Source organism: Eretmochelys imbricata, chromosome 4 (genome assembly GCF_965152235.1).
Source record: "Eretmochelys imbricata isolate rEreImb1 chromosome 4, rEreImb1.hap1, whole genome shotgun sequence".
Taxonomy (NCBI): domain Eukaryota; kingdom Metazoa; phylum Chordata; order Testudines; family Cheloniidae; genus Eretmochelys; species Eretmochelys imbricata.
This window is the reverse complement of record NC_135575.1, coordinates 115,455,772-115,527,860: the sequence shown is the minus strand read 5'-3', so window position 1 is coordinate 115,527,860 and position 72,089 is coordinate 115,455,772. Positions and strand designations below refer to the sequence as shown.

The 72,089-nt window shown below is 44.1% G+C and overlaps 1 protein-coding gene across 1 annotated transcript; it reads left to right on the top strand.

The window, feature by feature from the left end:
• Window positions 1–26,152: 26,152 nt before the first annotated feature.
• LOC144263673 (ADP-ribosyl cyclase/cyclic ADP-ribose hydrolase 1-like) lies at window positions 26,153–55,420 on the top strand. The gene is made up of 8 exons (XM_077814628.1): window positions 26,153–26,388; window positions 42,453–42,582; window positions 43,352–43,487; window positions 45,399–45,481; window positions 47,864–47,940; window positions 48,719–48,811; window positions 53,042–53,128; window positions 55,295–55,420. Exons 1-8 carry the CDS (start codon window positions 26,153–26,155, stop codon window positions 55,368–55,370), a joined length of 918 nt encoding a protein of 305 aa, XP_077670754.1. The 3' UTR covers window positions 55,371–55,420.
• Window positions 55,421–72,089: the final 16,669 nt, after the last annotated feature.

The window sequence follows — 72,089 nt, the reverse complement described above, 5'->3', positions numbered from 1 at the left end:
CACCTTTTGGTTTTAAGAATCTGAATAGGCAGCAGGTTTAAAACAAACAGAAGAAAGTACTTCTTCACACAATACACAGTGAACCTATGGAACTCATTGTGAAGGCCAAAACTATAACAGGGTTCAAAACAGAATTAAATGAGTTCATGGAGGATAGGTCCATCAGTGGCTATTAGCCAAGATTGTCAGGAATGCAAACCTATGCTCTGACAGGTTTCAGAGTAGCAACCGTGTTAGTCTGTATTCGCAAAAAGAAGAGGAGTACTTGTGGCACCTTAGAGACTAACAAATTTATTTGAGCATAAGCTGACGTGAGCTACAGCTCACTTCATCGGATGCTCAAATAAATTTGTTAGTCTCTAAGGTGCCACAAGTCCTCCTTTTCTCTATGCTCTGAGTGTTCCTAGCCTCTGATTGCCAGAAGCTGGGAATGGATGATGGATCACTTGATGATTGCCTGTTCTGTTCATTCCCACTCAAGCACCTGGCACTGGCCACTGTCGGAAGACAGGATACTGGGCTAGATGGACCATTGATTAGACCCAGTATGGCCGTTTCGTATGTTCATGTGAATACACTTGTACATTTTACCTAGAAGTGAAGCCATTACTGCCAGTCCCACATGACATCAGATGCATTGTAGGAAGTGCTGAGAAGTTCTATATGAATAATATGTGTTCAAGTGTAAAAATGTAGATTTAGTTCAACTAATCTAAGGAAATGTTAATACTGAAAACTTACCGTATAGCATCAAGAAGATTCCACTATACTGAGAATCATGTTGCATCAGGTTACTATTTCCAATGAGTTCCCCACACGTTTCCTCAAATAAGTAGTAGAGATAGATGTGATTTATTACAAAACTTCTTAGATAAGGGTAAAGCGCTTGATAAATTTGTTGAAAAAAGCTCCCCAGAAGCCTAATTCTGAGAGGTGCAGAGCACCCTCCATCCCAATACCAAGTGGACTGTTCAAAATCTCTGGGAGTGGTGTGGATTCAGCATTTTTTAGGATTAGAATCCAGTTGCACAAATCACACAAAGATACCACCCATATAGCAAATTCACAAACAGTGGAAAACTGAACCCAAGAGGCAGACAATGCCAGCAGACCAGCAATGCAAGTAAAAGACATTTGGGTACTGCAGTTTCTTCAGGGAATCACTGATTGTTGTTCTCTATAATTTGAAATTAAACCATCACTCAAGTCACCAGCAATTATGGTACTCAAGCTTCATAAGAAACTCTTTACCTGGACCACATTTATATTTATAAATAGGCACCACAATGACCCATGGTCTGCTACCCTACTAGCAAAAGACAATGTATGCAGATGTACAATAAAGACACTTGTGAAAAAAGAAGAAAACATGAAAAATGAGAATTTTAAGCTGCATCCAGCAGCAAGGGCTACTTTAAAAGCAACTCCCTTAGAGGAGCCAGTGGGTCTGGAAGCAATAAGCAGAGGGCTGGAGTAAGGCAGTCCTGAGTTATAATCTTGACTTGGCCAGTGACATGTTGCTGTGTGGCCTTGGACAAGTCATCTCTTTGTGCCTCAAGTTTCCCAGTCTAAAAAGTTGGGATAATAATGCTTATATACTTATCTCCCAAGAAGGTGGAGAGAATCCATTAGTTAATGTCTTACTGTGTTTTAAGTGTTTAGAGTGCTGTATAAATACTAACTGTCATAGTTTCAGGTAACTGTACCTGTATCCTCCCCTCTGTGGTCCACTCCAGGAGTTCCCAGTCAGGTCTCAGGTTTCCAGGTATCACCTGTCTCTGGACAGAGACCCTTGCCCCACTCCCTTCTGACCAAGAGTGAACAGCTCCTGGTCTTACTCTGTGATATCCCAGCAAGCAGTCTACTTAAACGTCAGAGGCTGTCCTTTCCTCTCTCTCTTTCTGAGGGCTATCAACTGTATATTGTCAGCAGTTACAAGGTACCACACAACTCTTTCTAAGCAAGCATCTTTATTCTCAAAGGTAAAAGCATTACAGAGAAAACAATAAACAGATTTAAATACACACTGAACATACCTCAGGTCACCCATCAGTCTTATGGGGCCCTAGTAGCCCAAAGTCTTTCCAAGCTTCAGCAATCATTGGGGCTGCCCATGGATAGGATGTCCTTTCCCTTTGCTGGATCAGAAAGTTCTTAGTCAGTTTAAATGCAACCTTTTAATATCAAAAGCCCTTGCTTTGTCTGTTGGTTTCCAGAAAACCCAGTTTGAATTGGTATATTCATACCACGCTAGCGGGAAGTACCTCTCTGGAGGTCTTTACTATCTGCATGATTAAGAACATAAGAATGGCCACTGTCTTCTGACAGTGGATACTGGGATAGATGGACCATCAGTCTGACCCAGTATGGCCATTCTTATGTTCTTAATCAGTCGGGTAGTAAACAACCCCCGAAAGATGCCATCACCCTCTCTCTTAACCCTACATATTTTTCTATTTAATATGTTACTAAATTACTACTTTCATATTTAATAAAAGTGGAACGAATTCTTCTACCACACACATTTCTGTCTCCTGTTAAGTATAACCAATAAGATGAGGAAACCATACAAGCAGGAGGCCAAAAAGCAAGGACAGTTTATTAACCTTCTTGTACTTTATATGCAGCTAAAGTTTATTGTCATCACATTGGCTTTAGAGAGATGTACAGTCAGTGAAGTGACACGTGGGTGTCTCAACCTCCAAAGCACTGAAACTTGCAGCTGAACTGAGCAAGAAGGGATAGGATAGACACTGTTAGAATAAAAGGCATTTTTTATTGAGGTGGCTTGCCAAAAATAATTCAGATTTGTTGTGCTTTAGTCATAGACGGTGTAAGCTGAGATAAGGGTGCTGCATCTTAGTTTAGGCAGATTCCAGGGTGGTTCTATCAGTTTACAAGTGTTTCCTAATTCGTTTTTGTGCAGCCTCAGTTTGAGAGAGAAACTCCCATTCCTAAACCTGGCCTTTCTTCTAAGAGCAGGACTAATTTGATCCATCAGATTCCTCCCTCAATTACGCTCATGCAATCCCCACTGAAATCAGTTGTAAAGGAAAGCCTATATGGCTTTCCTTTACAAAGCTTCTCCTCTCACATCAGTTCTACACTGATGTAATACTATTCACTTCAATCCAGTTCCTCAACATTTACACCAGCATAATGAAAGTTGGAATTTTACAGAAGAGAAAACACACAGTAGGTTATATTTAATAATATACACTGAATTTAAAAAACAGACTTTGAAGTATAGTAGTTATCCTGATCTCTGGAGACTGAGATTATTTGTACTATGCCAAAGACTATCTAGGCATCTCACAGTACATATAGACAGCATGGTCCCAGTCACCAGTTCTGTGGGATGGTGTGTTTTTCCGAGGTACAGCAAACCAGTAGCAGTAGTTAATGAAATACAGAGTGCCCCATACTGTCTGTTATAGAGAGAGACGGTGACATGAACTGCAGCTGGCCGCGTAACTTCCAACATGTCAGCTAAAGACTGACAAGAAAACATGCAGAGAATCACTATTCTGGGGGACTTCAATCTCAAAAAATCCAAACCCTTGAATGTGCTGCTGTTTGCTTAGTTCTTGGAATATTCCCATATTGACGTCATGGGCCGCCTTTCTCCAAGAGTTTTATTTTTCCTAACTTTTAGTGAAAAGTGGCAACAGCCAAGCATCCCTTTCACTCCAGCCAGCTGCCTTCCCTCCTTGAATCCTCAATGCATTCTGCTCTCTGACTGATGCGGATATTTCCAGAAAGAAAGATGAATTCTCTGGACTCCCATTGTGAGCTTGCTTTCAAAGCCCTCTCAGTACCACTCACCTGCATTGGGTTGAATAAGCAAATAGCTGCTAGGATGTTTTTTTAAGAAAAGCAAAGACAAGTAGACTATATGAAGTGTCATATGGAAGAGAGGTTAAGAGTAAGTGCGACTCAGAGCAGCAGACTGTGCACAAATATTTAAACATACACACAAAGGTTTATTTTATGCAGGTGAAGATGGGAAATCTCCTTTGCCAGGTGTCATGGGTTACATAAGCTGTATTAGAACCCTTCACTCCGTTTTCCTGTGGGCACCCCTTCCAAGTGTCAGGACTTGTACTTCTCTCAGGGTGGAATCCTGCAATTCATCCCCACTCTTAGACTGGGTCTCCAGCTTACAGAGCCTCTGTTTACCAACTATGTTGCCTTAGCAAGCCTGAGTTTGGGACCTGCCAGATACTTTCCTTTGCGGCCTGTGAACAGTATGAAGATGCAGTGACTCAGAACAACTTCTTCCAAACAAAGTATTATTTAATTTATCCATAGACACATAAACAGAGGGAAAGGGTTAAAACAGAAGGGCCTACATGCATATTATTTCACATAAAATGTAGCCTTTCCTTCAAGACTTACATAGGCCCAGCTTATGCCAGGTACCCTGACATCTGAGATGGGAGGGTCATTGTCTCCCCAGAAGTCACTATCCCCTTCTGTTTCCCTCTTACATTTTACGGACACGGATTTTAACCCCTCAACCTTTATTTCCCTTTTTCCCTGTTTGGATTTCCCCCTTCTCTCTCCTCCGGGTCATCAGCCAGATGATCAGAGCTTGGTGTGGGGCATTAACAGGAACCGACAATTGTATTGTCAGTTAAGCACCAGTAATTGGTCTATCTACAACTGACTTTGCTTCCTGTGGACCTGTAAAACACACCCAAGACTGAGTCAATTCTTTGCACCATATGGCAGACAGAATGATCATAGTCAAATAAAGATAGGTATCCACAGTATTTATTAAAAAAATACAGATCTCCCGTTTTCTTTATACCACGTTTTCGCTAACAGTGTTTCCACAGCCATTGGGGGATGGAGTTCTTCTGGAAGATCTGACCTTAAAAATCTCTTTCTGTCTGTTTCTCCATAACCAGGACCAATCTGCCAGACACTAGACATTGTTTTGGAGCAAACAACAAGCTATAACTTTATAGCCATGACACCTCAAGATGCCTCAGGGCAGAGAAATCAGATTCCCAAGCCTGTGCGCTTCAAGTTATACCCGCTGAAGCTTCTCCATGAGTCTGCTTAAAAATCCTACAATACATTCAGATACGCCAGGCCCAAACCCCACCACTGTGCCTGGGTTTGAAGAGAAAGCATTTTCATACACATATCAAACCATTTGAAATCTCAATGACTACTGCAATAGGAACAATTACTCATGTGATCTGTAACTCCTGAGTAAACAGCGGTCTAAAGTCCAACACTTGGATCCTTCAAAACACAGCAAAAATAACTGAAGAAAATCCTTTTTGTATTGCCTTTGTCACTATATTCTGAAATATGGGCAAAATTCTCAATGGCTGTAAGTTGGCACAGCTCCACTGAAATCAAGTTACACTGGCTGAGGAGCTGGCCCATAACATCTCACAGTCATAGTGGATCACAAGCTAAATATGAGTCAACAGTGTAACACTGTTGCAAAAAAAGCAAACATCATTCTGGGATGTATTTGCAGGAGAGTTGTAAGCAAGACACAAGTAGTAATTCTTCTGCTCTACTCCACACTGATTAGGCCTCAACGGGAGTATTGTGTCCAGTTCTGGACACCACATTTTTGGAAAGATGTGGACAAACTGGAGAAAGTCCAGAGAAGAGCAACAAAAATGAGTAAAAAGGTCTAGAAAACATGACCTATGAGGGAAGATGGAAAAAATTGGGTTTGTTTAGTCTGGAGAAGAGAAGACTGAGAGGGGACATGATAACAGTTTTCAAGTACATAAAAGGTTACAAGGAGGAGAGAGAAAAATTGTTCTTAACCTCTGAGGATAGGACAAGAAGCAATGGGCTTAAATTGCAGCAAGGGAGGTTTAGGTTGGACATTAGGAAAAACTTCCTAACTGTCAGGGTGGTTAAGCACTGGAATAAAATGCCCAGGAAGGTTGTGGAATCTCCATCATTGGAGATTTTTAAGAGCAGGTTAGACATACACCTGTCAGGGATAGTCTAGAGAATACTTAGTCCTTGCTATGAGTCCAGGGGACTGGACTAGATGACCTCTCGAGGTCCCCTCCAGTCTTGCCTTATATGATTTGGCTTATATTTTCAAGAATAAAGCAAGTATACAATCTATGTAACAATATATGGTAAAAAGTTAGAGCTGGGAAGAGACCTGTTAGGTCCTCTAGTCTATAATTTTTCTAGTGCAGGATTCTGTTTCAGTAGCACCCAGAAACACCACAGTGCTAAGTATCATACAGACTTAAAGGTAGACACTGGCATGGCTCTGAGACACTTATACGCTTCATTCTTTGCCTAATCTAGTCTTTAAAATTACTCCAGGGATGGGACTGATCTGAAAAACAAACACACACTTTCCAAGGGCTGTTGTCTAGTTTTACACTTATCGTTCATGACCATTCCATCTGCTCTTAGGACTAAACCTTTTCCACCCTGCACTGAACCTGAAAAAATGCTCTTGACATGGGGAGGTATCAGGGAATGGCATGGTCAGGTGACAGGGAGAAATGGAATCCTCCCTCCACCTGTTTCAAGGCTCCTGCTCAGCCTCTATGTACTGACTAGCTCCCACCCCCAAGCTTCCCTCATTTTTATATGCGGCAAGCCCCCCACCCCCACCCCAAGAGCTATGCACAGTGGTACACAAGATGTGCAGACCCCTGCCAGGACTCCATTGTCTCACACATGTTCCAGTTGTGCTGCAGCCAGTATCTTGTGCAGGGGAGGAGATAGCATTTGTCCCTTACACAGGACAGGAAGGAACATATGAAAGGTACAGAGGGCTAGCAGTGACAGCAGTGAATTCAGTAAGCAGCACAAAGGATTCTAGACACCTCTCTAAGTGTCTGGTTGCACATTGCTGAACTGGACACAGCAAAGGCCATTTCTGACACTCCAGAGGACCAGCTAGGGAACTGGGTGGGAAAGAGGGAAACGGATATCTGCAACTCTGGAAAGTTTGTTCAGCCCCTTGGGGTTTTGGTTGCAGACTTATGTAAAAGTCAGTCTGTCACCCTTGCTCACATTCAGAAGTTCATCAGGCTTCCAGTAAAATGGGACTGCTCTCTCAGTGAGGTGCTATCAGTGTCAGCAAGGGTGACAAAATCAGGCCCTACATAAGCACAGAGCTGGGCAGAAACTAGCAAAAAGAGGTCTTGTGGATGGTTGGGACATATGAGCTGCAGAATAGGTCACATGACTTCTAACAAAAATCAGAATATTTGGCATGTATCTAGTTAGCAAATTTCATCTGATGCTCATTACGGTCACGTTAACCTGACCAGTTTATGAAATCATTTCCCCTAAATGTATAATTTAAGGTCTGAAGCTACCCCAGTGCCCTTTCAGGAACATAGCACAAGAAAAAGACAGGGCACTCCTTTAAGCCTATCAAGTGAGCGCATTAATTAAAGTTTTGGGTTATCAATCCCATCGCACCATCTGCAATCCATTGTGAAACACAGAAATGTAAACAGTAGTATTGTGCACAGGATTTGGTAAGATGTCCCTGATCAAGCAGGCTCAGAGAAAAAGTGATAAATACCACTTTTACCAAGGAGAAGTATTTCAAAATATCACTGCAGACATTGCTGTGCAGTGCTGTCATGGTTCTTAAGTCAAGTATGTGGACAGCAATATTCTTCCATAAAAAACACAATGCTGAACAACCTACCAACAACGTAAGGAGTAGGAAGGCTCTAGATCAGCCAGGAAAGTTCAGCAACTGATGATGAAAATGAAATTGTGTCCCTGGGCATCAAGCAAAAATCTTGATGAGAAGGAAAGACACTTTTCATCTAACTTTAGTTTCTCTGCTTTTGACCTCCCATTTGAGGTTGAAGTAAAGACATGGGGGGTGGAGGGGAAGATCTCAGTTCTGATCATTTAGGACTCAAAGGGCACCGAATATTCCAGCCTGTTCTGCTTCTGCTAAGTCCTAGGTGGAAGAGACCTAATAAAGCAGACAAGTTAACAGGCTGCCCAGTGCTTGCAGCAGATTGTCAAGTATGTCATAATTATGTTCAGCACAGCTAGGATGGCAGGAACGGTGGTTCTAAGCCACCTTTGCACTTCCTTGATCCTTAGGGCTAGGCCACAGTGATTCTCAACCTGCGGCCCAATCAGCAGAGAGCTGTGGCCGATGTGACATCCTCAGGGTCACAGAGGTAGTATTATATGCGGCCCATATATGTGGCCCACAATGGTAAATAGGTTGAGAACCACTGGGAGCCAGTTCGATTCCCAGCATGATTTAGAGCAGTGTCAGACCTATTCCAAACTATACCCAACTGTAGTGGCCCTTCACCAAGGGGCCATTCCTCAGCCAAAGATTGCCAGCATATATCACTGCATCAGTACATACCATTCCCCCCTTCAGCCACAACCCCTATGCCAGGAGAATCACCGGAGAGCCAGTTCTGCCAGCTTTAAGGCTTCTTTGCACTGCTAGAGGCACAAAGCAACCTGGTGATTCAGTGACCAGAAACTTCCCCTTCTGTAGAAAAAACATGCTGAACTGCATTATGTTATTCTTCTCCTTAGGAGAAAATCCTCCTACTTTCTTCAGAAGTATTTATGTTTGGAGAAGCTTAAATCATTTTTGAATGTTTTGGAGATGGCTGGTGGGACAGCTTCAGAAACCCTGATATAAAAGATGCACGAGAGCACTTTGAAACAGGCCTTTTTGTGCAATAATGACATGTCTCCCAAAAAGCTCTGGCTCATCCAAAGGCTCAATAGCTGTTCTGTGGAGCAGTCAATCAAACCAGAGAGGTCATTATGCTCCAAAGGTCCAAAAGAATGGAAATACTGGATGCGGCTGCCTCCATGCAGGTGGTTGGCAGGCATGTGTCATAGATGCCAGTGTACAGTTTTTGGTTTCATAAATGAAATGCTTAATATGGGAGGGGTGGCAAAATAGCTTTGTTCTTCTTTGAGGGTTTTTATTATACACACTATTAGATATCTACATCTAGCTGCACATGGTGTGCTAGCAAACATTAATACTGGGTATGTATATTTTAACATGTTAACACACACATTTTAACTCAGATGTTTTAAAGCCCTAGTGTAGACAAGGCAAATTGTATTCTACAACATGTTGGCTGGCCATGGAGATGTGCTCATGTACAGCAGGACTGATTTGGCCCATTGCTCTAAGAGATAATGACCAGATTCTGGTCCTCCTCCTGCTCCCCAAGTCTAGCTTGCCTTGCTGACATCTTTGGACACTTACATAAGCTCAGCTCTTCAATTCCAGAGGCTGAATATGAACTTCCACGTCAGGGTAGTTAGATTCATTAGAAAGCTTAGAAATTGGTCTTTCCAGCCCAAGGAGGAAACTCGGAGTCATTTTCTTTTGCTTCAGACTTCATAGAAAGAAAACGATATATTTGTCAGCAACCTACTGAAATTCAACCACCAATATCTGAGAGGACTCTAGTCCAGAGTGAGGAGGATGACCAACTGCTTCATCCAAGATGTGTTGTTTCAACAACACTGGTTGAGTCATTGTCAGAAAAAGCAAGAGACCTCTCCAGTGACAGGATCCTATCACTGACTTTTCTAGGCAGGAACTCAGAGTATGGATCTCTCTGAAGAACGAATACCCAATCCTTAGTTAAGAAAAACCTGTCACTTTTCATCTCATTTTCATCCTTGTATTTCTGAGAGTCAGGTTTCTCTTCAAATGGTGGCACTAAATTGTTTGAAAATAACTCAGGATCTTGTGTTTTCCCAGGGCTGCCTTATGTAAAACATGATTCATCAGCATGACAGATTCATTCATCACATTAAATTGGGTGTATTTCAAAATTCTACATTTCCTTCCTTATTAAAGTTCACTTTTCACCAATTCATAGCTGGTAATTTCTGGTAATTCCATCTGTTCATGATTAGGGGTAGAGGTCTTGGGGAGCAGCAAACAAAACATGTCAATCTATAAGAGGGGCACTAACTCTGAAAGTTTGGGGAACCCTGTACAGGCCAAAGTCACGCTAAAATAACTCAATAAAAGGTCAATGGCTGTGACACTCAGAGTCCAGATACCCCAGGGGGAAAATAGGAGATCTGAACCCCAAAGAATAAGCAACTGAATCAATTGGTGGTATACAGTGTTCTTGTGTATAAAGATACGTCAAGTAAGGTCTTTTATGAAAGCTCGTAATGTTCTGAACCTGATGGTCATTAAGAGATGTATAGAGTCTGTGGTTATACATTGATGTATTTGTATAAATATAAAACTATGCTCATAATTTGTGCTGCCACATTCAGCTGCTCCATCTCATAACAGGAAGGTGGTCAGCCAGGCAGGGAGGAGCTGCCTCTCCTCCCAGAGGAGACTAACTGTAAGTACCTAGCATTGCACAACCCAGGAAAAGAAATGATAGGCCATTAAAGATAATGGGAGAACACCCAACAACTTCAAAGAGAAAACCTCTGTCATGGAAAACTAAGAAATGAAGGAATTTCCCCCACCATGAATCACCACAGTCGAGAGAAAGAAAAAGAAAGAAACACCCCTGCAAATCTTTTTAAAAGGAAAGGGGTTTGAAGTGAAGGCTACCCAGAACTGAAGGACAGTCTCAAAGGCAAGGGGCTGCTGGTGAACACTAACTCAGTGGTCTCCAAACTTTTTATGCACAAGATCACTTTTTGAATTGAAGATCAACCCAGAATCTACCCAGCCCCTCCCTGAGGCCCCGCCCTGCTCACTCCATTCCCCTCCTTCCATTGCTCGCTCTGCTCTCCCCCATCCTCACTCACTTTCACCAAGCTGGGGTGGGAGTGCAGGATCTGGACTGAGGCCGAGGGGTTCAGAGTGTGGGGGGGGGCTCTGGGCAGGAATTTGGGTGCAGGGGTCATATGGTCACACTACACCTAGTTTCACAGAATCCACTGGACATTTAATGAGTTTTACTTTTTATTAGTGTCATTTGTGGTTTATAGATGCAAAATCCTTCAGGGTTTGTCACAAATCAGTGTGTGGAGTGTGCACTGGCTGAGCCTGGGGCAGGGGTGCAGGAGTGAGAGGTGCAAGCTCTGGGAGGGAGTTTGGGTGCACGAGGGGGCTCCAGACTGGGGCAGAGTGTTGGGGTGCAGGAGAGGGTGAGGCGCTAACCACAGGCGGCTCCCACTTGGTGGCACAGCAGGGCTCAGGTAGGCTGCCTGCCTTCCCTGGCCCCACTCCGCTCCTAGAAGCGGCTGGCTGCTGGCAAGTCTCTGTGGCCCCTGGAGGTGACAGGGGGCAGTGGGTCTCTGTGCACTGCCCATGCCCTCAAGTGCCGCCCCCTCAGCCAATGGGAGCTGCAGGGATGGTGTTGGGGTCGGGGGCAGTGTGCAGAGTCACCTTCCCCCCAGGGGCCACAGAGACGTGCCAGCAGCCAGCCACTTCTGGGAGCGGCATGGGGCCAGGGCAGGCAGGCAACCTGCACCGCTGGACTTTTAGCAGCTGGAGATTGCGATCAACTGGCAGAGGCTCCAGGATCGACCAGTCAATTGCGATTGATCGGTTAGTTACCACTGCTGTAACTCTTCTTAGGGCTACAGGATATGCTGGGAAACTGAGCAAAGGTAGTAGGCAACTTGTATTAGAAAAGGGATTTTGATCTAATGTACAAGTGCAAAGCCTGCAGTTGTCTATGTTTATTTTCTGTGTAACCTGTATGTGTTTGCTTTCCCACACTATTTCATCTTTGAATCTGTGGCTTTTCTATTAAAGAAACCTTTTTTTTTTATTTTTACCCCAAGCAGGTCCCTATTGTGCAAACTGTGTGCAGTGTTTGTCCCAATGTGAATTGATAACTGGGGAGCAGGTTTCACTTCTACGGAGGTGATGAACCAGAGTGGGAAAGTCCAAGTGTCTGGTATTCAAAAACGTGGGATAGATGGATTTGGGGGAGGCTCAGGACCGGAAGGGTTGTGGAGGTTATCCTCTAAGGAGTAACTAGGCTGGTGGTAACCAGGGTGAGATCTTTCTGCTTATAGGCTGGCTACTGGTGTCAAGGCTTTGAGCCATAGCAGCATAGCATTGAGGTACCCAAGATTACAGGCAGATGATGGCAGAACCCCTTTCTGGTGTGAGTGATCTCCACAACATTACCAATGTAATTCACCAGTTGGGCCTATGAATGCAGTGACCTTTCCTTTCATGCGCTGGTAATGGGCTACACCGAAATGAAGACTGGACAATGGGATAGAAGACAACTTGTATTAAGAGTACTGCAGTGTCTATAATGAAAAATTCCAAACCCTATTGTTCTGTATTTTCCTCCCTACAAACTATATCTAATAGGGATGCCAACTGTCTAACCATACAAGCCCAAATACCCTTCCCCGCCCCCTTTCCCGAGGTCCTGCCCTGCTCACTCCATAGCCACTCCTTCCGTTGCTCGCTCTCCCCCACCCTCACTCACTTTCACCAGGCTGGGACGGGGGTTGGGGTACAGGGTGCAAGCTCTGGGAGGGAATTTGGGTGCTGGAGGGGGCTCAGCGCTGGGGCAGGGGGTTGGGACGCAGAAGTGGGTGCGGGTTCTGGGAGGGAGTTTGAGTGCAGAAGGGGCTCAGGGAGCCTGCCTTAGCCCCACTGTGGCGCCAGACTTTTCGCAGCCTAAAATCTCCTGCCAGGAGATAGGGTCTTATCCCAGGAGACTCCCAGCAAAACTGGGACGGTTGGCAGCCCTATCTAATAAACATTTTTCTATGCCTTAAAAATGCCTGGATTTTTCTGGGGTTTTACCCTAAGAAGATCATCTTAGTGTTCCTGGCAGACTAACCAGAGTAATAATAGTACTATGTGCAATGTAAAAATACACCACTCTCTTGTAAGTGACACAATAACTTTTTCTCTTATAAAGTGTTTTCTTCCCCAAATAATTACACATTCAAAAACATTGTCAATGTAAACACTCAGGAGTAGATTCTGCGCTCAGGACATCAATGTAAATCAGGAGTAGCTCCTCTGAAGCCAATGGAATTATACATGTATAAAATTAACAATATTGAAATCAGAGCCAGGCCCTCAGAACATGCATGGCTGACAATTATTTACGCAACAGAAACACTGCTCTATTTAATTTAATAGACTTTACCCAAATTATTTTTTTCAACCATTTGTTCTCTCACGTGACACTGCTAAAGAAAGAGGTTAGGTTAGGTTCTCTTTTCCCCACCCACACGCCCCATCTAAGAACGTATGCAGGACAATGAAAAGGTCGCTGCCACCATACGAGGAAAATGGTAACATTATTTGTCTTTGCTCCTTTCACGCTTTCCCCACAATGTAGCAGAATGCATAGAAAAGGGTAGCATACTGCAATCAAAATAGTCAACATTTTACTGAAAAAAGGTAGGCTTCCTGCTTGTCTACATTCTCAAACCACCTCCTCTGTCTTAAACACTGGCAGCGCACGAATGAGTATGTAGATCTTTCATATCTAAGGTCAGGCTTCTCAAAAGGAACCAGGATGAATGGGGGAAAAAATTACGTAACTATCTCAGAAGCAAATATTATGGCTTGTACTGTGGGAAGTGCAAATAATAAGTTTGTGCTGCCATTTTACAATTTAATTATATTTGTGACATCTGGGGATTGTAGCCTTCTGAACATAGACTTAGATCAGGCTTTAGTCTGGCAAGCTAAAGCTGAGATCAGCATAGCTATTGGGCTCAGGGGTGTGAAAAATCCACTCCCCTGAGCTCCATAGCTGTGCTTACCTAAGCTTTAAGTGTAGACACTGTCACTCAGGGAGGTGGAGTTCCTACAGTGATGGAAAAAACTCCTTCCATCACCACAGTCTGTGTACTGTCTACACTATAGGCTTACACTGGCATAGCTACGGTGCCACAGCTAAGCTATGCTGTGTAGTACTATAGCGTAGACATGGCCTAAGACCTAAGCTACACCAGTTTTTGCCTCACCACTCAAGCACATTCTAACCTACATTCTAACAATTCGGTCTCAAGACTGGGGCTTGGAGCAGTCTGAATGACATTGCCAGCATGCTGCAGTACAAAGAATTATCATCACTGAGTAATGGTGGCGTGTACGGCTGGGAACCTTGTATTTTATCATGTTGCTGATGGAACGTACCCTATATTCAAACATCATGTCTTATTCTCCTCTCACTTATTGCAATCTAAATCAGGAATAACTTATGAAAATATTAATTGAAAAAAAAAAAAGCAAGCTGAGATTTGTGTATAATATGATTCCAGGAGCTGGAGATTGGAGCAAAACACCAGATATTGTGGAACTCATAGAATCATAGAATATCAGGGTTGGAAGGGACCCCTGAAGGTCATCTAGTCCAACCCCCTGCTCGAAGCTGGACCAATTCCCAGTTAAATCATCCCAGCCAGTGCTTTGTCAAGCCTGACCTTAAAAACCTCTAAGGAAGGAGATTCTACCACCTCCCTAGGTAACGCATTCCAGTGTTTCACCACCCTCTTAGTGAAAAAGTTTTTCCTAATATCCAATCTAAACCTCCCCCACTGCAACTTGAGACCATTACTCCTCGTTCTGTCATCTGCTACCATTGAGAACAGTCTAGAGCCATCCTCTTTGGAACCCCCTTTCAGGTAGTTGAAAGCAGCTATCAAATCCCCCCTCATTCTTCTCTTCTGCAGGCTAAACAATCCCAGCTCCCTCAGCCTCTCCTCATAAGTCATGTGTTCTAGACCCCTAATCATTTTTGTTGCCCTTTGCTGGACTCTCTCCAATTTATCCACATCCTTCTTGTAGTGTGGGGCCCAAAACTGGACACAGTACTCCAGATGAGGCCTCACCAATGTCGAATAGAGGGGAACGATCACGTCCCTCGATCTGCTCGCTATGCCCCTACTTATACATCCCAAAATGCCATTGGCCTTCTTGGCAACAAGGGCACACTGCTGACTCATATCCAGCTTCTCGTCCACTGTCACCCCTAGGTCCTTTTCCGCAGAACTGCTGCCTAGCCATTCGGTCCCTAGTCTGTAGCGGTGCATTGGATTCTTCCATCCTAAGTGCAGGACCCTGCACTTATCCTTATTGAACCTCATCAGATTTCTTTTGGCCCAATCCTCCAATTTGTCTAGGTCCTTCTGTATCCTATCCCTGCCCTCCGGTGTATCTACCACTCCTCCTAGTTTAGTATCATCCGCAAATTTGCTGAGAGTGCAATCCACACCATCCTCCAGATCATTTATGAAGATATTGAACAAAACCGGCCCCAGGACCGACCCTTGGGGCACTCCACTTGATACCGGCTGCCAACTAGACATGGAGCCATTGATCACTACCCGTTGAGCCCGACAATCTAGCCAGCTTTCTACCCACCTTATAGTGCATTCATCCAGCCCATACTTCCTTAACTTGCTGACAAGAATACTGTGGGAGACCGTGTCAAAAGCTTTGCTAAAGTCAAGAAACAATACATCCACTGCTTTCCCTAAAATCACAAGTGTTGGCATCACAGTTATTTAATAGGTTCATAACTCTGTCAAATCAAAGACTTACCATTTTTACTACAACATTCCAAGGTATCTCTTCAGCGGGTACTATTTCTATATGAAGCTATAGCTTAATACTCCTCACTCTTTCCGCTGTAGCGCTGTCTGAGATTTTTTTGAATGGGGAACACTATTTCTTCTTCCCGCCGCCCCTCTACACCCCACCATCCTCCTACTCCAAAACACTGCTGCTGAACTGACTTTGCACAACCTTTCCACAATAAGTCACCTGAAAGCATAGACCCCCCCCCACCCCCCTCCAAACCTGAAATGTGACAGTTATAGAAAGTTGAAGGTGGCTCAAAAACAGAAGGTTACAATGGAAACATTCACAAAACCTTAACTACAATAGTAGCCACTGTTGTTTCATAAATAATTAATGAGATATAAATCAGACACAAAACAAGTCACTCTCCAAAGAGCACAGCAAAAGCTGAAATCAAGGTTCTAAGATAAAGGCACAGTTTCAAGAACCTCAGCTGCAAAGGAAGCAAAGTTGATTTCTATTCCTGGCGTGTGATTTAACAAATACTGTTTTTGTCGTTTGTTGCCAATAACAACAAGTATCACTTATTTAGTATTCAAACCTTGCTAAAAAAGCTAGGCCAGATTTGCAATTACCCAACCAGCTTCTTCGTACAATCAAGCAAATAGGTAAAATGCTTAAGTATGTTTTCCAAGAATTAAAAACAAAACAAATTACATGACAAAGGCATAAAGTGATGAAACACTGCAATGCCCGATTAGTGGACAAGGCCATCAAACCCAACTGCCTTGTTAAACTACAAACATTTATATATTTTACTTCACAAGGAATCTTTTGTTTCAAGTAAATCGAGATAGCATAACCTTACTGTATGTGCTTTTATTTACACAACATAGCATTTTGCTTCAGCATTGCAATATTTGGTATCCTGTTCTCTCTTAGTAGGGAATGGAAAATTGCTCTTTTAGATTTCATTTTTATTTAAATGAGCATTTTAAAGAAAAAACCATGAAGAGGTTAATATATAGGACTATCAAAATAAGAGTGGGTGGAAGAGTATTGGGTTTATTATTTGTTCAGTCAGCATTGTGCTTATGTGTAACCCAAAGTAGAACACAGTATGTCTTTGTCCCCTTCTAGCGGCTAATCCACATATGGGGATAAAAATTTATTATAGCTTTCAGCTAATGGAGTTACTCTTTTGGTTCAAGCAGCTCACACCCTTAGCACTGAAGGACCTAAATTGAAACTCGGCTGACAACCAAAGTCCTGGGCCCTATCCCAAGGAGCTTTCAAATGAGGTTAGACACAGACAAAGCAGGTCAGACCCAAGTGATGGTGCCCACTCTAAGCAGGTCATGACAGTGAGACCAGAGAGATGAGAATTATCAAAGACAAATTCAATAATTGAAACCAAAATGATAGTGTTGCACCGTAACCTCCATCAGCCCCCGTGGTGGCACCTCTCTCTCACTGGAACTGAGGATTCTGGCCTGGATTTTCAAAGATGAATAGGTATGTAAACACAGAAATATCTTAAGCCCCGTACCAGGGCCAACACTCTCCTGAGCACCCCCTCATGGGCAGAGATCACTCTGCAGCACTCTTGCCCCCATTTCCTTCTCTTCAAGGCCCCTTAAGAACTGCACTATGGTTGATTAGCCACAGGCCCTCCAGTCTTTGTTAGAGGCACAAATCAGAAGTCAGGAAAATCATCAGCACATGCAATGTTATATTTATCAAAGTACCTCCTGTTTATAAAATAAAAAGCATTGTAGCACTGAAACGTCCATGAGAAGTGCAGGAACCTTACCTACATATAACAACAAGACTGATACAAGACTGCACAAAAGCATTTCAAAGGTGCACACAACATCCACAAGCCCTTCTGAAACCCCAGTAAAGCATACACACAGACAGGTGTGCACACGTGTACTCTGTGGTCAGATTCTGACCACGCACATACACCAGTGTCTGTGCACCTATCTGATCAGATATTCAGAACCAATACCCAAATAAAATGACCTTTGAAAATGCCTCTGAAAATATAGAGACAAGGTGGATGAGCATTACACCAACTTCTGCTGGTGAAAGAGACAAGCTTTCAAAAACTGTTTTAAAGTTGTGAGTGCCTTGCACCTTCCCCGACCAGCCCACATTGGTGTCAGTGAACTGTCCCTGGTGATCTACCAATGCTTGCATAACCACAGAAAAGTAGTCTTTTCTGTTGATGTACTCTGGTGCAAAAATAGAGATATGCATGCCATCTATCACTCCACTACAGTTCAGGAACTGTGCTGCTACAAATCCATCCATTACATTGCTGAAGGTTAAGGACCCTGCAAACTTGCATTATAATGGCCCCCACAGTGGATTTTCTGACTTGAAACTGATTTCTGACTGACTGGTAGCAATCTAGTGTTGCAAGTTTCCACAGTGTGATCTCCATTAACTTCTCCACTGTCAGTGTGTCACAACGCAATGGCCCCCTCAGGCAGATTGGTAACATAAATCTGTCACAAGTGCAGCTCTCATTTTGGTGTCCCTGCACTCAAGGGCTGGGGCAAGCTCAGCACACAGATCCAGGAATGGGCCTTGCGCATCCAAAAGTTCTGCAACCACTGCTCATCATCCCAAACCTGCATTACAATGTGACCTGACCAGTCAGTGCTTGTTTCTCTCCATCTGCAGCTGCTCCTTGAGTGCCACCAACAACCTTGATTGGTTCTCGCTATGTCCCACAGCGATCTCTTCTCCAAAGAATCATCACGTTCTCCACTGATTCAGTTCTTCTTGTGGCTCTGCAAATACTCCAGGAGTGTGTGCTCTGTGCTTACAAGGCTCATGACACTAGTGCAGAACTGTGCATGATCCATGCTTCTGTCAGAGATGGTGGACAGCGAGGAGGGCCACACAGGTTTGTGGGATTTTGAAAAAAGGTGCAAAAATTATGGGACACAGATAACTTGTGATGGAGACAGCTGAAAACTGGAAACCCCATGCTCCCAGTCACCCCACGCAACTCATTTCAACCCTGGACGTACACTGGATGATGGCAAGTTGCACAGTGGGATCTCTCTCCATGATGAGCTGCACTCTCTCGACACAAGAACTCCTGGTGAGTGCATGCACTGCCGACACAAGGAGCCACATATGCATGCACACAATTGTTGTACTAACTGCGACAGTTGTATGCTGACGTAATTTGTGTTGACATAAGTTTGCAGTGTAGACACCGCCTGTATAGATAAGAGAAACGAAGGGATGGGGGAGAAGGGATATAGCAACCAAACAAGTGAACTATGTGGTGGTTGGTAAACACAATTTTCGTGCCATAAATTTTTTCATTGGTTTCTTTTTACTTTTACAGTTTGGGGTGAGGTTTTATTGGGAGGGGAGTAGCTAAATAGAGAGAAAGTAGGGACAAGAGGAACTTGGCGCATGGAAGGCTGGTGACGTGAGACTGACATGGAGAGACCATGAAGGAAGGGGCAGGAGTGAGTGGAAGGGAACAGGGGAAGGAAAGCAGTTGGGCACTGATGATACACCCGGTCCATGCTGCAGCTGCTCCTCCTGGCTGCGTATCTGGATGAGGCCTGGCCTCCCAGCGGTTTCTCTCTTTCTTGAGGTCACATGGTGGGGAGCAGCCACCACATGGCCTTGGTGTCCCCAGAGTGGGGCTCTCCCCTGCAGAGCTCTGGGTCCGGGATGCTCGAGGGGAGGGGTAACTCTGTTTGGGTCTCAGCTCCCTGCTTCCTTGTAGCTGCTACAGTTGCCTGTTTCTGTTCCAACCAGTTGAGTTTCTGGTTGGCCCCTCCCAGGAGTTTTGTTATCGGGAAGTAGATAATCTGAAAATGCAACACTCTACTCTTGTGTTTGAGTTGTTTGACCTTGCCCAATATTTTATTTATTTTTTGTTTTGTTTTGTTTAGAAAAGGGGCAGGGAATACCCAGGTATCCACAAGTTATTCTACTATCTGTGAGCCTTACAAGAAAAACCACAATTAACCCCTCTTTATTTTTTTGTCCCGCTTCCTTGAATCTGACCACAGAGTACATGTGTGCACACCTGTCTGTGTGTATGCTTTACTGGGGTTTCAGAAGGGTTTGTGGATGTTGTGTGCACCTTTGAAATGCTTTTGTGCAGTCTTATATCAGTCTTGTTGTTATATGTAGGTAAGGTTCCATGCTTTTCCTGCCCATGAAATACTTGCCTCTCCCTGGTTGCTGATTCTGACCCACTATCTTCTCCTTATTCAGTTCCCTCCTAAAATTCCCTTCTGCCAGAGCACTCACTTCAAGAAGTGGTGAGTATGTGTGAATTAAATCAAAAGCAGAATCATCACATTCTTAAACAGAGAATCCCTTTGATCTAAGTGATACCTTCATCACCCTCTGCCACAACCCCCTTTTCTTATCCTTACTCATGTGTCACATTTAAGATTAGACTGTAAACTCTTGGGGGCAGGAGTCTTATCAGTTGTTTTGAAAAGCACCTAGCACAATGCTAAGGTACTACAGAATTAACTATTCACTGGTGAACAGGCATAACAAACAAGGGAGTTTTATGAGGAACTTCTCCAGGTGAGGGAGGAGTCAGGAGAAAATATGTGATCCTTGGGGTGAGGCTGTCTGTTTGTTGTAACTGTGTATGTCCCAGGATCCTAGAGAGACACAGTGGGTGAGTTAATATCTTTTATTGGACCAAGTTCTGTTGGTGAAAGAGACAAGGTTTTAAGTTACACAGAATTGTATGGTATAGTGTTTTACTTCACTCACCTTGTCTTTTAACTTTATTTGCCTGTTAGTTTGTTTGTTGTGTTCTGGTTTGCTTGCTGTGTGCCTGCTTGACTGAAGATTGCAGTGTGCTCTGGTTTAGGGGCTGTGTGCTGAGCCAGGTGGTTGGCTAGGCTGAGTTTACACTAGCCAGGCTCTAGCCTGCTATCCCTTGATCCGTAACCCCTTTAGGGTCCCTTGACAAGGAGGCCAGGCTAACTCTGGGAGAACAGGGGTTTAAAAATCCAGCTCCTAAGTGACCAGCAGCAGCAAACAGGGGAGTTTAGAGAGGGAGTGAGAAAGGCATTCCTTCCAGGTCCAGTTATCGAGCAGAGGGAGCCCCATGACCGAGGGGGAGAACACTCGACTGAGTGAGCTACCAAGGTTAGGAGAGTTTGGCTGCACTGAGGGTTCAGTGGCAGGGGGAGAAGGTGGCTGAGCAACTATAACCTAAATTACTGGAAGGGCACCAGAAAAGTCCCTACCAAAAACAAAAAAGAAGAGGGAGAGAGATAGCGAAAGAAAAAACAAAAGCAAGCCCCCCCCCCAAAAAAAAATACCCCCAAACAACAACAAACCCTGCAAGAGTAAAAATAATGCAGACAGTCTAGCAGCAGAGTGGGGCTATCCAGTTTGTTGCACTGAATGTAGCATGTATGATTACTGGTTTGTGGACAGGTGGAGAATGTGCGCATATGGTACAAGCAGCTCAGTGGCTCTCAGAGACACAATACAGGCTCCTGAGGGCAGAGTGGCTGAACTGGAGAAGCTAAGGAAGACAGAGGTACATGGAGAAGACTTTCAGGGACACAATAGAGCGGTCCCACTGCCAGTCTGACAGTTTCTGTGCTGTTAAGGAGAATGACAATCTTACAGAAGGAGAACATCAAGCTGGAGCAGAAGGAAACAGTCCCATAGTTGGGACCCTCCTTCCAGATGAGGTCATGGTATCCTCTTGCATTGAATATACCCTTGTGGGAAGGGGGACCCCAGTTATTAGGAAGACACAGATAATAGTAATGGGTGATCTGATTATTAGAAAGAAAGATAGTTGGGTTTATGATGACCAGGAGAACCCACATGGTATATTGCCTGATGGGCGTAAAGGTGGCAGATCTCATGAGACATCTAGACAGACTTATGTGCACTGCTGGAGGAGCCAGGGATTGTGATACATGTAGGTATCAATGACATAGGAAAAGGTAAGAGAGATGCCAAAGTTAGGCTGCTAGGTAAGAAATGAAAGTCCAGGAGCTCCATGGTAGCATTTTCTGAAATGCTCCCAGTTCCACATGCAGGGCCAGAAAGACAGTCAGAACTGCAGGGTCTCAATGCATGGATAAGACTACGGCATAAGAAGGAGGGTTTTAGGTTTTATTAGGAACTGGGGAATCTTTTGGGAAAGGAGGAGCCTATAGAGGAAGGATGAGCTCTACCTAAACAAATAAGGAACCAGATTGGTGGCATGTAAAATTTAAAAGATTGTGGAGGAGTTTTTAAACTAAGGGCTGGGGAAAAGCTGACAGGTGTGGAAGAGCACATGATTCAGGTGAACACATCCCTTAGGGATGAATTCATTAAAGGGGGAACTCTACATCCTAGCAAAGAGAATAGGAAAGAAGTTGGTAAAATACAGGTAGGAGCTAATGAGGAACAGTCAAACATAAGAGTGTCCCATTTAAATATAACATATGCAGGCAAACAACTGAATATTGACAAAATGTACAAATCATGCTAGATGTCTAAAAACTAAGATGGGTGAATGAGAGTGCCTACCATCAAATGAGGATATTGACATACAAGGTGTTACGGAAACTTAGTGAAAAGAGGATAATCAATAGGACATGATAATACCAGGATACAAAATATATAATAATGTCAGAGTGGGTCATTGGTGGGAGAATGACACTATATGTGAAAGAAAGCAAAGTCAAAGTAAAAATCTTAAATGAATCAAACTGTGCCATAGAATCACTATGGATAGAAATTCCATATTTGAACAATAAGAGTGTAGCGGTAGGAATATACTACTGACCAGGATGTTGACAGTGATTGTGACATGCTCAGGAAGATCAGAGAGGCTACAAAAGCAGAAAGCCCAACAACAATGGGGATTTCAACTATCCTCATATTGACTGGGTACATGTCACCTCAGGAATGGATGTAGAGAGAAAATTTCTAGACATCATAAATGACTGCTTCTTGGAGCAGATTGTCTTGGGGAGAGGCAATTCTTGATTTACTCCTAAATGGTGTACATCATCACAAGAGGTAATAGCTGAACTGCTTGGCAATAGTGACCGTAATGTAATTAAAATTTACCATCTTTGTATGGGGAAAATGCCAAAAAAAACCCATCACAGTAGCAGTTCACTTCAAAAAGGGGAACTACACAAAATGAGGAAGCTAGTTAAATGGAAATTAAAAGGAATCGTCACAAATTAAAATACCTGCAAGCTGCATGGAGACTATTTTAAAAAGACCATCATAGAGGTTCAAACTAAATGTGCACCCTATCAAGCTGTCCTCCAGTGGCTCAAGAGCATGGGTATCAAATTCAGGCCAGACTGTTAGGAAACAGAGCACAAACCCCAAATTGGCTGTGAGTTCTATACTTCAGTTTCACTAGCCAGTTATTAAACTCCTCGGGCACTAGAACATCTTGAACATGGAGTCACAGACAGTCCCCTGAGGTACTCCAATCTGTCTTGCCACCCAGGTAAGCTTGCCGTTGTGATAGTTGGTTGCTTCCACCAAAGCTCACAGCAATATTCAGGTTACTCCTAGTCCCAAAGGACCAGTCACTTACCCTAGGTCAATTGCACCTTAAATCTCATATCAAAGATAATGCTTGCAGTCAATCCTATAATAAACTATTTTAAGATTTATTATACAGGAAAAGGAAACGAGAGTTATTGACAAGGTTAACACAGGTGGACGTATATACACACAAATGAGTTCCAATCTAAGTTTCAAAAAGTAATAGAACTTCTATGACTTAAGCCTAGTGTGAACAGCACTACGTCAGCGGGAGAGCTTCTTCCGCCGACATAGCTACCCCTGTTCGCAGGGGCTAAAGTAATTAAGGCAATGGGAGAGCTCTCTCACATCAGCTTAGAGTGGCTACACAGAGCGCTTATAGCAGCACAGTTGCATCAGTACAGCTGCACCACTAAGTTCTCTCGTGTAGTCATAGCCGTATAATACAAACCATTAAATGTTGCCTTACAACAGTGATTCTCAACCTGTGGTCCACAGACCCCTGGGAGTCCACGGACTATGTTTAACAGAACAGAACACAATTCAGAACAGAATTCAACTATATATACACAGACAACAGATTTCCAAAGCAGGCTGCACCTCCATTCAAAAATTTTTAGGGGTCCTCAATGAGTAAAGGTTGAGAACCACTGCCTTACAATATGGGATATAGATGTTATAAGCGAGATTAATGCATGCAACAACTTACAGGCATTTAATGAAGTCTAAACACTAAGCCCATTTTTATAATTCTAATATCTATTTTAACAATACTAAACACACAAGTGAACCAGACTGATTCCAGCTATGTGTTTGTCAATATTCAGAGGAGGCACAAGCACCTTGGCCTAAGCTGGCCCTTAGTTTGCCAACATCACATACTCCAAATAAAACAAAACAGTAAGAGGACCAAACAGTGCCACCATGGCTAAACAGCAAAGTAAAAGAGGCAAGTTAGAGGCAAAAAGGCATCCTTTAAAAATTGGAAGTTAAATCCTAGTGAGGAAAATAGAAAGGAGCATACAAGTCAAGTATAATTAGGCAGGTCAAGAAAGAATTTGAAGAACAATTCTCAAGAGACACAAAAACTAACAGTAATTTATTTATTTTTTTTAAAAGTACATCAGAAGCAGGAAGCCTGATAAACAATCAGCGGGGCCACTGGACAATGGAGGTGCTAACGGAGTGAAGACTAGGCCATTGCGGAGAAGCTAAATGAGTTCTTTGCATCAGTCTTCGCACCCCTGAGCCATTCTTTTTAGGCGACAAATATGAGGGCTAGTCTACACTGGCAACGTTAAAGCACTGCACATGGCTTGGATGGTCTCAGCAGAGCGTGAGCTCTGGGAGAGAGCTCTCCCGGTGCTCTTAAAGAAAAAAAAGAAAAAACCCCCACCAAGCTCCACGTGGGGCTTAGCTACCAGTGCAGGTGCACCGTCTACACTGGCACTTTATGGCGCTGAAACTTGCTGCTCTCAGGAGGGTGTTTTTTCACAACCCTGAGTGAGAAAGTTGCAGTCCTGTAAAATGCCTGTGTAGACAAGCCCTGAGGCACTGTCCTGGATAGAGGTGTCAGTAGAGGAGGTTTTGGAACAAATTGATAAATTAAACCGTAGTAAGTCACCAGGACCAGATGGTCTTCACCCAAGAGTTCTGAAGGAACTCGTCCATGAAATTGCAGGACTCTAACTGTGGTTTGTAACCTATTGCTTAAATCAGCCCCTGTACCAGATGAGTGGAGGCTAGCTAATGTAACACTGAATTTAAAAAAAAGACTCCAGAGGCGATCCCGGCAATTACACCCTGCTAAATCTAACTTCATTACCATGCAGTTTGATCAAAACTACTGTAAAGAACAGAATTATCAGACACACAAATAAACATGATCTGTTGGGGAAGAGTCACCATGGCTTTGTAAAGGGATATCATGCCTCACCAATCTATTAGAATTCTTTGAGGGGTCAACAAGCATGTGGACCAGGGTGACCAGTCAATGTAATGTACTTGGACTTGCAGAAAGCAAAACAGCAGATGAAATTCAATGTGGACAGGGGAAAAGTAATGCACATTGGAAAAGATAATCCCAACTATACGTACAAAATGATGGGGTCTAAATTAGCTGTTACCACTCGAGAAAAAAAAATATCTTGGAGTCAACATGGCTAGTTCTCCGAAAACATATGCTCAATGTTTAGTGGCAGTCAAAACAAAACAAAAAAACCTAACAGAATGTTAAGGACCATTAGGAAAAGGATAGATATGAAAATAGAAACTATCATGATTCCACTATATAAGTCCATAACACACCTACACTTTGAATACCACGTGCCGTTCTGGTTGCCCCATTTCAAAAAATGCAATCACATTTTAGTGTACTTGTTTTAAAAACAAAATCTTGCATTGATGATTTTTAAAAAATTTTAGCCTTTGAATAGGGAACTGTGAATAAGAAACCAATTTCAACCTTAGAGAGAACAGTTTGCACCCTATCAGCTTTTCTAGCATAGTCATAGCACTTCACAATTAACAGGGTTCTGCTTCAGAGAGGATTAAAACACTAAAGAGCAACAAAAGTATCTGTAATCACTTTGTAGTAGCTAGAATAAAAGTTACAAGACTGGCAAATCCTCCCGCTTCAAGGCACAAAATAATTTCCACTTTTTTTTGCTCAGTCTGCCCGCAGTACTGCATGTATGGTGGGGAGCTGGGAGGTTATAGAAAGGGGATGGGCGGGAGATAGTAGCCTGTCCCTGATGCTTCAGAGGAAGGCTATCAGAGGCGGGTCTTTCACACTACGCGACCCATTAATCTATTTAGGCAAGGAAACTCCTGTGACACTATCCTATCACTGCAACACCCTTTAATTTCACAGATGCTGCTAATAAGATTGCAAATGTGCATAAACCGTCCCACTGCTTTGTGTAAATTTTGTGCTCCACTCTGAATCAATAGGGCTGTTCCTTTTTCTCTGTGGTATTTCAACCCAGCAAGCAGCAGGTCACAGTTAATTTCCAAATCAGTCAGTGTGTGAAGGCAGTGTGTGGGGGCAGGGCGGGGTGTGCTGTTTGGCACATAAAAAAAAGCTACTTTTGTGACCAAGAGAGCAGTTGCTGCTGCTGTTCACTAACTTTATCTACGATGCCCTTCCAAACCAGGTCCTCCAGGACGCGGCAGAGTACCGTCCTTTTAGTGGGCATCATGGTCCTGATACTGACAATTGTTGCTGTGATGGCAGCTGTGCTGCTGGCAAATGGAACGAAAGAGACTAGCATGCAGCTGCTACAGTGGAAAGGCAGAGGGACCACTAAAAATCTGCAAGAAGTCATCCTTGGGAGGTGTTATAACTACATCACAACAGTGAACCCGGAGCTGAGGTGAGTAATAATTATGGTCATGCATAATATAGTGTAACGGCAAAGAGCCTGGCACTAAGTCAACTGAAACAATATCCCGTGTTATCAGCTGAACAAGGAAAACAGGAATTAGAACTTCTTATAAGTATTTTGGAGCAAAACATATAAAGTCAGATTTAAAATTGGCCACAACATTTTTGGGAGAGGATTGAGGGTGCGCAAAACAGCACAGCAAATGAGAGTGTGAAACAACTATAATTTGGGACCAAATTCTGCCCACACATATAAATGTGCAACTCCTTCAGAAACTTCATAGAACTAAACATCTAAACTCTGGGCCAGAGTCTAGTAAGTTTTAATATGTGGATGTGACCGCAGTGAAGTTTAACTGCAATCTGTGAAGAACTATGTACCCTATAACATTTAACCCATATAACCAAATATGTGAGTGTATATGAAAGAGACAGTAGGAGGCTGGGAAGTCATTTTTAAGACAGGTATTGCTATTCAGCTACTTTTTTCCTTCTGGGAATGAGAAGAACATTGAGAAATTCCTTTAAAATATGCAAAACATATGTTGTGGTAATGTGGGTCAGAGGACTTGCCCAGATTCACTGTAAGCACATGGGGCTTTCAGGCTTGTGTAAAAAGATTGATTGCAGCTGGTCATAGGATTAGTGCAGGGGATGCGCTGCAAAATCTTCTGTACACATTTACTGAACTCCATTAGTGTGCTTGGTGCTGTACATTATACAGACGATGAAACAGTTCCTACCCTAAGGAGCTTAGGATTTGAATGAAGGGAAAGGTTACTTAAAGCATGTTGGAGAGAGGGCATTTCAAGTGTAAAGGCTTGCACTGAAGGGGCACAGGCAAATGTGGGAGAAGATATAGAAGTGGCATTTAGAGAAGCAGCTGGGAACAGCTCTTGCAGCAGAAGGGGGAACATGAAAGAAGGATATGAAAGCAGAGACTCTAGTCCAGGACAGAGCTGTGCAGAGTCTTAAAGGGGAGGACGACGCAACTTCTCTTCCTCCATGGAGACAGAGGTTGAAAACCCAGGGATTCCTTGTTGGAGAGGGAGTCTGGCAAGGGAAGCATCATCCTGCCTTTTCCCAGGCCCTGTAAAATACCCCACCCCCCGGAATTCAACATGGACTGGTCACTGTATTGTGGGAGGGAGCAGGGCTGAGGCAGGACAGTCTCTCTACACAGTACAATTCCACCCTGACACCCACAGAGTCAACATTTTCCCATGGAAGTGCTGTCATGCTTAACTTATGTGCCTGCCCCATAATGGCACGAACATAATTTAAACCTAGCAAAATATTAACTAGTTTCCTGCTAGATTGCAGCAATCAGCAAATCTTGCCTTCTGCTGTCCAGTGCTGAGACTACTGTATAAACAATCTAAAATCTGCAATATTTGAAGGGAAACTGTCATGATAAAAAGCCTTGACCCTGATCTCGTGAAAATTTAAGCGTAAGCTTAATTTTAAGCATGTGAGTAGTATCACTGAAGTCAACGAAGCTATTCAGATGTGTAAAATTAAGCCAAGTGTTTGCAGGATCAGGACATCCTAGTCAAAAAAGGAAAGAAAAAAAAGTTTCCTTGCCAATGTTACTAAAAACATATTCAATTATTTACTGAAATAACTTTTAAAACCTAACAGTCTTTTCAATAGGTATATTACTTACTTACTTTTTAATAAGGGCACTGAAAGTGTACAGTCAGGGCATGTCTGCACTGGCAGACTTAGAGCGCCACTCAGAGGGTGCTGAAGGAAAACCGCTGTTGTGTGTTAACACTGTGAGGCCCTGTCTACACTTGCAAGTTTCTGTGCAGTAAAGCAGCTTTCTGTGTTGTAACTCCGGAGGTGTACACACTGCCAAGCCACTTAGTGCGCAAAAACTTCCCAGCTGTAGTGCTTTAAAAAAGCCACCCCAATGAAATACGTACAGCTTTCTGTGCCGGGGCTACAGTCCTGCGGTGCCCATATATACACCCTGGTCGATTACAGTGCTATGATTGGCCTCTGGGAGGTGTCCCACAATACCTGTTCTTGCCTCTCTAGTCATCGGTTTGAACTCTACTGCCCTGCCCTCAGGTGACCAACTCTTATCCCCACCCTGTAAATTCCTTTGGAATTTTGCAAGTCCCTTTCCTGTTTGCTCGGTGATGCGTGCAGTGGTCTCAGCGCACCTTTCCAGGTGGCCATGCCTGCTCCACGCACCAGGCGATCCCCCGCTTGGAGCAGTGCCGAGCTGCTGGACCTTATTAACATTTGGGGAGAGGAGGCTGTCCAGTCCCAGCTGCGCTCCAGCTGTAGGAATTATGATACCTACAGACAGATTTCACGATGCATGACAGAAAGGGGCCATGACCGGGACACATTGCAATGTAGGGTCAAAGTGAGGAAGCTGCGGAACGCCTACCACAAAGTGCAGGAGGCAAACCGCTGCTCCAGTGCTGCGCCCACGAGCTGCCGGTTCTACAAAGAGCTGGACACGATACTTGGCGGAGACCCCACCTCCACTGTGAAGGCCCCTGTGGATACGTCATTGGCTTGCATGCCAGTTGAGAGTGGACTGAGCCTGGAGGAGGAAATCTTGGACGAGGAGGGGAAGGGGGACCCAGAGGCAGAAGATGGCTCGGAGGCCAGAGATGCATGCAGTCAGGAGCTCTTTTCTACCCCAGAGGAGCCTAGCCAGTCACAACTGTTGAAGATTGGCGAGGTGCAAACAGAAGAGGCCTCTGGTATGTGGATCTGATCTTCCGAATTGCTGAAGTGAATTGTTGGGGGCAGGAGGATTGCAGAAATAAGGCTGGTCTCCCACCGCATGCTTAGTCTGAGCGGTGGAACAGGCTGTTGGTTGACTCCCTCACTTCACGGGAACCTCCCTCAGATCTCCAGGAAACTCTTGTGGAGATACTGGGCAATCTGCTGCCACAGGTTCTTCGGCAGAGCTGCTTTGTTTCTTGCCCATTAACAGAAACTTTCCCATGCCACTCTGCTGTCATGGAGGCGGGGGGGGGGGGGAGGGAGGAGGGAGAGAAGAGCGGCCAGAGTGGAAGCCACAGTCTTGGAGAAGACCCTCCTTGATGACCCTCCCTTGATTCCCTGCTCATCCTCGGCAGCGAGATACCTTCAATAAAGATCACATCCTGTGGAAAGTGTGGGGACAGGAATGATTAGCAGGCCCCCCCTACAGTGCTGGCTCTCCGCAAAAGCCACATGCCCAGTGTACAGCAGGGTCTGGTAAGAATGATTTACCCTGCCCCTGTGGCTACTTACCATTTTGGAGGTCTTGTGGCTCATGTGTGATTGCCTGGGGTCAGCCAGTTAGTGACAGGTGTGTGAGTACTGGCTGTGTTTTCAAGCACCGAATCAGTGTTCTCTGTGTTGCAAACAATAATGCTTCTGTAAAATGTTGCATTTAAACTTTACAGAGATGACCTTGGGAGCCCATCCTCCCTCTTAGTTATCAGAGGCTGAATGGCTGCACAGAATTAGAAAGCGGCCAAGAAGAACTAAGGAGGACTTTCTGCTTCATGTTATGATGTACTCTGCTGCTGAGAAACAGGAATTGAAGGAGTGGCGGGACAGCGAGAAGTGGGACCAAAAGGAGAACGCGGCATGCCAGAGTGAAGCCATGGAGCAGCTCTTAAACGTTATGGAGCGCCAAGCAGACATGCTCCAGGTGATACAAGCTCTTCAAACTGAGGAACTCCATGCCCGCCGTCTTCTCCAAACTGTTGCAAAACTCTTTCCCATGCACCCCATAGACATCGCCAACACACTCTTATCAACCTCCTGGCTCCAGTCTCTACCCGCGGCATTCCACTCCTCCCTGCCTCACAGTCCAGCACTGTGGACTCCCACTACCTACTGCATTCAACACCCATCCCTCTTCAGTTTGGCCCTGCTGAAGCACAAGCACCTGCTGCATTGTACTCCAGAGAAGAAGGTTGGAGACAATCCCTGGACATAAACAAAAAAATACATCAGCAGGGAGGCGGATGGGGGAAGGGAAGGTCCCAAGAGGAGGAGGGGTTCTGGGACGGCTAAAGATTTGTGTGACTCTCCCCTCCGGTTGTTGTTTTTTAATAAAAGAATTGTGTTGGTTTGAAAGCAATCTTTATTCCATTAATTGAAAGCAAAAAGAGCCCTGCAAAGCAATGTACAATTATTGCATCATGTGCACCAATCACCTCCTAGCATTACAAGGACTGCAATCCTGAGCACAGCAACAAATATTAGGGGCTTTCAGCTTCAAATTGCTGCATCAAGGCATCCTTGATCCTTAAGGCCCTGCGCTGTGCCCCTCTAATAGCCCTGGTCTCTGGCTGTTCAAACTCAGCCTCCAGGCACTGAGCCTCTGTGGTCCAGCCCTGAATGAAGCTTTCACCCTTCCCTTCACAAATATTATGGAGCGTACAGCACATGGATATCAGCCTAGGAATGTGGTCATTGGCCAGGTCCAGCGTCCCATACAGGCAGTGCCAGCGGGCCTTTAAAATGGCCAAAAAGCACACTCAGCAGTTGTTTTTCACTTGCTCAGTCTGTTGTTAAACAGCTACTTGTTGCTCTCAAGTTGCTCCGTGTATGGCTTCGCAAGCCAATGCATTAAGGGGTAGGCGGGGTCTCCCAGGATCACAATGGGTATTTTGACTTCCCCTACGGTCATCTTCTGGTCCAGGAAGAAAGTCGCTGCTTGCAGCTTCTTGAAGATGCATGCATCATGCACCTTTCCAGAACAGCCTGCGTTAATGTTTGTGAAATGCCCATGGTGAGCCACAAGCACCTGGAGAACCATTGAGAAATACCCCTTGTGATTAATGTACTCTGTGGCTAGGTGGTCTGGGGCCAGAATTGGAATATACGTGCCATCTATCACTCCTCTGCAGTTAGGGAAGCCCATTTGGGCAAAGCCATCCACAAGGTCGTGACTCTGGGCAACGTGCGTGGTCTTTCAGAGCAGGATGCGATTAATGGCCCTGCACACTTCCATCAACACTAGTCCAACCATCAACTTTCCCCACTCAGAACTGGTTAGCGACCGATCGGTAGCAGTCTGGAGTAGCCTGCTTCCACAGTGCAATCGCCACGCGCTTCTCTAATGACAGGGCAGCTCTCATTCTCGTGTCCTTGCACTGCAGGGCTGGGGCGAGCTTATCACACAGTCCCATGAATGTGGTTTTCCACATCTGAAAATTCTGCAGCCTCTGCTCGTCATCCCAGATGTGCAGGATGACGTGATCCCACCACTCAGTGCTTGTTTCCCGAGCCCAAAAGTCACGTTCCACCGCGGTCAGCACCTCCGTGAATGTCACAAGCAATCTCGTGTCATAGCTGCTACGCAAGGCGAGATCAAGGTCGCACTCCTCTTGCCTTTGTAGTTTAAGGAATAACTCCACTGCCACTCGTGACGTGTTGGTCAGAGCGAACAGCATACTGGTCAGCAGTTTGGGATCCATTCCTGCAGCCCAAAGAGGCAGGGCACACAGTACACAAACGGTTGAAAGATGGCGCCAAATGCGGACGGAAGCACAGGGATTGCTGGGATGTGAAGCAGTGCATCCTGGGTCATTGGGACAGGATCCAGGATGCACCGCAACCCCCTCTGCCTTCCCTTGTCTTAGCAGCAGAAGAGAAAGAGGTGCTCTGTGGGATAGCTACCTAGAGTACACTGCTCCGAATACTGCTGCAAGTGTGAACCCCCTATTGTGCAGGCAGTTGAACACACAACAGTGGTTTCCCTTCAGTGCTCTCTGAGCGGCGCTGTAGCTGCTGGCGCTTTAACTTTGCCAGTGTAGACGTGCCCTAAGTGATATAAGCCTCCTTGTATATTCAGTGATGAAAAGTATTGTCTGGCCACTCTTTATATCCATTTGTACAGTCCCTAGCACAAGGACATCCCACTCCTGACTGAGGCTTTTAGGCGCTACATTCATACACATATGGAATGAACTCTCAAATAAACCGTTGTGTACACGTACCCATTTTTCTGATAGTGTCAACGAAGATAAGAAAAGTTCTCTAGAGTGTTTTCTTTTGACTTCCATATAACATTCCATACACATAATACAGCTTAATTGTCCCTTCTGTACTTCTCCTCCTTCGGATCCCTCACTTCTCCCACAAGGTGGCAGTGTTCACCTTAAATTCAGCTCTAATGTCTGTAAACCTTTAAAATAGAGAATAGAAAAACTAAAACACACCTACACTGTGGCTGGGTTTTGAGACTGCCCCAGAGTGATGAGACAGAGCAGGTTCTGAAGGGTGAAGGTGTGGTGAAAGAAAATAAAAAGTTTAACAGTGCATAGAAAAAAAAGCAACAGTTAGTGTGCAGGTTAGAGAGTGCTCCAAAGTAAGATGTAAAGACTAATGGTACTTTAAAAATGCATTTTATAGTTTCTGAGCATCTCATACCCAGACACCAACTCATCAGGCCAAAGTTTAAAAAGAACACAAATCTGGTATAAAAGTCCACTATTAACCCACAACCACAGCAGTACAAGCACCTAAAGCAGGGTGAGTCTCCAGCCAGTAGAAGCAGAAGCAGCCAAAAGCAGGGACTGCTGCACTGGGAAGCCGGGGTAAATTGGGGCCCAGCTAGGGCCACCTCTCCCCCAGCATTCTCCTGGACCCAGAACTGTGTAAGGGAACCCCTCGCACACTCTAGGGGCACTGGGATTGAGGTGGTGCCTCCCCTCCCTCTCTCCTGTGGCCTTGGGGGAAAGCTGCAGAGAGGAGCCAGCCAGAGACTCCAGCACAAAGGAGGTGTCTCTGGGCATTCAGAAAATTTTCTACAGTTTTGACTGGACTTTCTCTGCCTTGTGCTGATTGGCTGTTTGCTCTGACCCTCCCCGCCCCTCCACTCCCTCACGTTATTTTCATCTCACCTTCAGTCCCCACCTGCCCCCTTACCCTCTTCTCCTCTGCTCTGTCCCCCGGACTCCCTTCCCTTCAGCTGATCCTCTCCTAAATACCCCTCCTCATAAAAAAATTACTGTGGTACTAACATGTTTGCTGCCATCAGATTGTTCCCTCTGCTTGTGGGTTACCTCCATTCTTCTACCATGTGCCTGTCCTGTCTATTTAGATTGTAAGCCCTTCAGGGCATGAACCATCTTCTACTCTGTTTGTATGGGTTTCAGAGTTGTAGCCGTGTTAGTCTGTATCAACAAAAACAATGGGGAGTCCTTGTGGCACCTTCGAGACGAACACATTTATTTGGGCACAAGCTTTCGAAGGCTAGAACCCACTTCATCAGATGCATAGAGTGGAAAGTATAGTAGCAGGTATGTGCTGTGTATTTATACCTGCTACTGTACTTTCCACTCCATGCATCTGATGAAGTGGGTTCTAGCCCACGAAAGCTTATGCCCAAATAAATGTGTTCGTCTCGAAGGTGCCACAAGGACTCCTCGTTGTTTCTGTTTGTACGGTGCCTCGCACAATGGGGCCCATTCTTGGATAGCCCTTCAGGAGTACCATAACAAATAATAATAATTAATAGAAGGTTGACAAACTGAGCCCCTGGACCAGATGGGGTCCATGTGATGTGGAAATCCTAGCTCATTATGGCTTAAGACCTTTTAGGGTACAATCTTTCCTTAAAAAAATTATATAATTTTATATATATATGGTTCTCGCTCTTCTGGCTGTGCAAATAACTCTGACAGTAAACTAAAGTTCTTAGAGAGGTGTGAACTGCTCCCATTCATCAAAATCATGATTTATTCTGAAGCCTAATGATGGCTCTTTATGAGCCAGATTTCCAAATAACGAAGATGCACAACTGCATTTCTAATTTTGGTGACCAATGACAGTGGTTGAGAAGGCAAGTTGGATAAATGCATGCACAAAGGACCAGATAAACAAAGAGCATAAATGTGTGCCCCTAAAAGCATCAAGCCTTATTTTCCCTCCTTCCTCCTCGCCCCCAAAGTGATACCAAATGCAACAGCAGCTCTACTAACTGAAGGCCAGATCCTCTACAATGGCCCTTCACCAGCTTAAACCACATGAGGATCTGGCCCTGAAAGTTTACTAACTACAAATGGTCCATATTCTACCTTTGACATGTTGGTAAACCACCCACTGACAGTGGGGATTCTTTATGGCTGCTACTTTGTAGCTCTCTCCCAGGGACCACAATTAAAATAAAATTTGGCCTTTTGCTATCAATGAGTATGACAAAGGAAAGAAGTTGTTAGCCTTGCTGGAAGTCTCTGCTGAGCAGTCCAAAGTCACAGGCTCCCCAGTTAAGAAGGTCCTTATGCTATGTTGAGTCACTGCAGCCACCCCATCAGACGGGAGTGAATTCCTCATAATGAAACCAGACATGCTGGGCACAGGAGCACTTTCACTGTTTGTTGTGAATTTAAACTCTGTTCCATTGCCACAACATTTTCACAGTGTGATCAGCAAAACTGCAGGTCAGCAGGAGGGGAGGATGCTCTCTACCTCACAGGGGCTCTCAGCACCTGATAGCACGATGCCCTAAAAATGCATTTTCGAAAGCTGCATTTAAAACTGCATACTTTTCATGAAGCAAATGAAACCCTAAAAGGCCAAATTCATCCTTGGTGTAACTACTTTTAAAATCAATTTAATTACACTAGGAATGAATTTGGTTCTGTATGTTCAGTTTAAGTGAAAAAAATACCAAGAACTATATTAATCATAAGCCTCCAGACCACCACCTCCTAAAATTGCTCTTGCTTTTCTTCAAATGAAGAGATACCCTTTCAAGGTTAGCCAGTTCAATCGACTCCCATATAGATCTGCAATATACAATGTTCCAGAGGCTTTCCATTTTTCTAAAGTGCGTATAACATCTGGCCACTAAAATAGCTCCTACTTGAAATGTTCTTGGCTCTAATTTAGATATGGCATATTAATAAAATCTTCTTTTAAAAATGTGGATGACTAGAAATATCCAAATTCATGACCAAATATAAGCTAATGCTTTCCCCCAAATTGCACAGACATAAGAACAATCTGAAAATATACTTACAGTACCTACTCCATTTAATCAGACAGTTACCAATTTCTAGCTAGCTCTTGTTTGATGTTGTATTCTGTACCGTAAGTCAAAGAGCCCAATTCTACAACCTTTAAGAGTGAGAGACAGGCCTGCAGAATCAGGACTCAAGTTTTAAGTCTTTAGTAGATTTTACAGTTTTCTTTTTGTGCGTGTTATCACCATTTCATCTATATCATGTTCCAAGTTTCTAGTTCTATCTTCTCTAATTTTAGTCAATGAGCACCTCACACTAGATAGCAGTTACCTTCTGTGCGGTACAAAGCTAGGCTTCAGAACGCCTATGTAGTTCAGAACTTCAAGGTCAATAGCAGGACTCCTAGGAATTCTAGATATTCTAGGAGTTGGGGCTTATCTAGATTATCTTTGAAAAATTTGATTTTTAACTACATGATTTGTATATGCCAACTATAAATACAATCCCATGTAATATACAGTTTTGTTTTTTAACAAGGATTTGAGGTAGAATCTGTGTTCCACAAGAGAGTTGATTCAAAGTAAGATAGTCCTTCTCAGAGCAAACCAATGAAATAATTTTGTTGCTCAGTTTTATAGACTGAGTTATCCTTTTATAGACTGAAACATATTTTATAGCCAGCTGGATCTATTTGCATGTTGAGGGTCTGGGTTTTTCTTTTTTTTAAAATACTGTATTGACATGATCTTGTTTCTAAAATACCCATTCTGGTGTCTCATTTTTATTTGCCACCCAATAGAGTGGCTGCTTCATAGTAAAAGAAGCAGGAACGTTCCACAGATGTGGACATGTAAACCCTACCTCTTCAATGATTTTAAATATTTACAGTTCAATTATCATTACTACTTATTATTTGTATTGTTGTAGGGTCCCAGTCATGGACCAGGACTCCATTGTGCTGGGCACTGTACAACACAGAATGAAGAGACAGTCACTGCCCCAAGTTTACAGTTTAAGTTCTGCCTCCTTTCCACCTGATCCCAAATACGCACAGTTCTGCCGGATGTTAGTGGGATTTGCACAAACACAGCTGCAGGCAGAATTTGACTTTAGTCTTTTAAAATATTAGAAAACCAAATCATCCTGATGGCTGTTGCTTCATCTCTCTAATAATTGTGATCACAGCCACAGTCTGGTAGCAGGAATGCGCTGGATTGAATCTATTGTTAACTCCCCATTTTGGAAATAAAAATCAGGTTTTCATCTTAATCAGTGAGAGACCCTCCACAACTTTGTTCTCCTGGTCATTTTCATTGTGCAATCACAAACATTTGTTTTTGAACTCAGCCATAATGTTAATCGGATTTCAAGGATGGCAGGTTACTTCACTGTATGATATATAAGGGATTTGAGGCATAGCTTTAAAAAATAAGGACCCCTTAGAAGGACAAAGATTTCCCAAGTTAGAAATAGTAGGCCATCTACATGATCTTTTCCATGTAACAATATTTTAATCCTATCCCCACAAGTCTCTTTCACGAAACAGTTGACACCTGCAGTAAAAAGGGTCCACATGCCCATTATGTAATGTTACCCTTTAAACGGTATGGGCTGATTCAACATGATCATGGTGTAATGTTACTTCATGATGGGATGCTAAATTGCTACCATACTGGGCCACACTGCTAGAATGCCTTCAACCTGGTGGGTGTGACCCTGCCACTTTCAGGCTGACAATCTTGTTGACCACAGTGGTATAGACACTGTCTCTACTTCTATGGCAGAGTTCCAAAGCACTGGTCCACTCCTCAGCTGAAAGGCTCATCCCCTCTCCTCCTGAACTATTGCACTTAGATCAGCTGGCATCATATGTCTGCGAGTTGTAGCACGTCATCTATCTTCTAGAAAGCTAAGGTACTTATATGACCCTCATTCCCATAGTAATCTTTGATGTATTTATCCTGGGATGTAGTGCGGTGCTATTATCCCCATTTTACAGATGAACTGAGGCACAGAGAGGCTAAAGTGATATGGCCAAGATCATACAATAAGTCTGAACCCATGCCTCCCAAGTTCCACGCTAGCATCAAAGCCACTGGACCATCCTTCCCTCACTCAAATCCCCTTCTTCCCAGCCTGCTGTTCCACTGCAGATCATTCTGAGTCATCATGAGATGGGTGGGAAGGAGCTGACCCAAGATCTCTCTCTCATATTCAGCATTCCCTAAACGATCTGGCCCTCTTCCCACAAGTGCTACCAGGAGTTTCAGCAGGTGAACTGCACCAAGGAGGGCAGGGGAAGAAAATTCAGCTGGGCAGCAACGATCATCAAGTGTGGGGGGTGAAGCAGAGTCAGCTGTAAAACAGGGTCTTTGCCAGACTGTGCCTCAGCGACAGTTTCCAGCCTCCAGTGCAACCGCTTATCTCTGCACATCTGCTCTTTTATCATGGGAGCCCTAGGAACTGGCTTGGACACAATGTTTGTTCCTGGGATAAGTGTCTAAATTTGGGACCCTCCCGTCCATACTGGACAGTCAGCAAAGTAGCGAAGTAACTCGCGCTTATTCCAGTATAGCTGGAAACACGCCAGTACAGTGGCTGTCGTCTTTGGCATGCATGCTGCTGCCAGCAGCTATGTTAAATACAGCTGTCAGAACTCATTCTGATGCTGAGCAGCTGGTGTTACCTACTTGCTCCTCTTTTGCAGGAGTATTAGTGGTAGTTTGATTTGGAGCAGTCGAACAAGATGCTCTCAGCTAATGCTCTCAGTCCCACTAGACTTTAAATACAGTCTTGTCCAGGCTGGGGCAAACATACCAGTACAGTGTGTCTCTACAATACAGAGCCCTCCATGAAGTTTTCTGAACACATTTCTTATTCAGAATATGTCTCATGAATATGAATAATTCTTTTGGCAATGAGGGAGAAAGTTTCCTTCTTGCACTGTGTAGCACTACAGTGAAGGATCTCACCGACACACTAGATGGACTTCTGTCCTGCTTTCATTAACATTCAGCACTGGTAAAGTCAGTGTGAGATTTGCCATTGAATTCTAGGAGATCAGATCAAACCCTTAGTCTAAACACACCCTTAGATCCTTCATTGGAGAGAGACAGTCTGAGTAATGATAGTTTAAATTTTCCCCACACTTTCTCAAGAATGCAATAGTATAAGTCTCAGCCTTCATATTAGCCTATTAGCCTTTCTGCTGAGATTGCTGAAAATAGGGGTGGCTAGTTAATGCCATTTGTATTGATGGATTGTGCAATGTGTCAAGTTTCCAGTAGGTTTCAGAGTAGCAGCCGTGTTAGTCTGTATCTGTAAAAAGAAAAGGAGTACTTGTGGCACCTTAGAGAGACTGATAAATTTATTAGAGCATAAGCTTTCGTGAGCTACAGCTCACTTCATTGGATGCATACAATGGAAAATATAGTGGGGAGATTTTATATAGACAGAGAACATGAAACAATGGGTGTTACCATACAGACTGTAACAAGAGTGATCAGGTAAGGTGAGCCATTACCAGCAGGAGAGCGGGGGGAGGAGAAGGGTGGAGAGGGGAACTTTTTGTAGTGATAATCAAGGTGGGCGATTTCCAGCACTTTACAAGAACAGTAGGAGGGGAAACAAACAAGGGGAAATAGTTTTACTTTGTGTAATGACACATCCACTCCCAGTCTCTATTCAAGCCTAAGTTAATTGTATCCAGTTTGCAAATTAATTCCAATTCAGCAGTCTCTCATTGGAGTCTGTTTTTGAAGTTTTTTTTTGTTGTAATATTGCCATTTTTAGGTCCGTAATCGAGTGACCAGAGAGATTGAAGTGTTCTCCGACTGGTTTTTGAATGTTATAATTCTTGACGTCTGATTTGTGTCCATTGATTCTTTTACGTAGAGACTGTCCAGTTTGGCCAATGTACATGGCAGAGGGGCCATGATGGCATATATCACATTGATAGGTGCGCAGGTGAATGAGCCCTTGGTGGTGTGACAGATGTGATTAGGCTTTCTTTATATTGATGGGCAACTGGTAGGTAATTTCTGAGATAGGTATCTTAGTATTATCCCCATTTTGCAGATGGAGAAACTGAAGGTTAGTGGCTTGCTTGGGGGAATTTTATTCTCCTAAGGCTGCTGCAGAGTGTATAGCATGTGGGGGACAGCAAATTGTAAGTTATTGGTGCTTAGCCCAAAATTTACTAGTGCATTTCTTCAAATTGCCATTGGCTTTGGATGGAATCATGTACCCAGTACTGCTATCCTTTGGTCTCTTCCCCTGTCCTTGCTGGCTATGTTTTTTCTCAGATTGTGCTATTGACTGTGAACTGACTATACACCTATTTTTCAAATGGCATGGAGGCAGTGCTGTCTAGTGTAAAGAGCACAGAAATGAGGTAGTGCGTGTTCTTGCGGAAATCAACACTGTGTGTCTCAGTTTGCCCATCTAATACTCAGATCGGCACCATATAAAAGCCTAGATTGACTTGGGAAATAGTGATAATTCTTCCCTACATCACAGAGCTGTTGTATAGCTTAATTCAATAGTGTGTTTGTAAAGTGCTTTGAAATCCTTGGATGAAAAGTATCATCATGGTGTTACATTTCTTAGGCCACTTAGGACTATTTTTGACAATCACACCATGACCAAATACCAAACTGCATAGTCCCCATGATATCCGCTGGTAACAATGCTGTAGAGCTGTCAGTGGTGCAAGTTCCTTAAAATAAATGGCACCACTCCAAGTTAACCAGCCAGTATAATTTTATACTGCCCAGAGGAGTACTAGGCACTTCACAGAAGTGGTGGTGGTGGGGGAAATATACAACCAGTCCTTCTTAAAAGAGCTTTTGCATGGGGGACACTGAGTGGTGGTGAGAAATAATGGAGAAGGGGTGAGTCAGGAAAGGATAAAGGTCACAGTGTTACAGTTATGCAGTTGCCCAGTTTGGACATGCTTATCTCAAGGTGACTCAATTCAGGTGTTTTTTAATTTTCATAAAAAGCACCAACATAAAGCTACCGCATTGTGACTATTACTGACTAACTTATGATGAACAGCACGAAAGAGGTGAGTTTTCAAGAAGGAATTTAAATGTCAAGGGGCTGGTGCCTTGGCAGAGCAGAGAAGGAAGGGTATTCCATCCACCAGGGACAACATGGAAAAAATATACTAGATGGACAAGAATTGAGAGTTGATGTTTGTCCACAAGTGTTAGCTTAATGAATTAGCTTAATTCAATACCTCAAATACAACAGAACAGATGGTGCTGATTAGTCTCAAGAGTATCAGCAAGACTCACATAGTGAAGATTTAGAAATGGAACAGAGTAGCATTTCACTGGAGCTCAACAAAAGTCTCAGAAATGTCACTCCAAGCCTACATATTGAAAAATGACCTCAGCCTGGCACAGTGCAATGAATTACCGTTTAGCAATACAGGAGAAACTCTCAGCACCTGTCAGCATTCGCTTGTTGTGTTTCCCATACTGATGACTTAGCTGATAGGCCAATGGCTTAAGCAACAAAGCTAGACACAGACAACTTGGTTGTGCACCCTCCCGCATGTATCAGGTTTACATCAGTGTAATTCCATTCACTTCAGTGGAGTTAGTCCTGACTTCAGTGCAAACAAGAAGGCCAGAATCAGTACTGCAGATAAGAGGATGCTGAAAAGTTGGAGAACAAGTAACTCATGTAATTCCACTGAAGTAAACAGGTATAAAACCATTGTAAAATTGGTGTGTTACTAGAATCAGGCCCTAAATACTTATAGGGTTTCTTCCTTTTTCGGGGGATAAAATTACTGATGCTACCTATGTAGGTCTCCTCTTGGGAAGGTTCACAGGCTGATTTTCACCTTACCAGAAGATCTACATATCTCATTGATCCCCAAACTGGGGGCATGGAGGAACATTTGGGGGACGGGGCGCACACATGGCAGGGCCCAGGTCAGCTCCCACGGGAGATAGAGAGGGAGCGCCACCAAGCCCTGCTCCGGCCCCAGATGCAGCGCCGCATCCCACCCAGCTCTGGCCCCAGCCACAGCTCCACTCAGAGGTGCTGGAACTAGGGGTGCAGGGGGTGCTGCCACACACCCTGGCTTGAAGTGGTTTCCATTATATACAGGGTTGACAGTTTGGTTCAAAGGCTCTCAGCACCCCCACTATAACAATTGTTCCAGCACCCCTGGCTCCACTCTGTCCCCTCCTCAGCTCCAGCCCAGCTGCAGCCCCATTCTGCCCTCAGCCCAGCTCTGCCCTCATTCCCCCTCCACCCCCAGCCCAGCTCTGCCTCTAGCTCCAGCTCCTCCCCCTTCCCCAGTTCAGCCCCCAGCCCATCCTCCTCTGCTGAATCAGCTGTGCAGTAATGGAGGGGGCGGGGCGCAGACAGATTACATTACTGGTAAGGGGGGCATGACAAAAGCTTTGGGCACCACTGACATATCTACACCGGCAATATTATTCAACTTCTCTGTACCACAAAGTGTTCAATCTCCAGGCTAGATTCTGCCACCCTTGCTGCTCAGGATGAGCAGTCACTGACTTTGTGACCGGTCCAACTGACTGCAGTGGGACAACTCACAGCACTACTCAGCAGGAATGAGGAGGGTAGAATCTGGACCCTCTATTTGTGTGGAGTCAGATATTTGAAAGAACTCAGGACCAAATGTTCAAGTGCGCAGCACTGACAACTGGGGCCAAATTTTCAAAAGAATTCCACTCCCTTCTAGGCAGCGAAGCACGGAAGGTGCTCAGTGACTACAGTGATGGGCTGCAGCATAAAATCCCTAAAACAGGGCGAGACAGAGAGAGGGGCTGATTTTCAAAATTACTCAGCATCCAGCATATACTCAACATGCTGAGGGGTTTTGTTGTTGTTGAAAATCTGGCTATTTATTTTGGTGCCTAAATGAGAGAGAAGCACTTTAGGCACTGTCGGCCAGACTTTCTAAACACACCAGAAGGGAGGGGATCCTTTCGTAAGCCCCTCCCCCACTATTTATTTTCTCTTCGTAACACAGTAGCAACTCACAGAAATAGAACGATGATTCTGGATGATTACCTGTTTTTTAAACGGTTGCTCTCCCATTAACTATATTTTAACCTTTTGACAGAGACAAAGATTGCCAAAAAATATGGGAAACAATGCAAAAGGCATTTATTTACAAGAACCCATGTAATATTACAACAGAAGATTATCAGCCGTTACTGGATTTGGCGAGTCATACTATCCCCTGTAACAAGGTAACAATATTTGTGTGTGATGAGCTGTCTGGGTAGGGACTGCTTGTCCGTACATGCTAGTACAATGAAGATTCTTTGCTTTGTTCTGTGTTTGTAAAGTACCTCTAGCACAACGGGGTCCTGGGCCAATACGAGGGCTGCTTGGCACTATGGTAACACAAATAATAATAATGATGGCAATCATGAGTAACCCTCAAATACCTACAGGTACTCTGACTGCAGGCTTGAGATAACATTACTCCCAAAGCTACTTCTTTTAGAACAAGAGAATCCTGTTCATTATAGGTCCGTGATGAAGATCACAGATCATTCCTTCTAGGGAAAAATTTTTGGGCCATGATGGGAAAATCATTGTGGCCGTTATTGCTATTTAGAAGAGAAGCTCTGTGTAAGAACAGCCATGCAGTTAGAGGCACACGGCTTTTTATTGCTCAGGTGCGGTTGAAATGCATGCAGAAATGGAGGAGTGATAGCAATTAGAGCTGGTTAAAAAGTTTCCTTCAAAATGTTTTTTCAGTGGAAAATTGTTTTCCCCAACCAAATTAATTTTTTTTCCCTGAAAATTTCTATTTTCCTTAGAAATCCCAGTGGAACTTTTATATATTTTAAAATATTCAGTTTTTGGTCTTTTGACAAAAAACCCACAAAATATAAATGAAAACAAACATTTTCATCATCAAAACTTTTTCAGAAAAAAACAAAACAAAAAAATTTCCTGACTAGCTCTCATATCAATGCCATTTCTTACACACCATCCTTTCCCTCACAGTCATTATTTTGGAGCAAGACAAATGACCTTGTTCATCGTTATACAAAAAACAATCACAACTTCCTCACTCTGGAGGACACCTTGCTGGGCTATATGGCTGACGGGGTCTCATGGTGTGGAAACCCTTCTAGTCCAGGTAAGGATTCCTTTTTAAAAAACAAACAAACAAAATTAATATAATGATTATAACTCCAGGTTCTCTTTCAGCCACAAATTTCTAAAATAAGATAAAATCTCTTTTGGAGAGGATACTTTTCATTCTTGGTTTCAGCCCAAAACAACTGTTGATCCTTTCTACCCTGCCTCAGTTATGGAAAAGTAAAAACACACACCCATTTTCAGCTTAATTTTATCAACACTTCTTAGCTCCCAGTAGGACAAAAAGAGCTCAGTCTAGGGACATCAAACTTGGCATGTGACCAGTGCTCACGTCTAGCTAAAGGCCACATATTGCCCCCCTTATTTACAGTAATCGGCAACCTACTGTGATTCCAGTGGGACCACTTGTAAACTAAGGCCCCAGTCCTGCAATATGCTCCATTCAGGCAGACTCCTGCACTTGCACAGAAGTCATTGGGGCCCCATGTAGATATAAGGGGGTTGCCTGTTCAGGCTAAGGGCCTAAGAATGAATAGAGACGTAAGAATCTCTCCCCAAATTTGAGGGAAATTTATAAAAAACAAAATAAAAATTATGTGGGAAGTGTCACTTCTGAGCATGCTCAGTGAGCATTTGCAAAGACACCCCCCCCCTCCCCCCCGCATGTTCTTCCTGCTCAGGCTGACCAGGAACAATGTGCATAAGGGGACTGTAAATGCCTCATTGAAACAACTTAATCTCCCCCTCAGAACATTTTTCGCCTAAGCCTGTTGCTGTGATGGGGTGCAATCAGTGGTGAGCTGGAGCTGGTTTGCACCGGTTCACTAGAACTGGTTGTTAAATTTAGAAGCCCTTTCAGAACTGGTTAAAAGGGCTTCTAAATTTAACTGGCCAAAAGTGGCGCCTTAGGCGCCAACTCCATGGGTGCTCCAGCTCCCCGCCCCACCGGTCCCAGCTCACCTCTGCTCCGCCTCCTCCCCCTGAATGCGCCGCCCCGCTCTGCTTCTCCACCCCCCCAGGCTTCCACGAGTCAGCTGTTCGCGCGGGAAGCTGGGGCAGGCTGAGAAGCAGGCTGCGGCTTCCCACTCAGGCCCAGGGAGGTGGAGGTGAGCTGGTGCAGGGTGGTGCGAGGAGGGCCGCCCGTGCCGCAGCTGGTAACCCGGGGAGGTGGGGCACGCAGGGGAATCGCTCCCCGCCCCAGCTCATCTCCGCCACCCTCGGCCTGTGTGGGAAGCCGCGGCCTGCTTCTCAGCCCTCCCCAGCTTCCTGCCGAACAGCTGATTCGCAGGAAGCTGGGAGTGGGGGTGGAGAAGCAGAGCAGGGCGGCATGTTCAGGGGAGGTGGCGGAGCGGAGGTGAGGTGAGCTGGGGCCGGGCGGGGAGCTGCCGGGGGGGGGCTCTGCACCCACCAATTTTTCTCCGTGGGTGCTCCAGCCCCGGAGCACCCAGGGAGTCGGCGCCTAAGATGCCACTTTTGATGTGATCGGTGGGGGAGTGGCCGTTTCCCCTGCTCCCCCCCAGCTACACTCCCCGCCCCTTGGAGCCAGAGGGACCTGCCGGATGCTTCCTGGGAGCTGCCCCAGGTAAGCACCTCCAGGACTCCCCACCTCGCCCCCCAGCAGGTGCCTCTGGCTCTTAGGGGTGGGGTAGGCACCCACTACAGTGGCCCACAAGACCTCCTGCCCGGTTCTGGGGGCAGTCAGGGGACAGGGGTGGATGGGGCAGGGATCCTGGGGGGGCGGGTTGGATGGGGCAGGAATCCCAGGGGACGGGGGTGGGCAATGACCCCCTCGTGGCATGCGGAGGGAACCCGTTGTTAAGATTTTGGCAGCTCATCATTGGGTGCAAATGTTTATTTTTGCCATTCTTATTCAGCACTGCAGGCAGTATTAAAGTGTCTGACAATTTCTTCTCTAATCTTAGTTATTCTGCATCATATATTTATTTAGGAATTAACTATGAATCTTGTCCAAAATGGAGTGAATGTGAGAGCAACCCTAGTTCTGTGTACTGGAAAATGGCATCCAAGATGGTAAGGATTATATAGCAACTTCTCCAGGATCACAGTTAGAATTTATTGTTCCTTTGGGGGTTGGGGATGTTTAAAGAGTAAAAACTTGGCCCCAAGCAAGTCAATAGCAAAACTCCAATAGACTTAAGTGGGACAGGGTTTCACCCAGACTGTGGAAATCTGGGGCTAAAATGTTGAACATCCAAATTTGTCTGATATGTCTGTTCCATTGGCTAGAAAACAAAGGCTTTGATCCCACAACCAAATCCATGCGTGTGAATCCCTGAGCCTTTGTAAGATGCATTGATTTCAGTGGGACTCTGTGCAGACACAGAAGGCTGCCTACACAGATCCAATTGCAGGATTGGGGCCTTTTAACCACGGCTCCCCACTTTAATGGCCAGAACTCTTTTTTTTCCCCCTATATTTTTATCATAATCAGTTACATCCTGGAACAATAATTTTAATCAAAATATTCATGTTTATAACAATGAAAGAAATACAGCAAAGGAAAAAGTAGTTAACAGTTAAACCTTTGAACACAGTCTGATCAGCTCAGTGTTCCTCCCAAACTGTTAGGAGTGATGCCACAAATTACTCAAAAAGCCATTTTCCTCTCAGGTTTCACCAAAGACGTTGAATGGTCAAATTTGAACACCGATTAGACTATTATGAATTGAAAATTGTGCCATGTGTTTTTGGAAATACAGGTTTCCCAAGACTTTCACAAGGTCTCATGTTTCACACAACATTTAATGTCACAATAATTTGGGCATTCTTGTTCTTACTTGAATGCGTCCCTCCATCAATGATCATCTTGATATTTGTGTCAAACAGCACCAAGCACAATTAGTGCTTAACAAACATTAACCATCCATAATATAATCATAGGAATCATTCCCTCATACAAATACACAAGATCACAATTGCTAAAATGAATGACTTTTTAAACCTCTGCATGCTAAAAGCATGCTGAAAACTGCTGTAGAGCTTGACTGAGAGAATGAGCGCCTCCTTGTACCTTTTTAACATAACGAGAAGAACTCCTATGTGAAGCCCTGATTCAGCAAGGTGTACAGGTAGGTGCCTAACTTGAAGCACATGAGTAGCCCCATTGACTTCAATGAGACTCCATATGCTTAAAGTGATGCATGTGCTTCAGTACCTTGCTGAATTGGGGCCTTACAGAATGCTTATTTAACTCTATTCTGTTGAGGTTCTTCCCGCTAAATCAAAGGTAATTTAAATTTATCATCAAATCGGAAGATTTAGGAGACACTGAGTAAGGATATTAGAAACAAAAATGGTTATATGTAAAACAAAAAGTATAACACCCGTCTTAGAGACTATATTTAACCTTTAACAGGCTAAAATCCTTGTCTCAAGTAGTTTCTCACCGAAGGCAATCTCCCAGCATCACCAACCAGCATGGCTGGGATCCACCTTTCACAAATGCAAAAGACACTGTCCTTCTTGCTCGCTCAGTGATGGATACCAAAGTCTCCTTATATTTCCCCAAACTCCTTGTTTTGTCCCCAGAGTCAGGATGGCCCCTATGATTCCTTTCCTAGTGTGCTGGCTCCAAGTTGCCCTCACAGACTTGTGTTGACTCCATATTCAAACCAGGTTTCTATTGTGTTGGCTTATAATGCTTAATCTACATAAGGACCTAGGCAGACAGGTGTCTAGCAAAACTGGTTTGTCAACGCTACCTGGGACACAGACTCTAAAAATATATTTTCAGTACATATATACAACTGCTTACATATCATTCATCCATCCATCCCTCAAGAGTTATGTGGTTCAGTATGGCATAAGATACCTCATTATTAGATATTTCACATGCTTTCACAGTATTTATCCAAAAAGGATCGTGTGTTACGTGTAGTCAGTTTGTCAGGCCTGACAGAAGTTGCTACTACAGAACAGTGAACCCTTTGCCAGTTGGTATTCAGATCACAGTTGGTCACAGTTAGTTCCCCAGCATAAATTAAGCAGCCTGAGGGCTGCTCTAATTTGCACTGGCTGCCAGTAGACACATGGTCTGACACAGAAGCCAGGGCTCAGGGAAGTCGCAGCAATGTCCTCTACACCAGCAGCCAGGAAAACTGTGGCACAGGAGCTGTTATGCCAGCTTTACACCATCACAGGATCTCCCTACATGGGGTTATCCAGTTGCGGTTGGTCAACGTAGCTTTTAGGTAACTTTGCACCAGTGACAGAAGATGTGGCCTTTTATTTTCACTGGAATCTTCTGGTAAAATAGTGAACCCAGATCCTGAGCTGGTAAACATTTGTGCAGCTGTACTGAAGTCAAAAGAGCTATGCTGATTTACTCTAGCTAAGGATTTGACCCTGTGTTTCATGTAATGCTAAAGTACAATGTACATTTGCTTTGTTTAGTTTGCAGAAGGAGCATGTGGTGTGGTTCAAGTGATGCTCAATGGATCAATAGATGCTGGAGCATTCAGAAGTAACAGGTATCTACTTAATCGGCCATTGCCTGTGGCTCTATCTTACTACTCACTTCGGGAATGTGTACTGGTGCAGGTGTCTGTGATAGTAAATCCCAGGGCAAGACTGGAGACTTATAGGGCCAGATCTTCCTCAGCTTTGCTAAATCAGTGTTGCTCTGTTGACTTCTATGGAGCTATGCGAATTTACACTTGCTGAGGATCTAGCCCATTCTATTATGCATCTTCTGATGCATTTGATTTGGATTTTTTTCTGAAAATGGCCACAATCCACAGAACTTTATGCAGTAAGCCCAAAATGAACTCCTCCGCTATATTACACTCACATAACTGACACATATAACTACCCTCAGAGTGGATTTCTTGGGTTATGCTCCCCCAGAGATAGTACATACTTTCAGTGACTGACAGGAGGTGCTGCCTCTGCTAACTCTGTGGGATGAAGAAACTTGTGGTTAGCACAAGCGGAAAGGTTTTTTTTCCCCTTTAGCAGTGGGAGGCACAGGTAATCCAGACAAGAGAAAAATCATTAGGAATGAAAGAACCTCAGACTGTTTCATTCTGCAAACAGCTCCAAAGGCTCTCAATAGAGCTGAATGAAAATGGGGGGAAATTCCTTTACCACAAATTAAATAGTCCATGAAAATCCCATGGGAAAATTACACGTTCTCTCCATTGGGAATAACAATAACTCATATGAGTATGTAGTAGTGACTGGAAAACACTGTGTTTATCTTGTTCTAAAACTAAGATGTGTTGCTTTTTCATGCTCGCATTCTTACAGCATTTTTGGAAGCGTTGAGATCTTTAACTTAGACCCAGACAAAGTTTCTACAGTGCAGATTTGGCTTATGCAGAACATCGGTGGACCTCCAAGGTAAAGTTTGCTAGTACAAAATAGCGTGAGATGCTTTGTTTCTATAATTTAAAGTGCAGTGCAATTCCGAAACATGACTAAAAATAGCACTCTCTTACCCATCAACTTTGCTCCTTGAATGCAATTAGCTACTTACTTTAGTAGAAATAGTAAGATTTTTACCACTTTTTATGAAATTATTATTATTATTACTGCCAGCTCTGCTGAGCCAATACAGCTCTGGAAGAGCAAAACTGTTTCCTTTCTGTTAGCCTTGCAATTGGATATAGTTATCTCCGCAACACTGTTGTCTTCAAATTCTGTACCTCTTTACTTCTGTGCAATCCTACGGAGGCCCAACAGATCTGTGTAGTGCTCAGACATAAAGAGCACAGTTTGGCCGAGTTAGCAGATCTGTGCAGTTGGAAAGCATCTTTTTACATGGAAACCGAGCAAATATGCTCTGCAGGTCACTGAGAGGCAATCAGTGCACAGTAACCATGAAGCCATGTTTTGCCAAGTAATTTTTAATAATAGAACCACAATTTAAATGTTTATTTTTAACTATTCATACCAGACAGTGCCCATAAGTCACCAGAGAATTTCTATTCTATATGGGTTTTATAAAGAGCTCATCACCATAGTATCTGAGCACCTTCCAGTAGTGCATTAAGTGACATGACTAACATCTGTCACTCATCTGCTGTCTCATCCTCTCCACAGGGGGAGAAGTGCATACGACAGAGTGTTTTGTTTTGGAATTTTAATTTTATATTACATACATTCCTGTAAGTTTATGTTAGAGAAGGCAGTCAAAGAAATGCACCTTGCACTTAGAGTGGAAGGTGATGCAGTCTGTGAGGGTCCTCTGTAGGCAAGGGGGATCTTCTACATGGATCCTTGAGTGTACACTTTGCACTGATGCACTGGCACAGCATGCCTGCAATGTGTCTGAATCTGGCCCTCTGATCTCAATTGCTCTGGTGTAAATACAGAGAAACTCCATTTACTTACTCCTGATTTTCACCAGTAGTACACAGATTAGAATTGAGCCTTGGAAGCCTTTCCACCAGTTGAGGACCTCTGCTTACTACTTAAGTCCACTAGAGTGTCTGGCCATTAACTGGGAGACGTGACTAGGAATAAGCAGGAAGCATTCTAACAAATGAATTCATCTGGTCACAAAGGGCTCAGCCCCAAAGCAAGATAAACATTATTTTAAGAGAACCCAAAACATCCAGATTTCTAAAATCAAACCACAAGGGGCAAGTGACACACAGGACAGACAAATTCCATGGAGGGGCTCTAGAGACTCCATAAACCTAGGGCTGCTAACTGTGGGATCACACAGACCCAAACACTGTTGCCCCACCCTTGCCCCACGCCTTCTCCGAGGCACCGCCCCATTCACTCCATCCCCCCTCCTGCCGTTGCTCGCTCTCTCCCACCCTCACTCACTTTCACCGGGCTGGGACACAGGGTTGGGGTCCAGGCTCTGGGCTGGGTCCAAGGGGTTTGGACTGTGGGAGGGGGCTCCAGGCTGAGCCTGGGTTGGGGTGCAGGGTGCAAACTATGGGAGGGAGTTTGGGTGTGGGGGGGCTCAGGGCTGGGACAGGGGGAGGTTTGGGGTGCAAGCTGTGGGAGGGAGTTGGGTGTGGGAGGGGGCTCAGGGCTGGAGCGCAGAAAGGGGTTCAGGCTTCAGCCAGGAGGCGCTTACCTGGGGTGGCTCCAACCTGCAGCTCCTGGGGAAGGGGGCTCTGTGCACTGCAAGTGGCGCCCTTGGAGCTGCCATTGGCTGCAGTTCCCGACCAATGGGAGTTGTGGAGTCTGTGCACTGCCCACCCCCCAAGCGCTGAGTCCCCCTGCTTTCCCCTTCCTTCCCCACCAGGGGTCAAAGACATGTCAGCTGCTTCCGGGAGTGGCCCAGGGCCAGGGCAGACAAGGAGCCTGCCTTACCCCTGCTGTGCCACTGGACTTTTAGCATCCTAAAATATCCCTGTTTGGCATCAGTAGCCTCCAAGAGATAGGGCCTGATTCCAGGAAACTCCCAGCGACACCGGCAGGGTTGGTAACCCTACATAAACCACAACAGCATATCTCTACACCTGCACTGACCCCTCCTTACACACACCCTTCACCCCTCCCAATGCTGCTGCCTCTCCCCACACCCAGCCTTTGTAAAGGTGCCACTTAGTAGTGCAACAAAAAGTCTCCTGACAGGACTGCAGGCTAGAAACTTGCTGCTTTTACTCAACAGCATCACAACCGGAGGAGAAGGCAGGGGACTTCCCCACTGACCAAACAGGAAGTAAAGGAGGGGTGGAGCACGGGGATGAAGTCACCCAGTTAACTGCTTGATGACCACTTTGACAGAGACACACAGCCTCCCTGAATGCCCCTCCCCCATCATACTGGTCACTGTCCGCACTTACTTGGTACCACCAGCATAGCTTTTGCTCCCTTCTCTAGGGGCATCCCAGTAGCAGAATGACCCACATTTCCCTCCTCAGCAGAGACCGAGCAGCTCTTACCTCATGCTCTGCAGCCTGCTCAGTCCCTCCAGAGCCACACTTTCCTCCTGTGCTGAGGCCGCTCCAACATCCTCACAGCAGTTTCCCCTTCACTATCCAATTAACATCTCTGGCATGTCAGCTCTGAATGTTGATTTGATTCACATCACATGTTGTGTCAGCCCACAGCTTCAGGAAACTTATGAACGAGGAGGATTGTTTCTGTTTGTCAACTGGCCTGTGTTTTGTGGGGCAGTCCTGCATTTGCCCCCGTGACCTGCTACCTCACTGATCTGTCTCACATGCTGGGCCACTGGGATTGATGTTTTTTAATTACAGTTTGCATCTCCTTCCACACAGGGGCTCTCCCCCCACACACACACTTTCTTCACTTCCACATCACTGGAGCCTTAAATGAGCAGGAGGGCTGACTGTGCTGCTACAGACAGGGAACGTGTGAGGCAGCCAGCACCACTTTGCTTCTCCCTGTCTCCTTCCCTGGCTTTTCTAATCCCTGCTTTTCCTGTGCTTTGCTGCACTAATAGCTGTGTTAGCTGCTAATACTTTGGTCTAGACAACTCCCAAACAGTTCGTAGGACTCACAAGAGGAAACCAGGTTTCTCTGTTTTTTCCAGTTTTAACAAATGGGAAACTCACCCTTAGATCATGGACTTCATGCAGGGATTGCAAAATGAAATTCTATGGCCTGTGCTATATAGGAGGCCAGTCTAGATGATCCGAACAGTCCTCACTGGCTATGAATTCTGAATTCCTTACATACAAATTTCATGAAACTGACAACTAAGTTATACCTGCAAAATATACACACACAGGTGCAAATGTGCAAACTGCCTACTAAACATGTATTGACAGGTGTGCAGACAAGTGCTGATTACATGGTTTGTGATGGGAAAAAATGTTAATTTATAGCTGCACTTGTGTATTTTGTGGACCAACCCAGACATCTGTTTTGTTTTTTTTTCAGTTTGGCCTTGTGTTGTATGCATCAGTGGGCTCTGAACACATCACACTGGAAATTAGCACCAATCCTGGTGTTGGATAGCATTTAACAATTAGCAATGGAATTTATTCAGACAGGGAGAAATTCACCTTGATGAAGAGGAGCAGCACAGGGTCCTCCACACGACTTAAACTCTTTGGGAGGGATACACAGAGGGAGCTGTAGATGGAATGGCCAACTGCAGGAGAGGGATCTGGAGTAGGGACCTACATCCATGAATATATCGCCAGTCTCCCATCTCCACTGTACAGACACAGGACCTGATCACGTTGCTTTCCATTTACTTCAGTGAGCCTTAGATCAGCCCACTGAGGCTGTAGGGCACAGGGTCTAGAATAGCAGCTGTGAATGGGCAAGTTCTGCAGTCCTCATGCCCTGCCGGTGTGTAAAAGGATTGAATTATTTCTCACAACACAGTTAGCTCCCCATGCAAAGACTTTTTGCAGGAGAGAGTGATGGTCACCCTAGAATTGTATTCAGTAAGGCCCTGATCCATGTGGTCAGACCCCACCACCACCCGGAGCTCCATTGACGCCACTGGACTTCACAGAGGCACTAGGGCTCCCTGCCACGGATTAGCTGGCAGGAGTGAGGTACATTTAACCAAATGTGTGGTCAGACAGCGTGAGGCAGCATAGTGTAAAATCCACCTGTGTCTGCCAATTGTGAACTTCATACACATGCAGGATACACGTAACAACCTGAGGTTTTTCTTTTCAGTGAGTCCTGCACAGGTCGCTCTATAACAAGGTTAAAAAGCATCTTAGAGGAACGAAACTTGAGTGTCTCCTGTGTGGATAATTATAGGTAATTGTCTGCTTTGGGTTTGAGTTGGAGTCTACTTGTATAAAATGAGGCAGTTTTCCTCCTAATCAGAATATTTTTTGAAGGAAATAGGTCATGTTTTATTATGCTAATGTATCAGTGGCCGTTGTGAAAATGACATCAGTGGCATAAGTTTGATGTCATAATAGTACTCATATTACACTTCTGCTCCAAAGACTGCCCTCGTTTCCGATCCACTTCTAGGCAAATTCAAGCTGAGGGTGCTCCTCTTTCAAGTCCTCTGTGGTTCAGTCCTCGCTACTAAAGTCAATCCCTCCCCTAACGCTCTGCCGTGGCAGTAGAAAACAAGAGATGCGCTCCCACTTGTCATAATGCCTAGATTTGATCTGCTGGGGGCATTGCATTTTGAGGGGCTAGCCTCTGACTGTGGAATTTGCTTCCTTTATTGCTGGTTGACCTTCTGGACCTGCTATATAGCCCATCTATTTGGGGAGGGTTTGCCTGAGAAACAATAGCTGGAAGTGCTAAGTATTATTAATTATTATGATTGCCCTCTCAATTCCCTTACTCAGAAGAAGGCTGCATGCTGGGGGCGGGGACCCACTGGCACCATTCAAAGCTGCTGCTGCCTGAACATTGCAGCTGCTTGCAACCAACTACATGGAATTGTGGAGGGAAGGTGGGAGAATTTCCAAGAGCCACGTGATCACTTCACTTGCAGACACAACAGCATGTTTGCAGTGTGTGCATATTAGGGTGGGAATGCATCGGGGTCCTACAGTTTTTTCTACCTGTAGTGATCCTCTCCCATGCTTATCATGAGCTTGAGGAAGAATTATAGGCAATTCCTGCAAGTCATCAAGCTGGCTACTGGCGAGGAATGGCATTGCTTCCAGTTGCCATGATGAAGAATATGGAAGTAATCTGGTATCCATTTTCAGGGGCTCATGGCGATGGTGGGGGAAAAAAGAGAGGCTAAGACTCTCTAATATTGATTCAGATTCATCCAAATGGAGGAAATAATTTTTGGTAGTGACAGTGCTGTCCTGGGAGTGAAGTTGTTAACTAGGAACAAGAATAATTCTTATTTATCAAGAAGAACTTTCCTTAGAGCAGAACTTGTATATTGATTAGAATATTTCCTGAGTAAACAATCATTTCAATAAACCATTGGGAGTTTTATCATTTAAATTTTAGTCATCTTTAACTGGCTTGCAAAGGAGGATGACTGGACAAATGCATCATCTGGCACTAAGATTTTAACGTTCTGGAAGACAAAGCCATTTCTTCCTCTTTGTAATATGCATTACTGGGGCTGATTCATAAGCACTTTGTGGAGTCATTTATACTATTGTGATGTAAAATGCTGCCAAATGAGAGTCTTAGTATTTTGCATCCACTTTGTTCCCATGTAAATCTAACCCTGACCAACACCGGGGATTAAACTACAATGGCTGGAGCTAACAGAACAAGGATCTGTAGTTGGGGGCTGTAACAACTCATATCCTTTGCGGAGAGGAGGAACTGTAACACACTCACTGGTGGGTTACAGAAGTGGCCCCCCAAGGTGGAAGACAAAAATGATTTAGGGCTTCTATCAGAGCTCAATCAATAATAACCAGCTGCCCAAAGCAACACCGACAATTAACTAGACCACTTTAGGTGAAATGGGGGCAAGTAGTAGTATTTTCAATGTACAGTAAAACTCTTCAGACCACATATTCAGCTGCTGGCAATCAGCATTGCTCCACTGAAGCCACTGTAAATGGAGCTATGCTGATTTAAATCAGCTGCACATTTGGTTTTTAATACTTACAGCAAGTATAGCATGGATGAATGATCCTTATTTTTGTCAGCCAGTCAACATGATGTTCTGTTAATAAGTCAAAAAATTGGTTCAGTGAAGAAATTTCAAACCCACAAGTCTAAGTGTATTTGAAATTTATTCAGAGGTGTTACTGAAAAAGCATCAGTGGTAGACTGCAGTAAGGAGAAAACATCCTAGCTGTGTCTGTGCAGAAACTTATATCACCTTAAGAAAGGAGATCTCATGGACTCAGAACTATGTAACGTGTACTTTGACTTCCATGTGGCACTTGATTACTGCTTTTAATGATCAATAGAGTTATGACACCATACATCCAAAACAGCCACTAATATTTGGGTTTCTTTTTTGTCTTATCACAGGCCAGTTCAGCTGCTTCAGTGTGCAAGTGATCCTGACCATGCAGACTGCACACTTTGCCCCAATAGTGTACAGTGAAACACACAATACTCCACATTGCTTAAATCATTCCTTAACTGTGTATGATACTGAACAAGAGTATGTGTATATACTGTATAGAGTACTATATAGTATAAATGTGTCTACAAACACTGTATGTTACCAGAAAACCTTGCTGTGGCTGTTACACTAATAAATGAAAGAAAGCAGATGATATTTTAGGTGCGGTTAGTGTACACAAACACACATACTGCCCACACTGGCTTCCCACCTTTTCAGCCTGACGGCCAAACATATTGTTTCAGAAAGGTCAAGAGGGCCGCAATACATTTTTTGGGTCAGATTCTCAGCCCGGCTCCGCTCCCTTTAACCAGCGCAGGTGTTGCAAAGGGAACAGAAGCCACCTGCAAGTCCCCTGCTGGGGATTCCCTGGAGTAGGGAATACATAGGGAAGAGCCATAGCCATTTCTTCCTGGCACACAGGGGAGTGTGGGAGGAGGGAAGGGAAAGTGGCTGGAACAGCTGTGCTCTGGCTATCCCCAGTGGGAATGTTTTTCTTAGAAGACTGCTGCCAAATGATACAAATTACAGCAGCCCACAAGGTACTCTGAAGTGTACCAGGGCAGGGACACACAATCAATCAGTTACAGCTTCTCCTCTGTTCCTCCATCTCTCAGGCTGCCCTGTCTGGTTGTGTGAGGGACCTTCCATTGCTAGGCACTTCCTGAGGCTCTGGCACAGCCAACTGAGCTTCTCTCCTGTTCTCTCAGAGCCTGGAAGGGAAGCCTGCACCAGAAAAGCCAGAACTATGCTCATTGCCCTACCCAGCATTGCAGCAGGTGGCCAGCAGGGAAGCTGCTGAGCAGCTGAAGCAGGCAAGAGATAGCAGCTCTCAGAGCACTTCCAGCTCCCCCCAGACCTACTTCTGAGGCTGCAGGAGAGGCCGTGGGAGGTAGCTGGGGAAGAGGCAGCAACAGGGCCAATTCCAACTCTTCCATTTAAAAGTCACCAGGCACAGCTCAGGGACCACGGTTTCAGTTCAGAATCAAATATAAAATGTTCTTCTTAGCAAACAGTCACCCTCACAGTCTACAAAGTGGCCTCCACGCCATAGCTTGGACACCACTGAGAGAGAGAGACAGGAAGATCCCAAAATAAGTAGTCGCTGCTTTAGCTTCTGAAGTTGACGGTGACTTCTTTGTAGCATACAATTTCCAAGCACACATACCATAGTACTATAAACGGTAAGAGTTTTCTTATATTTCTTTTTTGCTGTCATGATAATCAGATTCAGGAGTAACTATATGAAACTGAAGACTTAGGGCTAGAGGGTGGCCTTGGCTCTCTTCCCTTTGCGCTACTCTGATAACACATAGGAAGAGAGCTGGAGCTTTCCTGAAATATGGACTCTGATATGTAGTTACTGCAATTAATTCAGACTTACATCAATAACTTTAATTCAGTTATTTCTGACAAGAGAGTTGGAGAGTTTAATATTATACTGGCTTTTGTACATATTATGTCATAATACAAAATGGTAATGAACAATAAAATTGCTGATGGCAAATGTTCTTAATTCTATTACACACATTGGTTAATCATGGACTGGATACTTAAAATGAGTCATCTATTAAGAGATTTTCACGTGGATTAGAATAGTCAGAAAAGTGGAATAATTTCAGAAGTGTTTCTCTATGAAAACATACTTGCATTGTGAGAATAAGGAAGAGAAAGAAAATCAGCAGAGCCAAGAATTACTTTTCTTTTTCAACAAATGATTTCTATTGTTGTCTCTCTGTCTTTAGTTTTGCCTACACACTGCTACATATTAAGAGTCTAGGGCGTATTCTGTCCAAGAATTCTTATGCGGTTAGTGCATTTCTGTACCATGCCATCCTTCCCAATGGCTGCCCCTTCAAGTGAAATATAGATCTCAGACTTGCATCTCCACTGTACTATTCTACTATAACATTTACATTAAGTATAGCAACACATTCTTGATATTTGAAACATTTGTGTATCTAAGATACACTATTCCCTTGGGGAAAACTTCCCAAAAAGTGGCAGTAATAGATTGTGAAAGATTTTTCAGACCCTTATTTCATTGTTGAGTTTTTAACCCAATAACCCTTTAACACTTAGAAGTAGTTTCAACATCTGTCACCCTTGATGAATGTTAGTAGAGAAGCCAGGGACTGACTGGGCCATGAAGAGTGAATTACCCTCTCAACCCTACAGATGGCTCTTCTAGAACAGTTTCTCAAACTGGGGGTTGTGAGCCCTCGGGAGGTCATGAGGTTATTCTGTCGGGATCACGAGGTGTCAACCTCCACCGCCCAAAGTTTGCTTTCAGCATTTATAATTGTGTTAAATATATTAAAAAATGTGTTTTTAACTTATAAGGGGAGGTTGCACTCGAGGCTTACTGTGTGAAAGGAGTCACCAATACAAAAGTTTGAGAACCGCTCTTCTATAACATGGTTGAGGCATAGTGATGAGAGAGTGTGGAGAAGCTTGCTTATATGTACCTGGTCTGTAGATAAATTGAGGATTCTATTCTTCAGGGCTGTCTGTCTAGCATCTCTTCCTGGTGTTAAATACTCTGGAAAAAGAAAACCTCATAACCTCTCAAAATATTAAACTATACTTATACACACATGAGCATTTAGCAGAGGCACCACATCACAAATCCCCTCTCTCTACACCAAACAAATCTGCTGAGAAATTCTGCATCTGTTGCAGACAGTTGATCAGCCATTTGTGTTGCTCAGAATGAAGTGCATTGCCGTTAGCCAGCCTTGATGGCACATGGACAATCTGATTATATAATTAGCACTTATTCACAATAGCTGAGGAGGATTTATGGTGGTTATCAGATTACACAATAAAACCTGTCTAGCAAACTGTTGAACAAACTCATCAGGAAATACACATTTCAAGGCAACAATGAAAAATTAACTCTGACAACTGTGCTTTAATTAATGACAGCTTTTGGGCACAGGTGTCAGGCATACCATTGTGCTAACAGTAATATTTCTTTAAGAGGGATCATTTACAGATAGACTTGGCAGAAAAACAAAATAAAATTATGAAAGTATTAAACATTTGACTTGTCTGCTCCATCTAGTACTATAATTCATAAATTCCACTGCCCTTTTGAAATAGAGAAACATATATTCATATAGTTCAAAACATAGTCACTATTTTAAATATGCATTGAATACACTGAAACTAATCCTTCTTGTAATTTGTACAGATTATATTAAAGATAACAAGGCTGGATTGTGGGACAAAGTCTCAGCCCCACATGGGGAGTTGTGCAGAGGTGCATTATTCAAAAACCTTAGGAGGATCATGCAGGAGAGAGGTATAATGCACCCTGAGCTCCCAGGAGCATATATAACCTATCAAGGCTACTTATATGGCCCCCCAGTACCATAGCAACTAAGCATCTCCCTATCTTTAATATATTTATCCTTACAAGAGCCCTGAGCTAAACAGAAGTTCATTATCCCCATTTTGCATTTAGGGAACTGAAGCACAGAGAGATTTTGTCTATTCACCTACTGTTTCATCTTATATTTAGAATGACACTCAGTGTTGCCAAGGGGATGCGGTGCAGGCTGGGTAGGCTGGAACACAGAGTAGGCATGTCAGGGCTTAGCTATTTTGAGTTGTGTGCAAGCAGAAACTAAAACAGTAAAATTAGTTAAAATGGGGAAAGTGTGTGTATGTGTGTGTATATATTCACCTATAATGACTCACTGAATGTTACTCAGAAGAATTCATCACTGGGCCGAGACCAGCTATAGAAACTTTCCACCACAAAACGTGAGATTTTCAGATAGTGATGAGCAACTGACAACAGGGGATTATAAACGGGATTCCTCACATAACTGCAGCTGGGACTGGTACAGAAGCAGAACCTTCTCCCAGATCAGTTGGCACAGGATGCCCTCCATGCATGGCCCTAGAAGCTCCACTGGGCATCCAAAAAAATCATCTCTCAAACCTACTCTCACAAAAATGTTCAGCAGAGGGAGTAAGAAGATCAGACCGGCAAACCCCATCCTTGTTGGAAACTGTGCCAGGGAGAGACTGAAAAGATGCTGCACTCAGAAGCGATTCCTTTGACAATATGGGTTGAGATGCAGATGAAATGTACTGACAGACTGACCTTTCTTATTACATTGTTTGAACATTCTTATAGAGTTCAGCAGCTCTGGGGCAAGGGGGAGGGGACTGGTGGGGGGAGGAGGCATGGGTAGCTGGTGGGGCTTTGTAGAGAGGATGGAACAGAACTGTGTGGGTGATATGGGTTAGGGGAGAACTTGTGAATCAACTGCTCCACAGTACTGTTGCCTTAGCTCCCCAGTGCACTAGTTACATAGGAAGCCCATGATGTGCCGGCACCTTGGTGAAGAGATACTTCGTTCATCAGCCTGCTTCCTCTGTGTGCTGGTGAGCTGACTCAGCAAAACTGGAGCAGATTAATATCTCTGCACTGAGGTATTACTGCCTAAAGGTCTCTCCACAAACTGCTGCTTCAGTGCATTGGATGCCCTTCAGTCCCAGTCACCTACACAGCTGTGCACCTCCTACCCAGAACACAAGACTGGAAACTGCTTCTTATTCCTGTCAAATCTCTGCCAATTCAGGTAAGCATGTAAAGTAAGCATCCTGCTTCATGGACAGGAAATCCGCGGCAAGGCAGTTAAATGCCTTGCCCAAGGCCCTGCTGCAAATCAGTGGCAGAACTGGCAATAGCAGCCAGACCTCCTGACTGCACACTATGCTTTACCCACTGGCGAACAGCTGTTCGCCAAGAGAAATATGGTGGATTTATTAACAGAGGGTTCCAGCAGTGCAGGAGTAACTTTGCAGCCACTGTAATCTCCCTCATATTATAATGTGGGGCACGTTACTCTACTTTAGCACTTACAGCATTTATGCTAGAGCCCAGTCCTCTGTCCATTGAAAGTCATGCATCCCTAGTAATAAATCACCAAAAGTGTCACTTTCTTCCAACACTGAACCAGGAACTTTATGAGAAGGAGAAAAGCAGTGGTTTAATAGTACTCTGTCCTTTGGGTGAGTCGCTTCTGCCTACCACCCTTTACAGCCCTCTCCTGCTGGCATCCGACTATGTAAATGTAGATACAGCCTCACACTGAACTTGATGGGAGTTTGTCTTCAGTGGGATCAGCATCAGGACCGTCCACCTGTTTTCTGGCCAACTCACACCTCCTGTGTAACATACTTCAACCACCAGAGTTAGCTCTGAAGAGTTAGCCAGATTTGTTTCTCAGGTACACCAGAGTACCTGTAATCCATTCTTCAGTGTGTATCATGTATCCCTCTCTCTGCCTGATCTACAGAGGATACGAGTATGCTACAGCTCTCACATATGGAATTTAGTCCTTTAGCTCCAGCTCTAGAGACTCATATTTCAGCTCTGGAGGTCTTTGGTCCAATAGTTACACAACTCCATTGATTTCATTGGGGCTTCAAAGATGTAAGAATGGGCAAAACTTGGCCTGAGGAGTTTGCCTCAGTTACTCTACCTGCCCACACCAAATTCCTGCTTCCCCTTCACCTTCCCCCCGTCAAAGTCTGGAGTTCAAGGATGCCCAGTGGGAGTTCAGGTGGCGGGTGGAGCTAGGTGGGTTGTGGCTACTGGAAAGCAGTTGAGGTTGAGCCAATGAATGGATCAGCAAAGTGTAGATGGGGAGCTGAATGATTCCATTGCTTATTCCCATGCTTTTTACTGTTTGGGCTGCTGGTATATAGAGTATAACAACCTTATCTTAAAGAAGTTAATGGCCTTTTTTTGTGTGTGGTTCTGGTTGAATTTGATCCCCAGATGGACAGCATCACAAAATATGTCAGGACCGCAAGGTAAGTGCTTTTTAATTGCTAATTACCACATCCTGAAAATTGTACAGTCATAGCAGAAATTCATCGTTTTGCATTCCTAAAATTGCCAGTGTGTTCACTGATGTTATGTTCAATTGGCTTAGGCAAAGTTATGTTGGGTGTTTCTTAGCACTCTCATGCTTAATGCAGTGAGTCAGAAATGGGAGAAATGACTTATAACATTAACATTTTCACCAGCCGATGATTAGAACTGAAATTTCATGAAGGTGGTAGCATTAAGACAGAGGTCGCTCAGAACAGTCTGTCACCCTAAGCAAAACATTAGTTTGTTGCCCCTTTCTCCCCTCAGATCCCTAAGGAGGTTGGGGTGCAGTAGGGGGTGCAGGCTGGGGGGTGAGGCCAAGGGATTCAAAGTGTGGGAGGGGGCTCTGGACTGAGCCTGGGACATGGGGTTGGAGTGCAGAAAGGGGTGCGGGCTCTGGGAAGGAGTTTGCATGTAGGAGGGGGCTCAGGGCTGAGGCAGGGGGTTGGGCTGTGGGAGGTGAGTGGTGCAAGCTCTGGGAGTAAGTTTGGGTGTAGGAGCAAAAATATCCACAAAAAGAAAAGGAGTACTTGTGGCACCTTAGAGACTAACAAATTTATTTGAGCATAAGCTTTCGTGAGCTACAGCTCACTTCATCGGATGCATGCAGTGGAAAATACACTGGGGAGATTTTATATACAGGTGAGCTATTACCAGCAGGAGAGCAGGGTGTGTGGGGGGGGACCTTTTGTAGTGATAATCAAGGTGGGCCATTTCTAGCAGTTGACAAGAACATCTGAGGAACAGTGGGGGGAGGGAGGGAGCATAAACATGGGGAAATAGTTTTTCTTTGTGTAATGACACATCCACTCCCAGTCTTTATTCAAGCCTAAGTTAATTGTATCCAGTTTGCAAATTAATTCCAATTCAGCAGTCTCTCATTGGAGTCTGTTTTTGAAGGGTTTTTTTTGAAGAATTGCCACTTTTAGGTCTGTAATCGAGTGACCAAAGAGACTGAAGTGTTCTCCGACTGGTTTTTGAATGTTATAATTCTTGACATCTGATTTGTGTCCATTTATTCTTTTACGTAGAGACTGTCCAGTTTGGCCAATGTACATGGCAGAGGGGCATTGCTGGCACATGATGGCATATATCACATTGGTAGATGTGCAGGTGAACGAGCCTCTGATAGTGTGGCTGATGTGATTAGACCCTATGATGGTGTCCCCTGAATAGATATGTGGACACAGTTGGCAATGGGCTCTGTTGCAAGGATAGGTTCCTGGGTTAGTGTTTTTGTTGTGTGGGGGGTGGTTGCTGGTGAGTATTTGCTTCAGGTTGGGGGGCTGTCTGTAAGCAAGGACTGGCCTGTTTCCCAAGATCTGTGAGAGTGATGGGTCATCCTTCAGGATAGGTTGTAGATCCTTGATGATGTGTTGGAGAGGTTTTAGTTGGGAGCTGAAGATGATGGTTAGTGGCGTTCTGTTCTTTTCTTTGTTGGGCCTGTCCTGTAGTAGGTAACTTCTGGGTACTCTTCTGGCTCTGGCTCTGTCAATCTGTTTCTTCACTTCAGCAGGTGGGTATTGTAGTTGTAAAAACGCTTGATAGAGATCTTGTAGGTGTTTGTCTCTGTCTGAGGGGCTGGAGCAAATGCTTTTGTGTTGAAGAGCTTGGCTGTAGATAATGGATCATGGTGTGTGGTCTGGATGAAAGCTGGAAGCATGTAGGTAAGCATAGCGGTCAGTAGGTTTCCAGAATAGGGTGGTGTTTATGTGACCATCGCTTATTAGCACCGTAGTGTCCAGGAAGTGGTCTGCTCCAGGCTGAGGTTGATGGTGGGATGGAAATTGTTGAAATCATGGTGCAATTCCTCAAGGGTTTCTTTTCCATGGGTCCAGATGATGAAGATGACATCAGTGTAGCAGAAGTAGAGTGGGGCGCTGGGGGACGAGAGCTGAGGAAGCGTTGTTCTAAGTTAGCCATAAACTGTGAAATAGTTATGGGTGATGACAAAGTCACAAAGTTCAGCCACCAGGTTTGCCGTGACATTATCAGGGATACTGTTCCTGATGGCTTGTAGTCCATCTTTGTGTGGAATGTTGGTGTAGAGGGTTTCTACATCCATAGTGGCTAGGACGGTGTTTCAGGAAGATCACCGATGGATTGTAGTTTTCTCAGGAAGTCAGTGGTGTCTCGAAGGTAGCTGGGAGTGCTGGTAGCGTCGGGCCTGAGGAGGGAGTCTACATAGCCAGACAATCCTGCTGCCAGGATGCCAATGCCTGAGATGATGGGGCGTCCAGGATTTCCAGCTTTATGGATCTTGTGTAGCAGATAGAATATCCCTGGTTGGGGTTCTAGGGGTGTGACTGTGCGGATTTGTTCTTGTGCTTTTTCAGGGAGTTTCTTGAGCAGATGGTGTAGTCTTGTGGAGGGGGCTCAGGGCTGGGGCAGGGAGTTGGGGTGTGGGTGGGAGGTGAGTGGTGGAAGGTCTGGGAGGGAGTTTGGGTATGGAAGGGGGCTCAGGGCTGGGACTGGGATTTGGGCTGTGGGAGGGGGTGCGGGAAGCAGGCTCTGGCCGGGCAGTGCTTACCTCAGGTGTCTCTCGGAAGCAGGGCCATCCTTAGGATTTATGGTGCCCTAGGCGGGATTATTAAACTGGCAACACAACACAAACATAAACTAGCAACACAAACATAAACTTACAGTACCGGAAAACTTGCCACATGCACTTTATTAAAAACCATTTCACTCAATTAAGCACACTGTAATGCTGATGGACTAGCACTAAAGAAGTAACGCTATAGAAAAAATTCTGATTTATTGACAGAATGATGCAAATAATTTTTTTTTAATTTGTCAACATTTTATTAGAAATTTCTATGACGAGGTATTGAAACAAGGATTTGTTTTTAATTAGAAGCGACCTTTCTGGCTTTTTTGGCTACAAAATCAGTAATAATGTCATCGTATGACAAAGACAAAGCGATGTCTTGTTCAATTGCAAGAATCGAGTGAAAGACCAGTCAGTCATTCCTGACACATTGTAGAATGGAAATAGTTTTTAATGAGCTTTAGTTCTGAGAAACTCCGTTCTCCTGATGCTACTGTTACAGGAATTGTCAGTAGAATACGAGTGGCAATGTACACATTAGGATATATGTCAACAAGTTTGCTGATATGAATAAACTGTACCATGTCAATCACCGATTTTTCATGTGGCTACATTGATGACAATGTACTCAATTCTTTGTACAGTTCAAGTCCATTTAAATCAAAACTATCACTGTGCTTCAGGAGGCTCTCTAGGTTCTTGCACTTTGTCATTTGCTGCTCGTTTTCCTATTTCGTTGAATTTAGTTATGTCATTGTCAAGGTTCCTTCCCCACTCTGAACTCTAGGGTACAGATGTGGGGACCTACATGAAAAAACCCCTAAGCTTTTTTTTACCAGCTTAAGTTAAAACTATTTTACCTTTTGCCCCGGACTTTATTGCTCCCACCACCAAGCGTCTAAGAAATATATAACAGGGAAAGAGCCCGCTTGGAAACGTCTTTCCCCCCAAAATCCTCTCAAACCCTACACCCCCTTTCCTGGGGAAGGCTTAATAAAAATCCTCACCAATTTGCATAGGTGAACACAGACCCAAACCCTTGGATCTTAAGAACAATGAAAAAGCAATCAGGTTCTTAAAAGAAGAATATTAATTGAAGAAAAAGTAAAAGAATCACCTCTGTAAAATCAGGATGGTAAATATCTTACAGGGTAATCAGATTCAAAGCATAGAGAATCCCTCTAGGCAAAACCTTAAGTTACAAAAAGACACAAAAAGAGGAATATACATTCCATTCAGCACAACTTATTTTATCAGCCATTTAAACAAAACAGAATCTAACGCATATCTAACTAGATTGCTTATCAGCCCTTTACAGGAGTTCTGACCTGCATTCCTGCTCTGGTCCCAGCAAAAGCAACACACAGACCAAGAGAACCTTTGTTTCTCCCCTCCTCCAGCTTTGAAAGTACCTTGTCTCCTCATTGGTCATTTTGGTCAGGTGCCAGTGAGGTTATCCTAGCTTCTTAACCCTTTACAGGTGAAAGGATTTTTCCTCTGGCCAGGAGGGATTTAAAGGTGTTTACCCTTCCCTTCATATTTATGACAGTCATACAAAAATCCAAACTGTTCATGGTGTGCTCATAAGGTATTAAACCTTTCATCAACGGCAGATATTGCTTTATCCATCACAACATTAAAAAATTCAACCTCAAATTTCTTTTCTGGATTGTCTATGGGCTCATCTGCACCTTTATATTCCACTTGCCGTTTTTTCCTTGAAACTCGTTTCACGTTCAGACATGGAAATTTTGGTTCTACACCGAGTGCCTATGCAAGCTCTCTTGCTGTAACCTGTTCTTCTTTGAATCCATTTTCTCTGTATTTCACTAAAAAGTCTCGTGTATTGTTTAGTAAAGTAAGTGTTGAATCAAGCTGCATCATTGGACTCTGCATTATTTTGCTTACACTTGAGATTTTAACAAGAATGTCATACCAGATTACAACAGATGTTAGAAACTTGAAGCTGGATATTTCAGAGGCCAATGACTGTGCTTCACTTTTGGATCTTTGGCTTCTTCCAAAATAGCAACCAGTGCTTCGTAAACTTCCTCAGATTGATATCTCAATGTTTTTGCACTTTCTACTCTGCTTTCCCAGCGTGTCTCAGATAGAGGCTTAACAGTAATACCATTGATATGTGCTTTGAATACTTGTCATCATTGAGTGGAAGCTGAAAAGAGCATGTAAATGTGTTGCAGCAAACCAAAAAAAGAAATAGCTTCTACAGAAGACTTGGCCATATCACACAAAATCAAATTAAGGCTGTGGCATGCACATGGAACAAAAAAGGCTTGTGGATTTTCTGCCAGGAATCTAGCTTGCATGCCAGAAATGCATCCTCTCATATTGGCACCATTTTCATAGCCTTGTCCTCTAATGCTCATTACGGACAATCCCATTCGTTTTAGTTCATCAAGAAGAGCTTGAAGAAGTCAAAAACCTGTAGTGTCCTCTACTTCTAAAAATGTGATAAATGATTCCTTATCTGTAATCTGTGCTGAATCACTAATGTCGACAAATGTCACTACTAATGAGATCTGTTCTTGATGACTTATGTCAGGAGTGCAATCTAGAATTACGGCAAAATATTTTGCCAAAGTAACCAATGAAACAATTTTGTCTCTCACTTTATCACTCATTAGCATTATCAGTTCATTTTGAATTCTTGGTCCCAAATAGTGGTCACGTATTTCATTTTCAGTTACTCTTTGGAGATGTTCACTCATCACTGTGTCAAATTTTCGCAGCAGTTGTACAAGGCCCAAAAAATTGCCATTTTTGGGATGGAATAATTTCTTAATGCTTCCTCTAAAAGCCAGATTGTTTGTTGATAGATATACTTGCAATGTGGTGTTGTGCCTTTTCATGTTGCGGTAATATGTGACTAAGATTTTTCCAATCATTAATACCCATGGTTACTATCTTAAAACTGCAACTATTGAAAAGCTTGCATGGGAAACAAAATATAGCATCCTTGCATTTAGAGTACACAAGCCACCGTCTGTTGACAATTTCACCATTAGAAAGTCTTTTGTAGTAATTGTTTTCTGTGAATTTCCTACCTCTAATGTCTTTAGGATATTCAAGACCTTTTATTTTCCCAGGGCCTTTCTCAAGCATAATGGCACAGAATTCGTTGTTTAAAGATTGCGGACATGTGCCAATGTCATCTATATCCCATGCTAGTACAGTTTCAACTGTTGTAATTTCTTGTTTTGTGTCTGCATCTGTTTCAAATGATTGTTCTGTGTGTTGTTACATTTCTTGAGCTTCATCCGCATAAAAATTTTCTTCGGCAGTTACTTGATGATCTTGATCAACTTCGTTGTTTTCATGACGTACAAACTTAAGTATAGAACCCGTCTGTGCTTGTACAGCCTAATCCTATTTCATTCTTCCATTTTCTTTTTTGTGACCCGGAAAGTTGTTTTCGATATGACATAACTTATAAGGGTGTTTTTTAAAGAAATAACTGTTTAAATTGTCAGATTATCAGAAATATTATTTAAAATAACTAATATAGGATAGTCGTGAGTCTATGACCTTGAGCTAGTGTGCAGACACCTCACAAGGCGCTCCACCCGGACTGAGACACAGTCGAGTTGGAAACCCATGTCATTTTTACAAAGCCACTTTTTAGTTTTAAATGTATAGTGGGCATCAGTCTTAATGTTAGTTACAACTCTATATCCACCTTTATACTGTAAATAGATCAACGGCATTATCCAGTTTAATAAGCTGGGTTTCCAAACAGTGGCAAAATATAACCCTAGTTTTACTCCTAGGTAAAGCACAAAGTGACCAAAATGAAGTCAGCACAGAATCATCTCCTCTCGATTAAGGCAGCACAGAAATGTGACAGGAGTCCTGTTGTGCCTTATTTTTGTTTGGAAAGACATTAGCAATAGCAGCACATTTTGGGCACGGCTGGAAATACATGATAAATCGCTGCTTCTAAAGTTCCATCAAAAACTGACATTTTCACAGCTCTAGCATGATCTGCTGCACAGATTCTTCACAAAGAAGCGTCCCTGGCCTTTTTAAACTCATATTAACCGTGTATTTACTTTGTGAAAGTTGGACAAAACATTGTGAAAACGAAAGACGTTGGCTGCCCAACCGCTGGGCTGGCAAAAGCTATACTGACTCACTGGGAAAAAAAGCAAGAGAATCTGAGTACACCATATGGTCACTCTATACACTAGTAAGGAGATGAGCATATTACAGTGGTTGGAGGGCTCTACTCAGCAGTAACAGGGCTACAGGAAAGCCAGTCAACATTTTTTGTTTTTCTGATGAAAACTGGCCCACTCTCTGCCCCAAACCAAACTTGTCAAAAATAATTTTCACAACTTAATTTTCTGTTTTTGGCTAAGATATGGATTTTTTTAAAAAAAATATTGAAATTGGATTCAGGATTATTAGCAAGCATTTTTGGCAAACAAAGTTGTTAAATGACAATCTAAATGGCAACATAGTACTGCTTTCATGCTTGGCTCACTCACCCCCCAGCCTGCTGGTCCAACAGCTGCAGTAGAGGAGGAGATAGGTGGAAAACTGCAGTACCCCAAAATCCACCTCTTGGGGTGCAGAGAGGCAACAGCAGCAGCAAACCCTCAGGTCTGATCACATGCCAATGGTCACCACCGCCAGCCCAATGGATCATGGTGAAGTTAGCACAGCATCTGATCTCAGGGACGGGGCACCCACGAAGCCACAGCAGCTCATCCTGCCCTGCGCAGTTTCCCCCCCGCCCCCGGATGAGATGGATCGCTGCCAGCCCAGGGGAGAGACGCGCTCCCCAGCGAGGGTGACTAGATGTCCTGATTTTATAGGGCCAGTCCCGATATTTGGGGCTTTGTCTTATATAGGCACCAATTACCCCCACCTAGGGTGACCAGACCGCAAGTGTGAAAAATCAGGACAGGGGGTGGAGGGTAATAGGAGCCTATATAAGAAAAGACCCAAAAATTGGGACTGTCCCTATAAAAGTGGGACATCACCCTACCCCAACCCCCATCCTGATTTTTCACTCATGCTATCGGGCCCAGCCAGCTGTGTGTGACCATTCCAATCCTGGCTGGCTGCCGAGGAAGTGAGTTACTTTCACTTTCATTCCTCAGCACGCACCCACTCAGCCCCCCACTTCCCCTCACCCAACCCAGCCCTGCCGGAGGGGAGGGGGAGAGAGGAACGGGGGGCTGCTCTGTGGGGCAGGGGGGGGAGAAGAATGGATGTTATGCGGGTCAACAAAGGATACTGCAGCCGCCGAGCCTGCCTCACCTCACGCCAGGGGAGAGAGTCACACTCACAGGTGAGTTCGTCTTTCCCCCACCCCTACCCCACCCCCCCAGAGACCCCAGCAGCCAATCTCCTCCCTCAGACTGTGCTGCATTCGGCTCTCTCTAGGACCCAGCAGCTCTGCTCTTACATGCTCCACTGCTTCCCATCTGTCCAGACTCCCAGCACAGTGGTGCCTATGGCTAAGGACTGCCCTGCCTGGAAGTGACCGACATGTACCTGCGGCTCCTAGGCAGCCAGGGGACTCTGCATGCTGCCGCTGCCTGCAGGCACCACCTCCGTAGATCCCATTGGCCACAGTTCCCAGCCAATGGGAGCTGCAGAGCAGGCGCTCAGGGCAGGGGGCTGTGCTCAGAGCCTCCCTGATTGCCACTGCACCTAAGGGCCGCAGGGACATGCCGGCCGCTTCCGGGAGTTGCGCAGAGCCAGGGTAGGTAGGGAGCCTGCCTTAGCCTTGCTGTGCAGCTGACCGGTCTTTTGGCCTATTAAAATCTCCTGGATTGCTTTCAATAGCAACTGAGAGATTGAGACTGATTCTGGGAGACCCCCGGCCAGTCCATGAGGGTTGGCAACCCTACTTCACCGTGCCTCTTTTTCTCTGGTTACACCACCTGTGCTGGCATCCAGGGGTGACAAGGGACAAAATAGGAGCCACCTTGGATTTTCCTATGCTGGAAACTCCTCCAGTGGCCTCAGACGGTTCCTATAGTGCAGCAACATAGCTGAGGATCTGGCCCTTTATTTTCCAGCAATGAAAAGCCTGAGTGTCCTGTTGTGGTTTGCAACATTGACAGAAAATGGAGGAGTAAAATGTAGCGATAGTACTGTATTTTTCCCATTAAATCTGTACCAGGATTTTCAGCCATCTTTTGATATATTTTTGTATACCATTGTTGGAAACTAGGAATGGCAATATCCGTAAGGATTTAGAGGTCCTAGATTTAGCATTAGAAAGTGTTTATAAGTGCACAACCTTATAAACTGTAGAGCTTCATCATGCAGACCTTAATCAGGCAAAACTGCCCACAAAATCTGTAGAGAGACAAGGTGGGTGAGGTAATTGTCTTTTATTGGACCAACTGCTGTTGGTGAGAAAGACAAGCTTTTGAGCCACACAGAGCTCTTCTTCAGGTTTGGGAAAGGTACTCTGAGCATCGCAGCTTGCCTCGCTCCAACAGAAGTTGGTCCATAAAAGATATTACCTCTCCCAGCTTGTCTCTCTCATATCCTGGGAATGATATACATGGCTACGATGACCCTGCAGGCTTTTTGGCTGATTGAGGAGCTCAGCTGGTCAGGCTGGTTTGTGGTTTTGTAACAATTCAGCATTTTTCATACATTCTTGGAGATATTTGTGAGACACTCAGAATGTTAATGGGTGTCTAGAAGTTAAATCTGAATTGAATGCCTTAATAAAGTCTACTAGCATGAGAATTAGGTTTAATGACTGCCTTTCTTGGCAAGCATGTACAACTCTTACATTATTACAGCCACTTTATTTCCCTGTAATGGGTGCAATGCCTCATCACACTTAGCAACAGAAATACCAGTGTCTGCTTGCAACTGGAAAAAACCAAACATGTTTCTTGGGGTGTTTCTGTCTATAAAATTAGCAGTAAAGCCTAAGGAATATTTTATGTTTTGGACTAGTCCTTCCATTGGTCTCACACAGGTGTGTCTCAGGATGAAACTGGGCCTTTTCATTCTATTATCTACAGGCAACAAGACAAATACCACCCAGACAAGCACACTATGCAATGGCATTAATCCAAACTGTGAGTGGCATGAATTAGATGAGAATTTGGGTCACTGTGTTCTGAGGAGACTGTAAATTCATCAGTGCACTATATGTTTGCTGTGCATCCTTGTATAGCCCAAAGGCAATTCAGACGACAGCACGTACTTATTTGTACAGCACCTAGCACCACAGTTCTGGTCCATGACTAGGGCTCTTTGGCAGTGCAGTAATACAAATAATAAATAATTATAATAAAATCATTGCTTTGTCATTTGAGATGAGCTAGGTTTGCAATTTTAGGCTTTGAATTTAAACTTCCCCCAAAGTGCTGGGTGTTTGGATGTTGAATTCCTAATCAGACCCATTTCTATTAACAGTGGTTGCCATTGAAAATGCAACACTTGGCAACACAGTTGGTAACAACACTTGGTATCACACTGTTGCCACCATTATTTCTTATTATAAGATTTTCAGCAGAGAATGAACTGTGGTATGTCTGATACTCAGACTGTCTTAAAGCTGAACCCAGGCAAAGCTGAACCCAGGCAAACCATGTTCTCTCTGCTGCATGAGCAATCTGTGCACAAATTGAAAGAGTATGATGGTGGACATGCTCCCCCTACCTGGCTGAGAGTTTCTCTGAAGTAAGGTGTGTTTTGGTACACCTCCCTGGAAGGTAAGACAGTACAGTATAACAGACAGGGCCAAATGTTCAAAACTATGTAACAGCAATAATCCATGTATGCAAAAATAATTTCACACACAACTCTAGTAAATATACAGTAGAACCTCAGAGTTATGAACACCAGAGTTACGAACTGACTGGTCAACCACACACCTCATGTGGAACCAGAAATACGGAGTCAGGCAGCAGCAGCGACAAAAAAGCAAATACAGTACAGTACTGTGTTAAACATAAACTACTGAAAAAAGGGAAAGTTTAAAAAAGATGTGACAAGGTAAGGAAAATGTTTCTGTGCTTGTTTCATTTAAGTTAAGATGGTTAAAATCAGCATTTTTCTTCTGAATAGTAAAGTTTAAGTCAATGTTCAGTTGTAAACTTTTGAAAGAACAACTATAACATTTTGTTCAGAGTTATGAACACTTCAGAGTTACGAACAACCTGCATTCCCAAGGTGTTTATACCTCTACGGTTATATTGTATGCACATTTTTGAAAATATGGGCAACAGGGGGTGCATCTGGC

Bases quoted from the DNA above. Each gene is read 5' to 3' on its own strand.
- LOC144263673 (XM_077814628.1), top strand. From the start codon at position 26,153: ATGCCCTTCCAAACCAGGTCCTCCAGGACGCGGCAGAGTACCGTCCTT. The intron at 26,389-42,452 runs GTGAGTAATAAT...ACCTTTTGACAG, and splicing joins ACAGTGAACCCGGAGCTGAG to AGACAAAGATTGCCAAAAAA. The intron at 53,129-55,294 runs GTAATTGTCTGC...GTCTTATCACAG, and splicing joins TCCTGTGTGGATAATTATAG to GCCAGTTCAGCTGCTTCAGT.